The sequence below is a fragment of the Equus caballus genome, chromosome 5 (assembly GCF_041296265.1).
Source record: "Equus caballus isolate H_3958 breed thoroughbred chromosome 5, TB-T2T, whole genome shotgun sequence".
NCBI lineage: Eukaryota > Metazoa > Chordata > Mammalia > Perissodactyla > Equidae > Equus > Equus caballus.
In genome coordinates this window covers 19,493,463-19,565,551 of record NC_091688.1, presented here as the reverse complement: position 1 = coordinate 19,565,551, position 72,089 = coordinate 19,493,463, and the positions used below count along the sequence as shown (strand labels likewise).

General features: G+C 38.1%; 1 long non-coding RNA gene across 1 annotated transcript; it reads right to left on the bottom strand.

The window, feature by feature from the left end:
• Positions 1-53,122: 53,122 nt before the first annotated feature.
• On the bottom strand, positions 53,123-55,357 carry LOC138924024 (uncharacterized). The gene is made up of 2 exons (XR_011438494.1): positions 55,225-55,357; positions 53,123-54,825 (listed from the first exon to the last, which is right to left on the bottom strand). It is a non-coding gene; the product is annotated as an uncharacterized lncRNA (long non-coding RNA).
• Between the last annotated feature and the right edge of the window lie 16,732 nt (positions 55,358-72,089).

Here is a 72,089-nt window from a genome sequence, read left to right as displayed (position 1 = left end):
GGAGAGAAAACAAACAGCAAAAACATCAGTGTTAGTCATTTTTATGCTCCTGTATTGGTTAAAGGATTACTTCTTTTAAAAAAGGTCAAATTATGACTCTAAAGCAAACACAAATGTGTTAAAGGTTTTATTTAGCCCATTAATGATGGAACTAGTAAGATGAAAACAACAACACTGAGTTCAATGGGGAATCCAAATACACACACATGCATAAAAACACACAAATATATATATTAAAGGAACACACACATGTATGTGTGTGTGTGTCCAGGAAAGAGTTAACTCAGCAGGCTTGGGTTACTCAAACCCTGCACAGTCCAAAGAAAGAAATGGTCCTTGGCTGACACCTAGGAGATGACCTCTGAGCCTTTGGAAAATCCTGGCTGCTAAGAGTGTTTTTGTGTGTCTGAGGCTTTGGACCGCATGACTGCACTGCACCAGTCTGACCTCTAGGACATGGAGACTGAGTAGCTAATGTCAGTCACTGGGTACTACATGCCTACATAACTGATCTCCAATAAAAACCCTGGATACCAAGGCTCAAGTGAGCTTCCCAGGCTGGCAATACTTTCCAAGTGTCACACATAGTTGCTGGGAAAATTAAGTGCTGTTTGTTTTACTCCACTGGAAGAGAACAACTAGAAGCTTGTGTCTGGTTTCTCCTGGATTCTGCCCTGTCCACTTATTCTTTTTGCTAATTCTAATCTCTAGTCATTCACTGCAAAACCATAACCCTAGGTATGCTGGCTTTTTCTGAGTCCTGTGAGTTCTTCCAGTGAATCACCAAATCCGAGGACCTCTGTGTCTTGGGGACCTCTGACACAGCAGGCAATCAGTAATGCTAAAATCTATTAAAGATGAAAAACATGTCTGTTTTTTAGGACAGATGGAAATCATTTGTGTTCCAGAAAATAAATTTGCATTACTAGTGGTGTTCTTCAATTTACAGATCTGTAAAAAAGAGCTCAAAGACAATAAAGGCACAGACTCTTATGGAATCAGTTAACTCTGGAGCTTATACTAGACAACACATAGCATTCTATTGAAAGGACATCTAGTAATATTTTTGCCCATTTCAAAGCCTTTTACGATTTTTTCTGACATATTCATCACCCACTTTCTAATCATTACTCCTTAAGGAAGTTCATGGCCCAGGCAATGAAGAATCTCTAGAGGCTTAAATTAAACGGAAAATAGTTATTTTTTAAAAGGTGATTCTCACATTAAGGTATTTGATCAAATCAATGCCATTTTATTCTCCAATTTATTAACCACAAATTTTCTAATAGTAAAATGAAAATCTGTTCACTGATTTTTTCTCAAGAAGGATTCACAAGTCGAGCTTATTTGAAAGAGAAATCTGTTTCCAAAGGCGTAGCGTTAAGTATATATATTCAAAACTAAAGAGACTTGAAAGACTAAACAGGCTTAAGCCTTTAAGTTTCTTATCAAACAATTGCTGACTTTTAGGGAACTATTATGAAGACATAACCTGGAGAAAGTCTTGAACAGAACAAGATCATCATCAAAGGAGCTACCACATGAGGGCATACTAACAAGACTGAGTTTGAAAAAGAAAGGAGAGAAAACAGAATCAAAATTTAAAAGCTATCAGAGGAATGAGGGTAAACATGCAAACCCAGGATCATGGATTCTGAAGGCAAGCCTTAAAGCCTGCTGCCCAGTGCTCCCAAAGCCAACCCATTATTTACACTGCCAAAAGGGTGTTCATCTTCAAAAACTAACAAAATTATGGTTCTTCTCAGCCCAAAGTACCCTCAATGGCTGCCCACTGTCTGTGGGATAAATACAGATTTCTTAAGTTGATATACAAAGTTCCTCTCAAATCTCATTTTGTGCTACTCCTTAATACTGTTTACTCCAGCCACCAATGATTCCCAACTTGGAAGTGACTTTGGAGTTCTGAAAAATTTACTGCCCGGGCCTTCCCTTGGATTGATTCAATCTGCCCAGGCACTGATATCCTTTTTAAACTTTCCAGGTAATTCCAATGTGCAGCAAAAATTGAGAACCCCTGGACTAATTGTTTGTAATCTCTACTTTGGGGCTCCAAGAAAACATGGCTGTATCAATTCTTCTCACTCTAAAAGAAACGATGGTGTCCAACTTAATTTAGGTTAATTTTTTCCTTGTGTAATATTTATCTTTTCCAAATTACTTTAAAGGCTTTGTTCAGAGGATTAAAAGTCACGGAACATAGATTAGCCTTTCTCTCATTCAGGAACAAATTCTTTTCCAATTAAGTCACATTCTTTCTGTCTCTGCATCCGAATGGATTCAGTAGGGTAGAAACAACAACAGAGCTATGAGCTACTCTTGTTTACTTTGGTTCCTGTCAGCAAGTACAGAGTTATCAGGTGTCGGTTAAATTTAGGTTTGAGAAAATGACTCTTATTCCGTTGCCAAAGACTAGCTAGTCAATTAACACGGGAAACTGATACCAAGACATGGCATTTAAAATAGTGTTCATGGACCCAACATTCTCTTCCTCACCGCCTTTATCCTCTTTTTTCTCTTTTTCTGAGTTAGAAAGAAAAGAGAGAAGGGAAGGAAAAAAGGAAGGCAAGCAGGCAGGAAGGCAGGTGGGCAGTGGAATAATTCAAGTATTAATTTTGGATTTTAGCATATAAATGCTTGTGAAGAAATAGGTCTTCAGCAGTCTCATAACAAAGGTTCTCTAGTTCTTTGGCTTTCCCCACCTTGATACATATGCCTTCCACCTTTTTGTTTCCTTAAATACCCTTCCTACCTGAGGTCTTCCATAAAACATTTCATCAGGCAGATAAATTGCAAAGCTCATATTTTCTACTGTCATGAAGAAATATAGGGTATATATCACTATAGGGTAAGTAAACCAATTGACTATTTTAGTTTGACTTAGGGTTGATCTTTTGCAGTTTACTTTACCCATTATTCCACCCCTACACCAATGTCAAAGTCTTCTGTTGGCTCTAGCAATAGCTCAAGCAGTAAGTGTCCAGTTACACAGTCTCTCTAAAATGTATGTTGATTGCTAAGCCCAGTAGAATCCCTTTTGATCTCAAGAAGTTCTCATGGAGGTATTCCTTCATTTGGTTCTTGTTTTTTCGGGGGCACTCAGCTCTCAGTCATTTCCACTAATACTCCAAAGGAAAATTTTCTCCAATATCTATTTTCTGCTTTCCAGTCTTTCCTTACAAAATTGAGTCAACTGGCTTCTGTCTTTTTCCATGACATTCTCACCCTTGACCAAAGTATCCTATTTTCGGATTCCTATTATCACAAAGTTCCATGTATTCTTCCTCACTCAACTCCTATAGTTTGTCCCAAGAGTCTCTCCTTGGCTTCAAGTCGTAGGTCCTTTAAAGCGCTAGTTTTCTCAAAACGCACATTTATATCAAAACCGATCCTGCCTCCTTTGACAGAGTATACTTTAGTTCTCACATACTGTGGAGGCAGGAGTTTTCATTAGAGTCTTAAGATTAGTAGAGTTGTCTGAGTGACTTGAAGAACATGAAGAAAATAATCTAGTGTTGATTTTTAGATTTAATAAGTGAAGGTGAAAAAAATTTTAATGAAATTGGACAGAAGAAAAAGTACAGAAATGAGGGTGCTGTCCTTTTTAGAGTAGATAACCTCCAAGTAAGAGATAGAAATGCACTAGAGTTACCATAAGCTTCTTAAAAAAGCATCATGCAGTATGCAATGTATGAGATTCCAATAGAACAAAAGAGACAAATAAAATTATTTTTGATTAAAAAATAAAGCTAGTTTAAGGAGTGGTTTGGGAGGACTTCAACTTTACCCATGAAGACGGGCGAGAAGAATCACAAAAGCCCAGCTCAATTCTGCCATCTACTGCCTAGCAGCAGAAACCATGGTTGGTTGACACCTGAGTCTGTTCTGGTCCCCAAGGTCACTACTAGGGCATCAAGACCCATTTGAGGAAGACAATAGAAGCCACTGAGATTATGCCCAGGAGATGCAACAAGGCTTATATCAACAAATAACAGATACTGGGTTTGATTTAACCCAGTGAGTAATTAGACCAAGCCAGGGTTTCTAATATATCCATATCTAATAGATAACTAATTATATTCCACCCATTCTTAAAGCTTCACCACTACTGGAGTAAAAACTCAATCTATGTAACGTTTTTGAGTGTTCATCAACATTGTGCAAAGACAGCTGCCCATTTTTAGTCTGCTCAGTATCACACGGACCTAAAAGTGACAAACTGTCCTCTCTTTACTCACTCTTTCAGGAAGATGGATCTTAAGATATTGGAGTAATGGACTAGGAACAAGCATTCTGGGCTTCCTGTGCCCCATTATTCTTGAGCAATGTCGTCTTTAAAGGACAGAATAGAGAACATAATTTGAAAGACTGTATGTTTTTGCCTTCCTGAAAAAATGACTTCTCTATTAAATTCTTCCTTGAGTCATATTTTGACAACAAAAATTCATACCATGTTATATTTGTAGCCCACAATGATAGCTCTTGTTCTTACATGGAATAAAGGGCAAAGGATCACATTTTCTGTTTCCATCTCTAATTCCTAGTTCTGACAGTGAGAAGGAACACTGATAAACTTTAGCCTAGTGATTCTGCAATTAGCATGTGTTGATGATCTCCTGTCAGTTGCCTAGACTTTAAAGTAAGAAGCAAGCATTTTGTAAAGATTGTTGGAGAAGCAGTCCTTAAGAGCCTAGGCTTGTGGTCAGGAAAGCATGGGTCTGACTGCTGGCTCTATTGCTCATGAATTCTAAACCTTGCCAAGCCTCAGTTTCCTTCTCTGTAAAACCCTCCCTTATAGGATTGTTGTGAGCATTAAATAAGATTACACATGTAAAGAATTTAGAACAGTGCTGGCACAAAATAAATTCTCAATAAATGTTATCATTATTGGTATTATAAGCAGTGGACTTTCACTTTTGATAGCATAACCATACCCCATTGTTTTTGTGATACTTTATGATTTCCAAAAACTTCTGCTTACATTTAGCTCATTTAGTTAATTTCACAAGCCTCTGAGATAAGTAGGTATAATTCTCTCCCCCATTTTACAGATAAACCAATTAAGACTCAAAGAAGTCTGGTGGCTTGTCAGAGAGTACACAGCTGGCTTGGTAGCTGCAGTAAGACCCTGAAACTCACACTCAGCTCTTCTGATGCCACTGCAGCTGCTCTCAAGAGAGACGGTCTGACCATTGAAATGTCGCGTCTTGCTCAAGCTGGTATTAGTGAGACATATTCCAGACCTGGTTAGTTTTATCCTGCTCCTCACATATCCCAAGGCAAAGGGTTTCAGTTACTATTGAGACCTTTCTCAACCTCTAAGGAATAATCAGCTTGTAATAATCCATTATTCAAATGTACAAATCTCGTATGTATCCATTCCTGTGTCAATGAGGCTCTGCCAGCTTCAGGCCTTCCTGTTCAATGCCTTTTGCGGATATATCCTAGACACCCACCCAAGGAATCTGGGTCCCTGGGACAACAACAGATCTTTGAGTTATAAAACTGTTTTATCTCCACTTTCAGAAGATCCTACCAAATGTAGAAAAGAATTAGAAAGATCAATGCTGTTCTGTAGTGCCCAATCAAGAAAGGAAAATAAAATTTCACATTGTCCTTTCCTTTCCTTCCAAATCCAGATCCATCGGTTACTGACCCCTTCTCTTCCAGGCATAGCTAGTGCCTTCTTGCTTGTCTCGTTTGTGTCCTAAGGGCTTGGCTTGCTTTCTCCTGCCTGGGACATGCAGGCTGTTGGTTCTTTCTTTTGGCTATCTTTGGGAGTGACTCTGAAACTTCGGAAGATGGTAACCTTTGAGGATGCCTGTTGGATCAATGGAATTGTTTAATACTGCCAGAAATATTTACTGTTTGTCCCAGCTGAAAACCAAGATATTTAAAAAGACATTTTTTAGTTGCTCTATGGTCAAAAATAGGTCAAAGTGGAAGCTGATATTCAGAGCCTGCTAGGCATTTTTTTTCTATAGGCCTTCTTCCTTAAATTAAAATAAAACCATGTACCCAGAGGGAAAGAGGCAAATTAGGGATAATGTAGAAGAATGGGTAGATTAACCTATAATGTCATTTAAGTTACAACCCAATTTCTGAGGAATTCAGAGCAATGGTCCTTATCTTACAAATCTTTGCACAACTGGGAATGCAGCTCTAGAGGCAGTTCAGATTCCACCCATTCCCTTTCACCAATCCCAAAAACCTCCCCTATTTATCTCAAAATGTTTGCAACCTCTCTGGGAACCCTTATCAAGACCATCCCCAGTTCCTACACTGAGGGGAGACAAAGGGAAAAAAGAGTCAAACAACTATAGAAGCAACCTTGCCCAAATCTGGCATCTTAAGTGTCTTCTCCACAAATACTAGTAGAAGAACACTTTAGCCATCTAAGCAGGTAACCTTAATTTATTTCATCTGCCAGAAACAAAATTTAGATCCAACCATTCTTTCATAACTAGTGAGCTTTACTGTACCTGATTCATGGCAGTAATTTTAAAACAATAGCTATGTGGTCTCTTTGTGTATATGTCTCTATATATATACATTATAAATGTGTGATAATTTTCTACCTCCAGATGATATTATCAAATTTAATTTGTAGAGACTTCTATTTAATTGGCTTAAAAACAAACAAGCACTATATAAATTGAGTATACTCTCACAAATATAATAGAAATTAACCCAAATGAATTTTAAGACCATATGATCTATGAAAACATTTGGTATTAAAGCTAATTTAAGTTTGCTGGTTTAACTAAAATAGACATGTCTTTAGAGTTATCAACATTAAATGTAAAACTTTTGTTTTATCTAGGTTTACTAAGAGTTAAACAAGTTCATGTTATCTTTATTATAAAGTTTGTCAGCAAGAAAAAATAACTAAAGGTAATAACTAACTGCTTTAATATCTCATGAAATTTTCATGAATAATCTGATTGTTAAGAACAAGTGAGGGGCTGGCCCATGGCCCAGTGGTTAAGTTCATGCGCTCTGCTTTGGTGGCCCAGGGTTCAGATCCTGGGTGCGGACATGTCACTGCTCCTTAGGCCATGTTGAGGTGGCATCCCACATGCTACAACTAGAAGGACTCACAACTAAAATATACAACTATGTACTGGGGGGTTTTGGGGAGAAAAAAGCAGGAAAGAAAAAAAAAGCTTGGCCAAAAAAAAAAGAACAGGTGAATTACACAGATGTTAATGAAGTGAGAATTTTCACGTGTAATAATTATATTTTGTGGTATGTGTACTTAAAAATAGCTTCCAAAATCTTTTTGGTAACTTGAAATCTTAGAGTTTTGCTAAGTTAAGTTAAATGATGGGAATTTATTGACTGTCTAGATCATTTCCAAATAAGATAAATACTAAAACATTAATTATTAAAGAAGTCTAAGTTTACCTAATTCTGACTTCTTATTAGAGAGAAACTAAAAGATAAATTTGGGTCTGTTAGTAAACATGTCTTGTGCTTTATTGAAAGATTGTACTAAGAAGGAGCATATGCTTCTAGAAATTATGAAATGAATTCATAAATTTGCCGATCTAAAGAATGCTGGTATGGCAGACACAATTGTTTACTTCTTAGTTTTTACTGGAAATTAAGGTTTATTAGGGCTAAAAATTCTAATTAATACATGCAATTAAAACTGCTAAAATAATAAGGGAAACATCTTAGTTTTCATCATTATATTTCAATAGAGACCATAATATACCTCTGTGGATATTAGATTCTAGTGCTGTTCATTGTCTTTTAAGGTTTTGTTAACTACCTGTAAACTCGCCTGGATACTGAACTCTTCTAGTTTCCTCCAATACCTGGCTACAACCCACCAAACTAAGGTATCCAATTTTCTCCCATCTTTCAACTTGGAATTATTGAGAACTGAAACTACCCTTTTTCCTGAAGCCCTGCAAGCTGAAACTGAACAACTTGATATAAATTTCAGAGAAATCACCACAATAGCTTATGGATGGACAATCTTCATGCCTATTGTTATATGGGCCATTCAGACAGATCATCAGAGACCTTCAAACTGCAAACTAGAAAAATCTACCAGATTGCCACTGCCTGACTTCACTCCATCTGAAAATGCTTCAAGCTGACCATCTAGAATTATTCTCGACTGACTGCCTTCAGAACTCAGAAACTGGGATTATAGTCTGCTCAATCATTAACTATTGCTTTTCTTTTGTTTCCATAGAAATGCCTCTTATTAAATACCTGATTGCTTGTACTACAGGCCTAACTTTGGGAGCCTACCTGCGTCACTGCCTCCTGAAACTGGATTCTACTGATTAATTGGACTAACCTATTCTCTAAATCAAGGCACAGGTTCAATGAGATGGAGCAATCTACCAAGCCAACTTCTGGAATGTGAAACTTCTAATGAAGTTTCAAAGATGGGACTGGAGGGGTTCAGAACAGGCCTCCCCAAGATACATCACTTTGGCATGTGAAATATTTTGAGTTAAAATATTTTGAGACCCTAGAGGCTTAAGAGAAACTTTTACTTCTTTAAAGAATTTACACTGGGGACCTTGCCCATAACAAGAGTTATTACCAGAAATAAATTTTTATGACCTATCTGTATGGCAGGGCAAACCTCTAATTATTGAACATCTGCTCTTCTTATCACTCTGTGAATTACCCTCCTCCCTCTGAAGCCCTAGGCCCCTATCCCATTCCTTCATTCAAGATGGCATAAATACTTCATTTTACCTTGCTGTCTCTGCCCCTCTCATGTAGATGGGGTCTCTGTCCCTCTCACGTATATGGGATTCCTGCACAAACAAAATTAAATTTGATTTTCTCCTGTTAACCTGTTGCAGTTTAATTTTTAGATCAGCCAGAAGAACTTAGAAGGGTAGAGGAAAATATCTTCCTCCCCAACATCACCTTCTCTCCAAGACTGGCCTTCATCAATCTTCTTTTCAGAATGAATTGCTTTCTTATCAGTGTTTTCATGCAGTTTACCACATTCCTTTTTATTGCACTTGCATTTGGTCATCAATATTTGTTTGTGTGTCTAGATTCTCCACTGGACTGGGGACTTCTTGAAGGCAAAAGTCACATCATTCAACTTTAGAGAGTCAGTGCCTGGAATGCAAATGTTTGATCTATGAAATATATAGGGCTTAAAAGCTGCAGGTAGTATGCTAAGGTTCACTGATATTACACCTCACACATCTAATAAAAACAGATCTTTCAAAATCTCCATGTGTCTTTTCAGAAGGCTCCACACAATTACCAAGTGCCAATGCAAAGGTAGGCTCACAATTAAGAAAAAGAGAAATATGGTACCACATACTAATTGGGAACTGAAATGTGAAAGAATTGATCCACTTATAAATTACATTCCAAAAAAGTAAAATCTTTCCATTCAGATTTTAGCAAATAATAATGAATATTTAAATAAATCATGGTGCATAATGCAGTTATTATTTTGTCTTTTGACCATTCCTTGTATGAACTGAAGGAATTAACAAATTTTTGTTTTTCTTAAATCTCAAACAACTGTTAGTATCTCTGATAAACAGATTTTAGGACTATGATATCAAATACTACAGTTTTGTGGGTAGTGAGGTTCATAGCAGAGTTTAGAGAGCATGGTATTGAGTGTTAAAGTACAAACTTTTAGGGTGAGATAATAAAGTCTTTTGGGTGCCCTATCTTAGAGGAGCCTAGACTTCTTTTATTTTCTCCCGATCGTGATGAACAGGTAACTATTTTACCTTTTTGATTTTGTTTAAATCTCTTAGTTTTGGGTACATTTTAAATCTAGTGTCTAAATCTAGTATACCAGTATGCAAATTTCAAAGTCTATACACTTCTGTCTTTGAAACAGGAAATCTTTTTCCCCATTGTTTTCTTAATGTTTGTTTTGAATTATCATTAATCTAGGTTCTCACAAATTCATTTGGCATTTATCCCCTATTCTCATAAAGATGTAATTGTAAAAGTTTGTAAACATAGTCTTTCTCTAAAATAACAGCACACCCATATGTGTTTATTGAGTTAGCTATATTTCGAAAAGAAATATATAATTTCATGGTAGCTTCCTGGGCAAATTTCCAGTAATCACCATGAAATGAAAAATGGTGGAAGAGGTAGGGGATGGTAGCAAATCGTTGGGGAGAAGAACCACAGGTTATCACAAATTTGAAAGGAGTAATCCTCAAGATTCAAAACTTTTACAACTCTTTTTGTCCTTGTGCTCCCTATTGAAAACAGTCTATGTTAAGCAGAAGCAAGCCCACAATGCTCGTGAATAACTTGCATTCTTATGCTGGAGAGCAGCCAGTTACCCTGGGACTAAATTCCTGTTTACTTGGTAGTGAATGTGGGAGACAAGCTGCATGCCAGTAGCTGTTAAGGCAGTAAAAACACAGCCAGAGGCTGTCACAGGGAGGAAATCACAGAGCAAGTTAATTTGTGAACCTCAGGGACAGAGATTAAACACTGTGCAATGAAGCTCAAATGGCGGCCTTGTGTGAAGTGGGAAGAATCTGGGCTGAGAAGCCCCCTTAAGAGTTTAGCAAAACATTTGCATAACGAGTGGCACATCATTGTGCCTCTACTTGCTCTTTCTTATAATCAATAGCCTTCAAAATTTTCTTCCAGAAAGGTTGTTGATTCACTATTTGGCAGAAATGCAAGTTTGTTTCATTCTGATTATCCCATTCTTCCTGATATATCTGGTACAGAAAGAATTAAAGCCAAAAGGACACTATTTGGGGTCGAATTCTGAGCATCCCAGACACAATTTGGAAACCAGGATAGCTCATTATGCTATTATGCTATGCATATGCTGTTATACTGGCTGTGAAGCTGCCACATGCAGTGTTTCAGGGACTTGAGACTGCTCCAAGGGCTCATATTTGCATTCAGAACTTGAGTAATTTTTGACCAAGGGGAGAAATGAGAACTGCCAAATCCATTAGTTTGTCTACACCTCCAAACTGTGTGCTACACTGTGATATTCCACAGAGAGAAGAGAGTACCTTCATATCCTAGTTTCCTAGGAAATGCACAGTGACTTGTGGTTCACTAGAACCTCACTATGGTATCCGTAGGTTTCATGTCATTAGTTTTACAGTTGTTTGGACATAGAGTTTATTTTTTTAAAACCCATTGGATAGAGTTTGGGATGGGCCAGTACTAAATCAATCTCCACTGCCATGGCTAATGATTTATATTACGTTCGCAATGTAGTGGAAAATTGAATGCATCTACCACATGTCCTATTTTGGAAGACCTTGAAGGTGTTCTTCAATGTTTTATCAGGAAACATGAAAAATAGCCTGCCAGGTCCAGAATCCAGAAGCTTTATCCATTAGCACTTTAAATCTAGTCAAATGGAATGTACACACTGGTGCTGGGAGGTCTGAGTGTCTGGGAAAGATGAGCACAGCAGTACACTAACAGAGGACAAATGTTCAACCGACTATAAAGCTTAAGCCCTTAAAAGGATGCATTCTTTTTAAGGTTATGTTGTTGTCATCACTTTGCATTTAGATTTATCAATGAAAATACATGCCTTTTTTCATTCTTTAGTTCAGATTTTATTTCCCTTTTTTGAGGTAACAAAGATTCTAATAAAGAGATTAAGTCTCTGCCTAGTTCAGATAATAATTAAGCCATCTTCCAATTTTTCTTAAAATTATTCTTTTCTTTTTTGCATATTTTTCTCTCCAAAAAAGGACATGGTACTTTGAGAATGTCCCCAGATCAGAACCAGAAAAAAAAAGTGCAATTAATTTTCCCAGTATTGAAGCCCAACATACTGAACTGTATTTGGAATTCTTTGTTTCTTTCTTTCTCTCGTCCCTTTCCATACCACACAATATTTTCCCGGTCATGACAATTCCAAAGAAATATAGAAGGGCGTGGTTATCCTTATCACCACTTTCAAAAGTTAGAGGTGTCCTAGTTTCCATTTGGAGCCAACTGTGGATGTCATACGTGAATTTATCTTAACCCTATTGCTTTTGGTAGTCTGTTTGTTTATATTTTTAGCTTGTGACACCTCTTGAGATAATGAGTTCTATGTTCAAAATGAAAGGAAAATCATTTATCTTTTACAGATACAGGCATGCCTTAAAGATATTGCGGGTTCAGTTCCAGACCACTGCAATAAAGCAAATATTGCAATAAAGTGAGTCACACAAATTTTTTGGTTTCCCAGTGCATGTAAAAGTTATCTTTACACTATCCTGTAGTCTACTAAATACGCAATAGCATTATGTCTAAAAAAACACAATGTATATATACCTTAGTGAAAAAATACTTTATTGCTAAAAAATGCTAACCGTCATTTGAGCCTTCAGTGAGTTGTAATCTTTTTGCTGGTGGAGGGTCTTGCCTCCATGTTGACGGCTGCTGACTGATCAGGGTGGTGGCTGCTGAAGGCTGGGGTGGCTGTGGCAATTTCTTAAAGGAAGACAGCAATGAAGTTTGCCACATTGATTGACTCTTGCTTTCACAAATAATTTCTCTATAGCATGCGATGCTGTTCGATAGCATTTTACTCATAGTAGAACTTTCTTTCAAAATTGGAGTTGATCCTCTCAAACCTTGCTGCTGCCTTATCAACTAAGCTTACGTCATATGCTAAATCCTTTGTTTTTGTTTCAACAAGATCTTCACCAGCAGACTCCATCTCAAGAAACCACTTTCTTTGCTCATCCATAGGAAGCAACTTTTCATCCGTTAAAGTTTTACCACGAGATTGCAGCAATTCAGTCAAATCTTCAGGCTCCACTTCTAATTCCAGTTCTCTTGCTATTTCCACCACATCTGCGGTTACTTCCCCCACTGAAGTCTTGAACCCCTCAAAGTCATCCATGAGGGTTGGAACCAACTTCTTCCAAACTTCTGTTAATGTTGATATTTTGACCTCTTTCCATGAATCACAAATGTTCTTAGTGACATCTAGAATGGTGAATCCTTTGCAGAGGTTTTCAATTTACTTTGCCCAGCTCCATCAGAGGGATCACTATCTATGGTGGCAATAGACTTACAAAATATGTTTCTTCAATAATAAGACTTGAAAGTTGAAATTACTCCTTGATCCATGGTCTGTAGAACGGATGTTGTGTTAGCAGGCATGAAAACCATAATCTTGTTGTACATCTCCCTCAGAGCTCTTTGGTGACCAGATGCATTGTCAATGAGCAGTAAAATTTTGAAAGGCATCTTTTTTTCTGAGCAGTAGGTCTCAACAGTGGGCTTAAAATATTCAGTAAAGCATGTTGTAGACAGATGTGCTGTCCTCTAGGCTTTGTTATTCCATTTATGGAGCACAAGCAGAATATATTTAGCATAATTCTTAAGGGCCCTAGGATTTTCAGAATGGTAAAGGAGCACTGGCTTCAAATTAAAGTCACCAGCGACATTAGCCTTAGCCCCTAACAGGAGAGTCAGTCTGTCCTTTGAAGCTTTGAAGCCAGGCATTGACTTCTCCTCTCTACCTATGAAAGTCCTTGATGGCATCTTCTTCCAACAGAAAGCTGTTTCATCTACATTGAAAAGCTGTTGTTTAGTGTAACTCCTTAGTTAATTATCTTAGCTAGACCTTCTGGATAACTTGCTGCAGCTTCTACATCAGCACAAGCTGCTTTTCCTTGCACTTTTATGCTATGGAGATGGCTTCTTTCCTTAAACCTCGTGAATCAACCTCTGCTAGCTTCAAACTTTTCTTCTGCAGCCCCCACACTTCTCTCAGGACTCAGAGAACTGAAAAGAGTTAGAGCCTTGCTCTGGATTAGACTTTGGCTTAAGGGAATGTTCTGGCTGGTTTGACTTTCTATCCAGACCACTAAAACTTTCTCTGTATCAGCAACAAGGCTATTTCACTTTCTTATCATTTGTTTGTTCACTGGAGTAGCACTTTTAATTTCCTTCAAGAACTTTTGCTTTGCATTCACACTTGGCTAACTGTTTGGTGCAATAAGCGTAGCTTTTGGCCTATCTCATTTTTCGATATGCCTTCCTCACTAAGCTTAATTTCTATCTTTTGATTTAAAGTGAGAGACATGCAACTCTTCCTTTCACTTGAACGCTTAGAGGCCATTGTAGGGTTATTAATTGGCCTAATTTCAATATTGTTGTGTCTCAGGGAATAGGGAGGACTAAGGAGAGGGAGAGAGACAGGGAAATGGCCAGCAGAGCAGTCAGAACATATACAACATTTATTGAGTTCACCATCTTATATGGGCGTTGCTTGTGGTGCCCCAAAACAATTACATTAGTAACATAAAGGTCAATGATCACAGATCACCATAACAAATATAATAATCATGAAAAAGTTTGAAATATTGTGAGAATTACCAAAATGTGACACAGAGACACGAAGTGAGCAAATGCTGTTGGAAAAGTGGCACAGATAGACTACTTAACACAGGGTTGCCACAAACCTTCAATCTGTAAAACACACAATATCTGTGAAGTGCAGTAGAGCAAAGTCGAATAAAGTGAAGGATGCCTGCAGAGTAAATAGGCAGACAAAGGAAAGATCCAGGGCCTGGGTTACCGTCTTAGGGAGTCAGACCTGGACCTGGCCTTGAAACAAGGGACTTCCTCAAGTTGAGGAACACTGTTCTAGAATTTTTGCTTTGTTTGCCTTCTTCCCCTCCAGGGCAGAATCTGTGTCTTTGTGTTCTCAGCACCCAAACAGTGCCTGGTATGTACTGGCTCACAATAACTGTGTTGAAAAAAATGGATGGATGGAAGGATGGATGCCTGTCATGAGGAACTGGAGGGCACACAAATGAGACAATTTCACAACTTCATAATTTTGGCAAGAATAGAGTACATTTCTCTACTAAATTCCTAATTCATGAATTTCCCACAAAGCTCTTAATTGATAAATATTGATTCCATTTCAGAATTCACCTCATCATATTTTACTTTTAAAATATGCATATTTATTGTATAGATTACAATGGATTCAATGCTTTTGTGTGGATTATTGTATGGATTATTGTATGGATTTATTGTATGGATTCATTGCTTTAATTAAAAATTGAAGTAGAAATAATTTAGCTGGGAATATAAGAAAATGTAAGGTTAGAGTGAATGTATGGAAATAAAAACTGACTGTAGGAAATATATCATTTTAATTACTGGACACAACTATATATAGAAATAAGCAAGGAACCAGCACTTGATAGAGAAGATAGAGAGGAAGCTGAGTGGGTTGGAACAGCAGTGGAGCAGCATGGAGTAGGGAAAAAAGTTCTATCGTTATGTGCATGGCTGTCTAACTTTGAGGATGTGAATGGAAACAGTGACTTCCAAGTTTCTCATCAACAAAATGAGAGTAACAATATCTATTTTACTAGGTACATGAAATCAGAGCAAAGATCCAAATTAGATGATATTCAAAAGTTAAGTTACTAGCATTTTTGTTGCATGTTTCTCAAGGGCAAGAACTCAGTTTTATTCATCTTTGTACCCATAGTCCCTAACACAGTGCCCACACAGCATGTAAATGAATGGAATTGTTTTAATCATTAGGCTATACATTGTCAAGTAAAGATCAGAGAAGAAACGCACAAAACAAAAGGCAAGGTTTGCAAGGTAAATATAGATGAGTGTGTGTGTGTGTGTGTGTACAGAAGAGAACAAAGAGGAGGAACTGGGGAAAGTCTAAGTGGAATTGTCAAAGTGTTATCAAAAAGAGACAGTCACATGACATGTAATGACAATGGCACTTAAGACATTATAAAGGGAAAGAGAGATTCCAGTTGAAAAGGAAGACAATTGGAAAAACAAAAAAAAGACATACCCTTCCCCGCCTCCCACATTTCTTCTCCATTTATCCAATTTATGTTCTTCTGTTCCATCATGTCCAGTCTGCTAAGTGATGCCCTTACCAATGACTTCATTCCAAACTGATTTCTACCTTCCCTAAATTGCTAAATAAGTTCGTCGTTATGATTTCCACTTCTCACTGTAGCATGTACCCATCTGCTGTTTATTCACTGCTTTGCCTCTCTCAGATTTTATGTCAGAGACTGCTAATGGTCCATCAAAATCCATTCTTCCTTTCTCCATAGTTCCTCGACTCCCTTTCAGTCGGGTATCTAAATGATTATGTTCTTTCCAAAGGAAAGAGGGTGAAAATGATGTATGCCACTGGTGGGCTATGCCTGTAAAACCTCTCAGCTGTGCCCTTCCATGCTCTTCCCCCTTCCCAAAGGCTGAATGGTGTCAGCAACGTGTTGAACACGGCAGAGTTTTCATCAGCTTGGGTTCCTCAATGATTGCATGGAGCAGAGGCCTTTCACCATCCCAGAACAACCAACAAAAACCTAAATAATTTCTTGAGGGAGAAATAAACTTCTGTCATTTTTGAGACATAACACTTTGAGTCTGTTTGTTACAGCCCACCCTCACTAATACAGACAGGTATATCTCTTCTCTCCAATTAGATTATATTTCTTAGCCTTATCATCCACCCCAGCACTAAGTCCATATTAGGTAAATGATAAATATATATTTGTATTTTCTTTTATTAAACTTTTATTTAAAAACTTCCCTTTCTTGTCCAGCTAAAATTAAATGGAGCAGAGGGAAGATATCACAGCTACAAATCTGGGATGGGAAATAGAATTGACAATAAAGTGAAGAATATGGAGGAAAGGCATACTTCTCTGGAAAGATAGAATCCAGATGATATTAAAAATATTATTGTCACTATTGTTTAAATAATATTCCTGTGCTATCCAGAACCACTAACAGAGACTCAAAAAAAGTTCAGAGTTTTCTGTGAAGCATATGGGTCCTTTAAGAGAAAAATTATATCTTCTTTTTAAGATATTTGTTATCAGAATCTTTAAAAATAAAATGTTAGACATGTCAAAAACATCCTAAAGCTGGAAGAACAGTGAACCCAGTGGGAACCACCATGCTGGATGTTTTTGGTACCATTACAGAGGCCTGGGACTTTTGTGCCTTTTGATTTCTGTTATTATCTTGATGCTATCAGTTTTTATTGCAATATGTGTCAGTGATTTAAAATGGGCTTTTACTTATAAGTGTTATTTAATCAAGAAAAATTTTTAAGATGATCTATCCACAAATCCTTGGCAGAAATGATTAATATTTCTGTAAACAAAAAGTAATCATTACCAGCAATAGAATTGTAAAAGAACTACTGAAAAGAAATTGGTAACTTCTCCTAAAATCGGAACAGACTTAGTATCTAAATAGATTGATCTTCAGTCTATTCAACCTGGCACTGAAATGCCCAATGTCCCCCAGCCTACTGCCTGGGATTCATCTGTTGAGAGGCCTGTGTCCTATCAGACAAGGAAAATGGAGAATCCTGGATAGAGACTGTAGTGCTCTTGACAATTTATTGGCTCAAATATAGGTCCTGATCAATTTCTCACTGACATTGTACAGCCAGTTCTGACAAAATGCATTGGCAGGGATGCCAAGGAAGGGGAAACTAAAACAACAACAACTACAAAAAGTCTGAGGATCAAAGAGGTTTGCTTCCTGTCCCTAGTGCCGGCAGAAGGAGGTCTTCAAGAAATGAAGGCAGAAGTGAAATATTAGGCTCCAAGGTATTTAGAAGACTTCCACCAAAAGTTTGGAAATGGGAAAAATGACTTTGTTGACCTGTCACAGAAGGATCTGTTTATCCAAGGCGTGTTTAAAGGGCTGGTGTGGCTCCAATACTGATTCAGCTCAATCCAGCAGATTTGATGAACTCGTGAGATTGTTGAAGGTGAATTTCTCGCTGGCACCACCGTACGAATGTTGTCAACATCATGAAGAAAGCATTATTGTTCATGTTGCAGAATTTCCTTCTTCATCCCCAGCAATCTGATTTAGAAAACTTCTCTGATGATGCATTTCAAGATTACCCATTATATGGAATTCATATTGGAACCCTTATATTTCTTAACTAAGTCAGATTTGTTCTTTTAGTAGCTTAAGAAAATACCTGCTCAACTGAAACTGTGTCATATCATGACACAAAACTTAAGAAACTGCCCCATTATAAATACTGAGCAAAATATCCATACATAGTATAGGTTGGTAGGCTCTAAAGAGCGTTCAATCCTTTCTATATGTTCTGTCCCTCTAGAATTTCTCTTGTTCCTGCAAGGTCATTGATAACCTCTCAGCACCTCAATAACTGTTTGGGTTTGAATCTCAGCTTGCCTTTTACTAGCTCTGGGACCTCAGGCAATTTATCCAATCTTTCTGTGCCTCAGTCTCCTCATCTGAAAAATAAATTAATATATGTGCAGTCCTGTTTGACATGTAGTATTAGCTCAATAAGTGACATTGATGACTCCCAAAATAGAAATTCCATCCCACACTTCTGTCCTGTTGAGCCAGTTGCTCTAGTTCGACCACTGGGACACTTGGGGATTCTGTGGGCATCTTAAGCTCCACATGCTGCAAATCAGATTTATCATATTCTTACTGAAAACGGGTTCTTCTCTTGTCTGCTTTTTATTTTCTGAATTTGCTATAATTTTCAATCTAAGCAAATTGGAAGCTCAAATTTCATCCCCAACTTTGGTCCGTTTGCCACATAGTTTTCTAACTCTTTTTTGGGAGTAAGGAGATTAGTGAGTTAGGTCATAGATCTAAAATCCTGGTACAGGGGCTGGCCTCGTGGCAACAGCGGTTAAGTTCGCACGTTATGCTTCAGTGGCCCGGGGTTCTCTGGTTCAGATCCAGGGTGCAGACATGGCATCACTTGGCAAACCCTGCTGTGGTAGGCGTCCCACATGTAAAGTAGTGGAAGATGGGCATGGATGTTAGCTCAGGGCCAGTTTTCCTCAGCAAAAAGTGGAGGATTGGCAGCAGATGTGAGCTCAGAGCTAATCTTCCTCAAATAAATAAATAAATAAACAAAATCCTGGCACATAATTCTCAGTCTGTGAAGAAATAACGTTGTATGGTGACAGATGGCAACCAGACTTACTGTGGTGATTATTGTATAATGTATATAAATATTGAATCACTATGATGTGCACCTGAAACTAATAGAATATTGCATGCCAATCGTATTTCAGTAATAAAAAAACTGCATGGCAAATATATAATTGGATGTTTGAAGAAAAAAGTGGCTTGTCCTGAACCTGTTCCAGAAATTTCATTATTTTTTCTGTACTGTTGTTTATTTCTTAGCAAATAATGTTTACATTCATTTGTATGCTCAAAACAAAGATAAGTATGGTTGCTAAAGAATATTATGCCATTAAACTTCTTGTTTTAACGCTTCCTCATTAAGCTTCTTGTTAAAAGTTAACGAACAGTTTCCACTTAGTCTCTTAGTGGCAATTAAGAAACAAATAAACGTTAAATCCCCCATGAGCCACAGAATGTTTTAATCTCAGAACGAGAAACAAAAATACAACTTCTTCCCAAACCAAACAAAGCAGAGATTTTCAAATTTTAAGAGAGCTGTCGAAAAGACTGAATTCCAAAATATGGTGAGCATAGACTAGAAAGCTGAAATTAAAAGTCTGAACATTAATAAAAGATTAGAACGTTACATCTGAAAAAAAGTGTGAAAAGTTTTTGTTATTGCACCGGGAGCCTTTCACACATGATTTCATCTAGCCAATAGAGGCACAGATATTCCTGTTTTTAGAAAAATTTACATACTCTAGATGCCACGCCGGAATTCAACAAAGATAGTGCTTTATTATGAAAATAGAGTATTCAACGGATCTTCTGACATTCTAGTGGCCACCCAGAGGTGCCTAAATGCTGTAGGACTTCCAGACAGGGCCAACACTTCTTGGAAAATTTCTCTGGTGGTCATAGCCGAGTGCTTAGGTACTCGGGGCCATCCTAAAGCTCAGGACTCAAGGCAGGAAAAGATATCCCTGGCCTGGGAGTGAGAATAGAACCTAAATATGCCTCCCACAAGACTCAGTGGGAGCAAAAAGAACCTTAAGGAACCAGCCACCAACAGAAACTCTACTCTCCCTACCACTTCCTGTCAAATAACCAAATGAGTTCACCGTAGGCAGCATCTCCCCTTTTGCCTCTTTTTCCTTTTGGGATAATTAACATTCAGATGTTCATTCTTACCATAAATAAGTGTACTTGTTTCTTGAGGTTTATCTGGAAAAGTCAAAATCCAGCCTAGGCATCAACATACCTTAAGAGTTGTTATCCCAATTTCCGTTGTCAACAAATAAAAGGCATAAACTGTAAGAGAATCAAAAATGTTTACTTGGAGGTCTCAGGAATTGCAATTCGGGAGACACAGATTCAAGTAGAAACTCAAATGTGCTCTGAGGAGAAAAAAAGAGCAAGAGTTTATACAGGCAAAAAGAGATACATTCCAGCAAAGTTACATAGGTTGTGTTGCAAGATTTGTGACTGTTGCTGGTAACAACAGTACTTCTCGGCTATAGGCACTTGGTTGCTAAGACCATGTCTAAGGCAGAAAGTTGTTATCCACGGGAGTAAGTATATTTCTTGCAAGAAGGTCAGGTTGATAGCAGTGAAGCACAGTTCAAAAGTTTACATTCCACCTGGGTAGAGACGCGCAGAAGCCCCGTAATCCTAATGGCCTCCCAGCTCCATTTTAGGTGCCCTTTAGGTGTGTGATTCCATTTTGTAGTCATCTTCCACACCATGAAAGAAGGTCACACAGGGAGAATTCTTATGAGCTGTAACTAATTATTCAAGTACAAGGTTAAAAAGACAGAGGCTAGATTCATTCTTTCCTCTTTGGATCTCAAGTGCATACTGTCCAGTTCATCCTACTTCTCTGTTCATTGCACGCTATGAGCACAGTTTCACGCAAGGTCTCATTCTTGTTCAATTTTTTTTTCTCTTCATCCTCTATTTGCATTCCCATTTCCCCACTCCTATACAGATATGCAATTTATTTTAATATGTGTCAAATATATACGTATCTCTAAAAAATCATTGTTAGGTACTGAATTGTGTTACTGCCGCTTCCACCACAGGTCCAAGGGCAAGGCTGTTTTCTCTTCTATTTCAAAGAGTAGGACCATCTCTCCAGTTTCAGTGGGCCAATATGTCCCTGCCCAATGCCTTGGAGGTGGGGGCTTTGCAAAATGTTGAATCAAAGAGGATTATTATTATTTTTTTAATTGAGTTCATAATAGTTTACAACATTGTGAAATTTCGATTGTACATTATTACTTGTCCGTCACTGTGTAAGCGCTCCCCTTCATCTCCTGTGCCCACCCCCTAGCCCCTTCCCCCGGTAACCACTGAACTGTTCTCTTTGTGTGCTTGTTTATCTTCCACATATGAGTGAAATCATATGGTGTTTGTCTTTCTCTGTCTGGCTCATTTCGCTTAACATAATACCCTGCTGGTCCATCCATGTTGTTGTGAATGGGATGATTTTGTCCTTTTTATGGCTGAGTAGTATTCCATTATATGTGGATATACCATGTCTTCTTTATTTAATCATTGCTCATGGGTACTTAGGTTGCTTCCATGTCTTGGCTATTGTGAATAATGCTGCAATGAACATAGGAGTACATAAGTCACTTTGAATTGTTGATTTCAAGTTCTTTGGATGAATACCCAGTAGTGGGATAGCTGGGTCATGTGGTATTTTTATTATTAGGTTTTTGAGAAATCTCCATACTGTTTTCCATAGTGGCTGCACCTGTTTGCATTCCCACCAGCAGTGGATGAGGGTTCCCTTTTCTCTACAACCTCTCCAATATTTGTTATTTTTTTTTTAGTGATTACAGCCATTTTAATAGGTATAAAGTGATATCTTAGTTAGTTTTGATTTGCATTTCCCTGATGATTAGTGATGTTGAATATCTTTTCGTGTGCCTATTGGCCATCTCTATATCTTCTTTGGAGAAATGTCTGTTCATATCCTCTGGCCATTTTTTTTTTTTTGAGGAAGATTAGCCCTGAGCTAACTGCTGCCAGTCCTCCTCTTTTTGCTGAGGAAGACTGGCCCTGAGCTAACATCCATGCCCATCTTCCTCTACTTTATATGTGGGACGCCTACCACAGCATGGTGTGCCAAGTGGTGCCATGTCTGCACCCGGGATCCAAATCAGTGAACCCTGGGCCGCCAAAGAGGAACGTGTGCACTTATCTGCTGCGCCACCAGGCTAGCCCCTGTCTTTTTGTTTTGATCCTGGTTTCCTTTGCCTTGGAGAAGCTCTTTAATCTACTGAAGTCTCACTTGTTTATTTTTTCTTTTGTATTCGAAAAGATTCTTTTAAGATCGATGTCAAAGAGTGTACTACCTATATTTTCTTGCAGAAGTTTTATGGTTTCAGGTTTTACCTTCAAGTCTTTGATCCTTTTTGAGTTTACTTTTGTGTATGGTGAAAGATAGCAGTCTACTTTCATTCTTTGCATGTGGCTGTCCGGTTTTCCCAACACCATTTATTGAAGAGACTATCTTTTCTCAATTCTATGTTCTTAGCACCTTTGTCAGAGATAAGCTGTCCATAGATGTGTGGTTTTATTTCTGGGCTTTCAATTCAGTTCCATTGATCTATGTGTCTGTTTTTGTACCAGTACCATGCTGTTTTGATCACTATGGCTTTGTAGTACATTTTGAAGTCAGGGATTTTGATGTGTCCAGCTTTGTTCCATTTTCTCAGGATTGCTTTAGCAATTTGGGGTCTTTGGATTCTTTGTTCTATTTCCGTGAAGAATGTCATTGGGATTCTGATTGGGATTGCACTGAATCTATAGACTGCTTTGGGTAGTATGGACATTTTAATTATGTTTATTCTTCCAATCCCTGTGCATGGAATATCTTTCCATTTCTTTATATCATCATCGATTCCTTTCAATAATATCTTATAGTTTTCATTGCATAGGTCTTTCACCTCCTTGGTTAAATCTATTGCTAGATATTTTATTCTTTTTGTTGCAATTGTAAATGGAATTGTATTCTTGAGTTCTCTTTCTGATAGTTAATTATTAGAGTGTAGAATTGCAACTGATTTTTGTAAGTTGATTTTGCACGCTGCAACTTTACTGTAGTTGTTGATTATTTCTAATAGTTTTCTGATGGATTCTTTAGGGGTTTCTATATGTAAGATCATGTCATCTGCAAACAGTGAGAGTTTCACTTCTTCATTTCCTATTTGGATTCCTTTCATTCCTTTTTCTTGCCTAATTGCTCTGGCCAAAACCTCCAGTACAATGTTGAATGAGAGTGGTGATAGTGGGCATTCTTGTCTTGTTCCTGTTCTCAGGGGGATGGCGTTCAGTTTTTTCCCATTGAGTATGATGTTGGCTGTGGGTTTGTCATATATGGCCTTGGTTATGTTGAGATAATTTCCTTCTATCCTCATTTTGTTAAGAGTTTTTATCATAAATGGCTGTTGGATCTTGTCAAATGTTTTCTCTATGTCTACTGAGATGATCACGTGGTTTTTATTCCTCATTTTGTTAATGTGGTGTATCACATTGATTGATTTGCAGATGTTGAACTATCCCTGTGTTCCTGGTATAAATCCCACTTGATTGTGGCGTATGATCTTTTTGATGTATTGCTGTATTCAGGTTGCCAATATTTTGTTGAGGATTTTTGCATCTATGTTCATCAGTGATATTGGCCTATGGTTTTCCTTTTTTCTGTTGTCCTTGTCAGGCTTTGGTATCAGGATGATGTTGGCCTCACAGAATGTGTTAAGGAAGGTTCTGTCTTCCCCAGTTTTTTGGAATGGTTTTAGAAGGATAGGTATTAAATCCTCTTTGAATATTTCATAGAATTCACCAGGGAATCCATCTGGTCTTGGACTTTTAGTTTTTGGGGATTTTTTCATTGCTGTTTCAATCTCTTTACTTGTGATTAGTCTATTCAGATTATCTATTTCTTCTTGATTCAGCTTTGGGAGGTTCCTAAGAGTTTAAGAATTTATCCATTTCTTCTAGATTGTCCAATTTGTTGGCATACAGCTTTTCATAGCATTCTCTTATAGTCATTTGTATTTCTGCGGTATCCATTGTAATTTCTCCTCTTTCATTTCTAGTTTTATTTATCTGAGCTTTCTCTTTTTTTTTTCTTTGTAAGTCTGGCTAGGGCATTGTCAATTTTGTTTATCTTCTCAAAGAATCAGCTCTTTGTTTCTGATCCTTTCTACTGTCTTTTTTGTTTCAATTACATTTATTTCTGCTCTGATTCTTATTATTTTGCTCCTTCTGCTGACTTTGGGCTTTGTTTGTTGTTCTTTTTCTAATTCAGTTAGGTGTGGTTTGAGATTGGTTATTTGGGATTTTTCTTGTTTCTTAAGGTGAGCCTGCATTGCGATGATTTTCCCTCTTAGTACCACTTTTGCTGTATCCCGTGTGAATTGGTATGGTGTTTTCATTTTCATTTGTCTCCAGATATTTTTTAATTTCTCCTTTAATTTCCTCAATGATCCATTGGTTGTTCAGTAGCATGTTGTTTAGTCTCCACATCTTCATCCCTTTCTCAGCTTTTCTCTTGTAGTTAATTTCTAGTTTCACAGCATTGTGGTTGGAAAAGATGCTTGATATGATTTCAATCTTCTTAATTTTATTGAGGCTTGCCTTGTTTCCCAACATACGATCTATCCTTGAGAATGTTCCATGTGCACTTGAGAAGAATGTGTATTCTGCTGGTTTTGGATGGAGTGTTCTATATATATCTATTAAGTCCATCTGGTCTGATTTTTCATTTAATTCCACTGTTTCCTTGTTGACTTTCTATCTGACTGATCTATGCATTGATGTGAGTGGAGTGTTCAGGTTCCCTACTATTATTGTGTTGTTGTTAATGTCTCCTTTTAGATTTTTTAATTGTTTCTTTATGTACTTTGGTGCTTCTGTGTTGGGTGCATAGATATCTATAAGTGTTATGTCTTCTTGGTGGAGTGTCCCTTTGAGCATTATATACTCCCCTCTTTGTCTTGAAAGAGGATTATTTTTTAAACTTAGGATCTAATGGTTTTTGCCTTAATCCTAGGTTTTTGACTTGCTTGGGATCCATCATCCTTTCCTTCTTTCTGATTTCTCCCTTTTGGAATGGGAATATCTATCCTATTCCAGTCCACCATTGTATTTTGGAAGCACATAACAAGTTTGGTTTCACCGTTCACAACTGGAAAGGAATTTTGCCTCAGAAAGAGTCATATCTCAAGTCTCAACCATATCCGATTTAGACAAGACTTTGGACTTTATACTTTAAAGTTGACCCTGGAAGAGTTAAGATTTTGGTGGCTACTGGGATGGAATAAATGTATGTTGCATGTGATAATGACACGAATTTGGTGAAGGAGGTTTGGGGTAGAATGCTATGGACTGAATTGTGTCCTCCCCAAAATTCATATGTGGAAGCCCTAATCCCAAATGTGACTGTAACTGGAGACAGGGTCTTTAGGAGGGAATTAACTCTCTCTCTCTCTCTCTCTCTGCCATGTGAGAGGCAGCCATCTGCAAGCCAGGATCTCACTAGAATCCGACCATGCTAGCACCCAGATCTTGGACTTCCAGCCTCCAGAACTGTGAGAAAATGCAGTCCTGTTTTTCAAGCCACCTGGTCTGTGTTATTTTGTTATGGCAGTCTGAGTTGACTAATATAATCAGAGTATTATTTTGTGCCCTTATACATTTTAATTTATATAAATGGTAGTGTGCCATAGTTTAAATTCTGTTTCTTCCTTTTTTCGTTCAACATTGAGTGTTTAGGTGTATCCTCGTTCCTCTATGTATATCTAAGTCATTACTTCTGATTACAGTGGAGAATTCCAGTGTACACTTCCAATGTATCCTTTATCTATTTTCTAGTAGTTGACTCTTGGTTGCCTGCTACCACAAACAAGGATGAGTTGAATATTCTAATACATGACCCCTGATAGGTTTCTGTGGAGTAAACACATAGGAGTATAAATTTTGGCTTAAATAATACATGCAGATTAAATTTCCCTCCGTGCTGCCAGATTGCTTTTCCAAATGGCCAAACAGTCTGCACTTTCTTAGAGAATATGAAGAGTTTCTATTCTCACCAGCATTTGGCATCACCCAACCTTCTACTTTTTGCCACTTGATGTATATAAATTAGGAAACTCTTAATTGTAATTCTCGTTTAGATAAATTACTACTGACATTGACATCTCTTCGTATACATGTTAACCATTGGGGTTTCCTCCTCTGTATCTTGCTAATTCATATCCTTTTCCATTTTCCTATTGTGTATTTTGTCTCTTTTTCATTGGTTTACAAATGTTCTTTAATATTCTAGACACTAATCTCTTGTCATTCTTACACATTGCAATTGTCCCATCACTTATCTCAATTTTGTGGAACAGAAATCCTAATTGTGCTATAGGCAAATTTATGTTTTCCTTTTTTATCTTGTTGAATTAAGATATTCTAACCCTAACTTACAGATATCTTTCCATATTTTATTTATAAACTTTATGGCATTACCTCTCACTTTTTAAAGATTTTATTTTTTTTCCTTTTTCTCCCCAAAGCCCCCCAGTACATAGTTGTATATTCTTCATTGTGGGTCCTTCTAGTTGTGGCATGTGGGACGCTGCCTCAGTGTGGTTTGGTGAGCAGTACCATGTCCATGCCCAGGATTTGAACCAACAAAACACTGGCACTGGGCCGCCTGCAGTGCAGTGCAAGAACTTAACCACTCAGCCACGGGGCCAGCCCCCATTACCTCTCACTTTTTACGTCTTCAGTCCATTCAAACTATTTTTATATATGGTATGAATTAGAAATCCAAATTTCTTTTTCTCCACCCAGTGAGACTGTTTTTCCCAATACCATCTACTAATAATCCATCCCCTTCTCCATGTTTCTGAGATACGACCTCTATCATACGCCAATTTCCCATTCATAAACAAGATGTCCTGAGTTCCATTTCACCTTCATTGGCATAGTTTATGTTCCTGTGACAGACCTCGCTTTATTACTGATTGCTCATATCTGATAAAACAAAAAAAGGTATCCTCCTTTTTCTCTTTTTTTGCAAATTTATCTTTTCACATACCTTTACTTTTGCATATAATTTTTGAATCAATTTGTCAAAAGCTCCAAAAAACTCCTGTCAGAAAATTTATTAAAAATGCACTGACTGCATACCTAATTTGACAGCAGCTGGTATCTTTAAAATCTTCTATCTCCCCATAAATGAACATGATATATTCTACTATTTAGTAATACCTTCTTTTGTGTCTTTTAATAGAATTTTAAATATTCTCCATAAAGATCTCGTGCATTCTTTAGCTTATCAATTCCTAGATACTTTATAAATTTTTTGCTAATATGAGTGATATCTTATTTGCTATTATATTGTCTAGTTGATTATTTCCATTGTGGAGGAATATTTTAATTTAAAATTTGATCCTCTATCAATTAAACTTGAAAAACTCTATTAGTTCTAATAGTGTAGCTCTTGATTCTGTCACGTTTTCTCCGTTGATGAGTGTGTCATCTGCAATCAATGGCAGTTTCCACTCTTCCATTTAGTCCTTACACATTCATTTCTTTTCTTTTGTCTTATTGCACCATCCAGGACCATAACAGACGAGTATAGGTCTACACATATCAACTGGTTTGAGATGTTTATCCATATTAATCAGATCTACATTCTGCTTACTTGTATGTGCTTTATTTTCAACTTCTGAGGTAAGTATAATAAAATGTTTAACTACTGTTGTGATTTATCTACTTCTTCCCACAGTTCTATATGTTAAGTCTATGATGTTTGGTATATATTCCTTTTAGCTCATATCTTCTTGGTCTGTTGTTCTTTTTTACCAATATATACATTTTTATCCTTTATGATTTTTTTCTACTTTACTTGTGTTCTAAAAATTTGCAATGAAATTCTTTGAATGTTTGGAAGAACTCAGTTTTAAAATGATCTAGAATTATTCGTGTGTGTGATTTCATTTCTTTGACATTTATCAAAACCTTCAAGTTTTTCTATTTCTTCTTGAATTAGTTTTGATGAGTTCTATTTTTATCCAGGAAACCATTTCAAATAACTTTTCAATATCTTCCGTAAGACTATTAATAATATTATTTATTATTTGTATAACTTATGTTGTATATATGTCCTCATTTTGATTCCTAACGTTGCTTTTATTTCTTCTCTCGTCTTTTCTTGATCAAGCTCTTTAGAGGTTTATCAATTTTATTAGCCTTTTCAGAGAACTAACTTTTGATTTGTTATTCTTCTCTTCTGTATCTGGTTTTCTATTAGTCATTATCTGCTCTTATTTTTATTATGTCTATCTTCTAGATTCTCAGGTTTACTACATTCTTTTTCTAAATTCTAAATTTTGATGATGAATTCACTAAGCAAGTTCACTCTTTCTGATTTTATGTTAACTTTTAAAGGCCATGGTTTTCCCTGAAATACCACTCCAGCTGCATCCCATAAGTTTTAATATGTGGCATTTTTTGTTATCACTTTGTACTAAGCATATTCTCAATTTAATTATGATATCCTTTTGAATCTATTTGTTATTTGTTTGAAAATTCCCAAGTCTATGGAAGCTTTTAATTATGTTTTTTTCTTATTAAATCTAACACAATGGACAAAGTTTGTATATTATCAATTCTTTAACATTTGTTTAGAATTGCTGTATGGCCTAGTGTGTGGTCAATTTTCCTAAATATTTTTTGTATGCTTGAGAAGAGTATATATTCTCTAATTTTGAGGTTACCTTGTTCTTGATTGCACTTATTTATTTTTTTTTTTTTAAAGATTTTATTTTTTTCTTTCCTCTCCCCAAAGGCCCCCGGTACATAGTTGTATATTCTTTGTTGCGGGTCCTTCTAGTTGTGGCATGTGGGACGCCGCCTCAGCGTGGCTTGATGAGCAGTGCCATGTCCGCGCCCAGGATTCGAACCAATGAAACACTGGGCCACCTGCAGCTGAGCGCGCGAACTTAACCATTCGGCCACGGGGCCAGCCCCTTGATTGCACTTATTAATTGTGTTGTTCAAATCTCATATTTTCTTTCTGGTCATTTGGTCTATGCAATCTATGAATTACTAAGAGAGAATCTTAAAATCTTCCCCATGATGATGGATTTTGTTAATTTCCCCCTATAGTTCTGCCAACTTTAACTTTCGGCATTTTGAGACCATATTGTTAGGTATATACAAGTTTCACAAGTGAGAAATTGAATCTTCTGTCTTTGTGTAATGATCCTCTTTATCCTTATTAATGTTTCTTTCCTTAAAGTCTATTTTAACTTATTTTAATCTGTAGTTTAATTTTTCACCAATTTGAGGTAATTCTTAATCATTCTCTCTTTAAATACTGATTTTGCCCAATTTTCTCTTTCCTCTCCTTCTGGGACTCCAATTGCACATAGTTTATAACTTTTTAGACATTTTCACTGAGTCCTGCTGAGTTTGGAGGTCTTTATTTTCCATTCTTTTTGTCTGTGTTCTTTAATTTGGATATTTACTATTGACTTGTCTGCTCCTATTCTAGCTTCCTTTAAAACCCATGAAGTTAATTCCTAATTTCAGATACTGTACTTTTCAATTTTATAATTCCATTTTAGTCTTTTTATAGATTTCAATCATCTTGTGTTAGTCTCTAACATTACATTTATATTTTTTAATATATTAATAATAGTTATTTAAAGTCCACGTCTGCTAACTTTTACATCTGAGTTACATGTGCATATGTTTAGACTTTCTGTCTTTTTCTCTTGAATTTTAGTCATGTGGTTCTGTCTTTTGATGTGTCTACTATTTTTGGATTGAATACTGAAATTTTTGTGTGAAAATTATGACTGTTCCAGATGACATCGTCTTCCTCTAGAAAGAGTTCACCTTCTCTCTACTAGGCCAATAAAGTGATACTGATCTTAATCTAACTAGGAACTATGCCAAATCAAAGCTATATTTAGGCTCATTCTACTGTTACTCATACCCTCTAGGTTTTTCACCTGGCTACCTGGTATATCGTTCATGGCCCCAAACTCGTAAGTTTTTGCTGTCCTATCACAGGACAGCAAAAAAGCTTCACTCTGATTTTCACTGGCTTTTCATAGGGAGAAAGAAGTCACATAGACCCTAGAGAGACTGTTGAGCTGAGGAGCTAGAGATTTGGGGAGACAAAAGTAGCTAGAACTTGTAGCGCAGATTATGGGAAAAGAGAGGGCTACACAGAAAAAGAACTTCAGATAATTATAGAGAGCATTTACCTAAGGACTGATTGGTGAATATACTAGCGCAGTGGTTCTCAGTAGGGGGCAATTTTGCCTCCAAGGGGAAATTTGGCAATGTCTAGAGACACTTTTGATTTTTATAATTGGAAGAATGATATTGGCATCTAGTTGGTGGAAGCTGGGAATGCTAAACATCAGACAGTATACAAGATATCCCCCACAACAAAGACCAATCCTGTCTAAAACGTCCGTAGTGCCAAAGTTGAGAAGCTGCATTAGAGAAAAATACAGAAGGCAGAGGAAAAATGGATCAGAAAGCAACAGACTGAACAATTCCTAGATTCCAAGGGGTTTGGAATAATTTGTGCTCCCACAAGCCAAAAAGGAAAGGTTTCACAATACACGGGGCATTGATTAGAGTCCTCAGAAGGGTATTGACTTTTACTATTGGAGCTACTACTTACTTACTACTATTGGACTTACTATTGACTTACATTATTGGAGCTTACTACTTACTACCAGACCACAGGTTACTCTGTAAGTGCCTTAACAAAGCTCAAAAGCAAGTACTGAAAGGATCCAATTGTTTACAACTAACTTTACTGCATGTCAGAACAAAGTTTGATACTATTTAAGGGAATACAACAAAACCCAGTAACCAAAAACATAAAATGTACTATGTCAGCATCTAATAAAAAATTACCAGCAGCAAAAAAGCAGGAACATAATACTTATAATCAGGAGAAAATTCACTTAATAGAAACAGACTCAGAAACGATAGATGATGGAATTAGCAGACAAGGATGTTTAAAAGGCTATTATAAATATGTTCAGTTTTATCAAGAAGGTAGAGGAAAACACAAACATGATGAGAAGACTAATGGAATAAGTTATCAAAAGTCTCAAATAAATATCTAGAGATGAAAATATATAATATCTGAAATTAAAAATACACTGGATGGGGTTAGCAGCAGGTTAAATACTGAAAAAAGAAAATATTCATAAACTAGAGGGAAAAGCAACAGAAACTATGCAAAATGATGCAGAGAGAGAGAAAAATGAGTCAATATATTAAAAAAAGCAATAACCACAGAATATGCATTCTTTTTAAATGTACACAGAACATTCACCAGTATTGACCAAGTCCAAATAGATTGAAGAGAATTAAAATTACCCAAAGAATTTTCCTTGACCATGATTGAAATCTATAGCAAACACATAGCCAGAAAATCTACCAAATATTGGAAATTAAACAATACTTTCTACATGACACAATGGTAGAGAAAAAAATCACAAGAGAAATTATAAAATGGTGTGAACCAAATAAAAATAAAAATATGTGTCAAAACATGTGGAATACAGCAGAAATAGTTCTTAGAGGGAAATTTATAGACTTAAATGCTGGAATTAGAAAAGAAGTCCACTCCTCCCCGAAAAAGGAAAGAAGTTCCCAAATTAATTATCTAAACTTCCACCCTAAATGAATAGTAAAAACAAACAAACAAACAAATTAAACCTAAAATAAGGAATAATAGAGATAAAAAGCAGAAACCAATTACTTAGGAAGCAAAACAATAGAGAAAATAAATGACCTTTAAGAATTATACACTATATCAGAGTAATATACAATATAAGAAATATACAATATATCAATTGATATACAATTGATAAACTTTTAGCCAGAACAAGCAAGAGAAGAAGGGAGATGATGCAAATTACCACTATCAGGAATGAAAAGGGATATCACTACAATCCCTACACACATTAAAGGACAATAAGGAAATATCATAAATAACTTGATGCAAAAAAATCCACAAATTAGACCAAGGACTGAATTTCTTAAAAGGCACAAACTACCAGAACTCATTCAACAACAATAACAAAAGAATGGCTACTCTGAATAGCCGTTTATCTAACAAAAAAATTAAATTCATAGTTAAAAATGCAAGAGTGAGATGGATTCACTGGTAAATGCTACTAAAAATTTAAAGAAATGATACCAACACTACGCAAACTCTTCTTGAAACAGGAAAGGAAAGAGCATTTCTCCATTCATTTTATGAGTCTAACATTACTCTGATATCAAAATCAGACAAAGACATTACAAGGAAAGGAAATTACAAACCAATATCCTTCATGGTTAGTATTTTAACAAATTGAATTTAAAAATACATAAAAAGGTAATATATCATGACTATGTGGGTTTTACCCCAGAAATCCCAGGTTGATTTAACACTCAAAAATCAATCAATCCAGGGGCTGGCCCCGTGGCCGAGTGGTTGGGTTCGCGCGCTCCGCTGCAGGCGGCCCAGTGTTTCGTCGGTTCGAATCCTGGGCGCGGGCATGGCACTGCTCGTCGGACCACGCTGAGGCAGCGTCCCACATGCCACAGCTAGAGGAGCCCACAACGAAGAATGCACAACTGTGTACCGGGGGGCTTTGGGGAGAAAAAGGAAAAAATAAAATCTTTAAAAAAAAAAATGGTAAAAATATAAACTTAAAAAAAAAAAAATCAATCAATCCACCATATTAATAAACTAAAACTAAAAATCACGTGATCATCTCAATAGATGCAGTAAAAACATCTGACAAAATTTCATACCCATTTGATTTTTTTTTTAATCTCAGCAAACTAGGTATAGGAGGGAAGTTCTTCAATCCAATATGGGGCATCTGTGAAAGACTTACATCATGAAACTTACATTACACTATGAAGAACAACATTTTATTTATTGGGAAAAGACCAAATGTTTTCCTCCTAAGTTTGAGAGCAAGATAAAGATGTCCCCTCTTTCCAATTTTATTTAATATTGTACTAAAGTCCTTAATATTACAGTAATGCAAGAAAAAGAAAAGGTATGCAAATTGGAAAAGAAGAAGTAAAACTGTCTAACAGCAGTCAACATGAACGTCTATGCAAAAAGTCCTAAAGAATCTGCAACGGTAAATACTAGAAATAATAACCGAGTTTAGCAAGGTCCCTGGACTCAAGGTCAGTATGTAAAAATTAAACATATCTATACACTAGAAACCAAACATTAGAAATTAAAATTAAAATGCAGTACTATTTGCAAAAACATCTAAAATATGAAATATTTAGGGATTAATTTAACAAAATATATGCAAGGGCTATACACTAAGATTATAAAACATTGCTGAGAGAAATTTTTAAACCAAATAAATGAGAACTATCATGTTTATGGGTTAGAAGACTAAATATTGTTAAGATGTCAGTTTTTTCCAAATTGATCGTTACATTCAACGTGATCCTAATCAAAATTCCAGCAGACTTATTTTGTAGAAACTGACACGCTGACTCTAAAATTTATAGCTAAATGCAAAGGGCCTAAAATAACCAAAATAATTTTGTATAGGAAAAAAGTTAAAGGATTTACACTACCTTATTTCAGGGCTTACTCTAAAGCTACCATAATGGAGTATGATACTGATGTAAGAATATACATATATACTGATGGAACAGAAGAGTGAGTCCCAAAATAGACCATGTACAACCAACTGAAGACTTACTATTATCTATCTTTAAAGAAGGGAATGACAGAATAGTGACTGGAGAACACCATAGGATCAAGGGAAGTTTCTTTTCTTTCTTTTTTCCCCCAGCTTTATTGAGGTATAAATGACAAATAAGATTGCAATATATTTAAAGTGCACAATGTGATACCTCAATATGTGCATACATTGTGAAAGGATTCCCTTCATTGAGTGAATTAACACATCCATTACCTCACATATTTACCTTTTTTTTGATGAGAACATTTAACTTCTGCTCTCTTAGCAAATTTCAATTATACGATACAGTGTTATCAGCTGTAATCACCATATACATTAGATCCTCAGACCTTATTCATCTTACTCATCTTAAAGCTGAAAGTTTGTACTCTTTTACCAACTTCTCCTTATTTCCCCCACCCACTAGGCCCTGCAAACCACTTTTCTACTCTGTGGTTCTATGAGTTTGATTTTTTTTTTACATTCCACATATAAGTGACACCATGCAGTATTTATCTTTGTCTGGCTTATTTTACTTGCGTAATGCCCCCGAGTTTCATCCATGCTGTCACCAATAACAGGATTTTCTTCTTTTGTAAGACTAAATAATATTCTATTGTGTATGTGTATCTATATCTATATCTAGAAAACATGGTACGTATATATATATATATATATATATTTTTTTCCCTATCCCTTTATCCATTGATGGACATTTAGGTTGTTTCCGTATCTTGCTATTATGGATAATGCTGCTACAAACATGGGAGTACAGACGTTTCGTCAAGAAAGAAAATATCTAGGTCCTAATCCCTGAAATCTGTGAATATGTTATTTTCCATGGCAAAGAGGAATTAAGGTAGCGTGTAGAATTGAGGTTGTTAATCAGCTGACCTTGAGATAGAGAGATTATTCTCAATTACCTACGTGAGCTCAATGAAGTCACAAGGATCCTTATATGGAGAAGAGGAAGGCAGGAGGGTCAGAATCACAGAGAGATTTAAAGATGCTATACTATTAGCTTTGAAGATGAAGCAAGGGGCTATGAGCCAAGGAATATATGTGGTCTTTAGAAGCTGGAAAAGGCAAAGAAGTATATTCTCCCCACGAGACTGCAGAAGGAATACAACCCTGTTGACACATTGATTTTAGCCCAGTAAGACTCATTTCAGACTTCTGATCTCCAGGACTGCAAGATAATGCATTTGTGTTTTTTTAAGTCACTGAATTTGTGGTAATTTGTTACAGCAGCCATAGCAAAGTAATATAACATGAGGGTTCAATATAGAGTGGCAAAAGTTTGAAATATTGCCAATGGGGACCAAGTGAGGTAATTGATCAACTGTGGAAGTTTTAGGAGGAATTAACTAGGTAGAGAAGGAAGAAAAAGTGTTGCGAATGAAGAGAAGATCATGAAGACAATCAGGAAAACAAGAAAGCTTAGCACAGACAAGAGTCACAGCCTGAAAATTAAAATGTTAAGATGGAAGCCTGGTAAATGACATGATATGTACATGTCTGTACACATGTGAGTTACTTATATCATGATCAATGACATAACTGAAAACAGAACTCAGGGCATGTTCCAATGAGTAGCTCTAATTTGTAACTCTACTTTGGAAGTATGACTAATCTAGATCCTTGATCCAAAACTAAGCATTAGATTTTCTCTTTTTTCTTTTTTCTTTTTTTTGAAGAGTTTAAACAATTCCTTTTGAAAGATAAATTCCTTAAAAAATAATGGTGACAGGGGCAGCATGCTCTGGGTTTTCATTTCAGCTCCACCATTCATAAGGTGTGTGAGCTTATGCAAGTTATTTCTCAGACCTTCAAAATCCTCCTCTATACAACGAGGATAACCATCACACTTGCTTTACAGGGGTTTTGTGAGACTTAAATAAGATGATACATGCAACGTAGACATCACAATGTTAGCTACTCTTACTATTGCTATTTTTATTCTTGTAAAGAGTCTCTTCTAGAATTTCTCCTAGAACTCAGGCAGTTAGCTTGTTTGGAATGTTTCTGCAGCATTATTTTTTCTGCCTTTTACTTTGAACAGTAACTGACAATAAATGAATTTGTTTTCATTATACCTTGACTGAATAATGAGACTAGCACCAAAGACTATGCAAGAAATTGTAATTTTCAAAGGCAACCATGAACAGAGTGTGGCATCAGAATAGTCTGATTAGCTGTGGGAATTGCATAAATATAATTCCAAAGTATTTCTTCTTTTGTGGGACAATAAAATTCTTTAATCTCAGCCATTATGCCAAACAGAGCTCCTATTTATAATTTCTGCAATGACACTGAACTTTGCAGACAAAAGTCAATATGTAGTGAACTAAAGAAATAAATATTGAGAGAGTGTCTATGCCAAAGCATTACAGTTATACTGTTTTGTACAAGCAAAGTTAATAAAATAATTTCATGCTTTAATAGCTCCTTCTACAACCTGGGCTATATATTCAATCCCATTCCATGTGTGTAACAGAGTGAGAAAGTATTTCTTGATTTCTGTTGTAAATGAGGACCCAGGCATCCTATGATTGCATCCTATGGTTGCATAAAGGACATATAAATTACTGAAACCAATACTGGATAATCTGGAAGTCACAGAGACCTAGAGAAACAGAGCCTTGATGAACTTTTACCACTTTATTTAAAAATGTTTTAAATACTTGTTGGTAGGATAATGTTTCAACATCATTCCAATATTGAATTTTTGTTCATTGACACAAAGAAATTAAAATATGTTGTGCACATAAATGTGTGTATACACATTTACACTTAAAAAGAAATAATGTACAATTAAAATCTCTTCTCTTGAATTCTTTAGTTTTTAAGAATTCTTCACCTGTTTTTCACTACAGACACCATTCAAATCTTTACCTACTAGGTCATGAAATAGCACTCAATATTTAAGGAGCATGGCAAATTAGAAATTCTGTAGAGATTTTACATGAAACATTGTCAGAGTCTTTTCACCAACACTTAAATTAGTAGACAGTATGCGCCTTCACTTTAGGGATGATGTCTATTCATGTTTGTATTTCTAGCTCAGTGTTTGGCAAGTTACACACGAATGAATGGATGCCTGAATAAATGAGTGAATCACTACCTGAATGAAGTGATAAAGACAAGACTAATTAAACAAGATGTTAGCTTTCAGAGGCTCTCAAAAGTTTCACTGAAGACAATTGTTGCAGAGTTCTAGTGAGGAATGTCCCTGAGAGGTGGGACTGAGAAGCCCCACAATTCTGGACCCCAACAGCTGTAAGGTAGTAGCCACTGGATACTCAAGCAGGTTGTCATGCTACTCATTCAGACCCTGTTATTGGACACAAATCTCTACACATGTCTTTAAAGCAAAGGGAATATAGCATAGTATTTGGTCAGTCTGATCTTTTTAGTGTCCTCATTTGCTATTTTCTTTCTTTCCATGTTTCCAGCTTGACCAGAAAGAAGAATGACCACATCAAAGCCTGTAGCTCTCCTGCATGGTGGCAAAAATTTGAACTTGGTGTTTGAAGAACATGATAAAAGAGGGGGAGGAGAAGAATAGCCACAGATCTTCTGGTCATTAACTGCATTATGTCGGGCTGGTCACTGAAGCCACGTAATCCTTATTTTCCTAACGTGTCACTTGAGAATGTAGAATTAGATATTCATTGAATTCCCTTCAAGTTTCATAGTCAATGATTCTAATTAAATGTATGATATTTGGGGGTAAATATAAATAGCATGGTAGGTGAGGCCTACCTTTACTTCCTTCTTCACTAATTTAGCTGGAGCTTTCCTAAAATAAAGAGATTTGCCTTTTTTCTTCTTAATTTGCTATTTTAGTAATGCCATCTATGCAGGTAATGGGACCGAGAATGATCACCATGTCTACAGCTCACCTGTGCCCTCTATCAGAACTGAAGCAAAGATAAGAAAGGATGAAGAGGACAAGAGCCTGGTCACCTAATTTCTCCAAGAAAAGAAGTGACAACAGAGGACAAACTAAATTTCCACTGGGCTATGTCTGGTGGGGAACATCTTGTATTGAGGAAGATAGGGCTGGGGAAGGGGTATAAACAAGGTGACCAGGGACACGAAGATGAGGAACTAATGTGGATTTGGGGAGAGAGAGAGTCCACCAGTGAGTTTTAGAGAGCTAGAGAATTAGAGAAGAAAGGAAAAGAGGTTGTGGTCAATTTGGGTGTGAACTATATGCTTAGATTTCTTCTTCTTCAAGAAAAAAAGTAACGATTTATTCCTAAATTCCTTTTTTTAAAGAACAAACTTTTTATGTTAGAATTGTTTAAGATTTATGGAACAGTTGCAAAACTGGTAGAGAGTTTGCATGTATCCCACACCCGGTTTGCCATTAACATCTTAGATTGCTGTGATACATTCGTCACAACTAACAGACCAATGTCAATATGTTATTAACTAAACTGCACACTTTATTAAGATTTCATTGGTTTTCCTCTGACGTCCTTCCCCTGTTCCAAGATCCCATGCAGGATACATTGCATTTAGTTGTCTTTTCTCCTTCGGTTCCTCCTGTCTATGACAGTTTCTCAGACTTTCCTTTTTTTTTTTTTTTTTTTAAAGATTTTATTTTTTCCTTTTTCTCCCCAAAGCCCCCCGGTACATATAGTTGTGTATTCTTCGTTGTGGGTTCCTCTAGCTGTGGCATGTGGGACGCCGCCTCAGCGTGGTCTGACGAGCAGTGCCATGTCCGCGCCCAGGATTCGAACCGACGAAACACTGGGCCGCCTGCAGCGGAGCGCGCGAACTTAACCACTTGGCCACGGGGCCAGCCCCTAGACTTTCCTTTTTTTTGATAACCTTGACAGTTTTGAGGAGTATCGGTCAGATGTTCTGTAGCATGTCTCTCACTTTGGTTTTGCTGATGTTTTTCTCATGATTTGACTGAGATTGTAGATTTGGGGAGGAAGACCACAGAGGTGAAGTGTCATTCTAATCACATCATATCTAGGTGTATGTGCTATCAACACAACTTATGGCTGATAACGTTCACTTTGATCACCTGCCTGAGGCAGTATTTGCAGGGTTTCTCCACTGTAAAGTATTTTTCCCCTTTCCTTTCTGTAGTCTTTGGAAGCAAGCCACAAAGTGTAGTCTACACTTAAGTGGGGGAGAGTTCTGTTCCGACTACTTGAGGAGGCAGTATCTATATAAAATAATTTGGAATTCTTTTGTAGGGGAGATTTGTTCCTTCTCCCCCCATTTATTTATTTAATCATTTATATTAGTATGGACTCATTTTATAGTTTGGGTTATAACACCAAAGTTATTAATTTTCTTGACTAAACTCCTTTTTGAGGTTGAACTTATTTTCTTGAACACAAGCCCCTGAGAAGCTCATAATTGCTCAGACTGCTTTTTCTGTTAGTCCGGGATACTGACTTGGAAGAGACTCCTTATGTGTTCTTCTTACTTTCTGCGCTCACGTACATATTATATTATATTATATTATATTATATTGTATTACATTACATTATATTAGGTTCACAATCCTCGGACCAGTAAGTTTCTGTTGTGGTAGTAAATCATTGCTTAGACATTCCAGTCAAAGAAGTCACATGCAAATGTCATAAGCCCTTGACCCTAGGGATTTTTGTTATTAGGCCCTACTCTGTAAGGTTTTGAATGACCCCCAAGGAGGATAGTTGAGAAAAGGGTTGCTAGTGTCCTTGACAGGCTATAACATAATCAGGACAAGATCATTGAGTATATGTGTGTACTAACCTTTTGTTCCTCCATCTATTATTAGTCTGTTTTAAACATAAATTTAAGGTTTGATGCCATTCCAATGACCCTGAAACTTACATCATTGCCTCAAAAGACAGCAAATAGTTTCTTGAAATATGCATATTCTCAGGAAGGCTGTGTTTTTAAAGTGTGTCAGCATTACCAAAAGTACAACTTAAAATGACGTATCTCATTTAAAAACATTTTCTAAATTGTTGCACCAATCAAGGTGTGTTAACTGCTATAATAAATAACCTCAACATCTCAGGAGGTTAACACAATAAAAGTCTATTTCTCACTCCAGTAAAGTCAGGTATAGATATTTCTGATCAGGAAGCTCTCTTGTATGACCCTCCATCTAGTCACATGGATGGGAAATTGAGAGCATGCGCACAGATCACCTGCATTGTTTTAGGGTCCAGACTTGGAAGTTGACTACATTACTTCCATCTCTACCTCCTTTCCATTGGCCAGTGTTCAGTCCCATGGTCCCAATTAGAAGCAGTGGGGCACTGGAAAACATAGTCTTCCTGGCACCGAGGAGGGGGAGAAAAGATTTGTGTCTGTGTGAGTGTGTGTGAAGAAGATTGTCACTGAGCTAACAACTATGCCAATCTCCCTCTATTGTATATGGGATACACCACAGCATGGCCTGATGAGCCATGCTAAGACCATGCCTGGGATCCGAAACTGAACCTGCAACCTCAGGCTGCCAAAGCGGAGTGTGCAAACTTAACCACTACACCACTGGGCCAGCCTCAGAAAAAAACAGATTATTGAACACAGAGCATTGTGTCTGCCATAGCTGCTTAAACTGTTTTCCTGAAATGAGCATAGATTACAACATAGTTCTCTCTTTTTCCTTCATTATTTTTCCATCCTTTCTTACCTCCCTTTCTCACTTTTATTTTTCAAGATTCTCTTCTGTTACCTCATGATTTGTTTTTCTCTGTGATTCTATCCTTGATCAAGAACTCATGTTTTCTCAGCCTGCGTTCTCCCTCAGCGATCCTGTTCATTTCCCTGGCTTCAACAGCTGGTGATTTCCACTTCCATTTCTACTATCCACATTTCTTTCTTGACCTGCTGATTTATATTTTCAAATGCCTAACAGGCATATCCATCTAGATGGCTCAGAGTCTCTCAAATTGAGCATATCCCAGAATAAACTTATTATCTTCTCCCTTAATTATACTCTTTTTCATCTCTCCTGCTATTTCAGGGAACAGACCGTCTCACACTGTTTTCTCAAGCCATACATGAGGAGTCATTCTAGATTTTTTTTGACTTCCCTTTGTCAACTTAAAAAACAAGTTCACCAGTTGTTTTACTCTCAAAACAAGTTTATTTGGGAATGGCCAAAAGAATTACAATTTGGGATGTGCGTGCTATGGCAAACCATAGGCAAATCCAGAGAGACAAAAGAAGGGGCTTGTTTTCATAGAACAAAGGGGGAATAGAGAGGGGCTGTTCTCAGTGAAAGTCCATTGGAGGAGAGTAACAGGTCAGGGTGGCGATGGCTTCTCATTGGCTGGGTTTTGCCAGTAAGGAGAGAAATCTTTCTTCAGCAGTAAAGTAGTTGTACTTCCTATTAGAGATGCAAGCAGTCTCTTCTTATTTGGAGTAACTGACCATGTATGACAGGGCACGAGAGCTCCCCCTACAGGCCTTCTCAGCTCCAATTTAGTTGAGGTTTCTTTGATTAATTTTCACATTATTGTAGATTTTTTTGACTTTCCCTTCACAGTACCTCTGATTTCTATGTCCTTTTATCTGTATGCCCTAAATAGTTCTTTAAATTTCTCTTATCTCCATCATCAATGCCAAGTGCTTAAATTTAGGCTTTTATTGTCTCTCATTCAGACTGTTATAATCACCCCCTGACTATTATTACTCTCTTAAATACTTCCTCCTCAATTCCATCCTCCATATAGCTATCAAAGTCATATTTTTAGACAGATCGGATCAGCTCAGTCCCATATCTAAAATCTTTCACTGTTTCCCTTCTGCTGGAAGCTATGTATATTCTCTCAAAAGAAAAGTGAGGTTTGTGGCAAAATGGCCAACTTTCCCCATATTTACAACCCCTTCCCCACTTCCCAGAATGGTTATTCCTGCTTCCTCAACAATCAGGATACTGAGGGGGAAACTTTGATCAAGTCAACTCAGAATGTGAATGATAGAAAGTGAAAACAAGCTAAATATCATTTAGGGTAAATCAATAATAAGATGTCATGAAAATCAACTATGAGCATCTAATCCAAAGGGCCAGTGGCAGTACTAAAGTCAAAGTTAGAACAGCAAAGACACCACTTGAGGCCAGTAAGAGCCAAAGCATGCCAGTAACATGTAAAGAACGTCTGAAGAAATTGGCTCAAGCAACTTCAGGGCATCCAATCCACAACTAGCCTTTATTGGTTGGTTACTAGGTTCATGGATGTTTGGGGCAAGGAGAACCAAAGAAAGAAAGAAAGAAAAAGAATGGTTCTAAAGCAACACTTTAGGCAAAGTGAATTTAAATTGAATTCTAAGTGAATCCAAGTGAAACCAATATTTATCTCTCTAGGCCAGAGAAAATACAAAATCTAAATGAACTGGAGAAACTCTTCAATCTGAAATAGGGTGGCAGACAGATATAATTTGGAAGGAAACTTACTTTTGTTCAGAACTGGTAAGTCGAATAATTACCATCACTTTCATACTTGTTCCTCTTTTCTTACAGTGTGGATGAAGAAACTTAAATAACAGAAGTAGAAACTTACCCAATACTACACGTTGGCTTTCAGTTTCACCTGCTAGAAGAATGTATCCCGGGCTAGAGGTTATCTTCAAGAGAGAACCCCAGATTGCAGAATTAAGTATAGTATCACTTTGAGAGAAAAATATGAGCATCAACATCCACATCCCCAATAATCACGTATCAGTTGAGATTACATTCTGCTGCAAGAAATAGAATACCCAATGGGGCCAGCTGAGTGGTGCAGCAATTAAGTTTGCACGTTCCGCTTCAGCAGCCCAGGGTTCACACCTATGCACCACTTGTCAAGCCATGCTGTGGCAGGTGTCCCACATATAAAGTAGGGGAAGATGGGCACGGATGTTAGATCAGGGCCAGTCTTCCCCAGCAAAAAAGAGGAGGATTGGCAGTGGATGTTAGCTCAGGGCTAATCTTTCTCAAAGGAAAAAAAAAAAAAAGAAATAAAACAGCATCTTAAACAAATTAAGAGATTATTTCTTCCTCCTGTAAAAATCTAGAGGTAGATAGTCCAGGACTGGTTTGGAGCTCTATAGTGCCAAGGACTAGGCTTCCATTGCCAAATTCACCTCGTTGTCCAAGATGGCTTCATCGTTGTTAGAAAAAGAAATGAAGAAGGACATGACCCCTCCTTTTAGGTAGATTTGCTGGAAGTTGCCTATTTTCACTTACATACTATCATAGACCACTTGGGCTACTGAGACAGAATGCCATAGACTGGGTGGCTTATAAACAACAGAAATTTATTTCCCAGAGTTCTGGTGGCTGGTAAGTCCAAGATCAAGGTGTCAGCAGATTCAGTATCTGGTGAGAGCCCGCTTCATGGTTCATAAACGACCATCTTCTCTCTGTGTCCTCATATGGCAGATGGGGCAAGGGAGCTCTCTGGGGTTTTTTCATACATTCACTAATTTCATTCATGAAGGCTCTGCCCTCATGACCTAATCACCTCCCAAAGGCCTCACCTCCAAATACCATCACATTGGGGGTTAGGATTTCTCATGCAAATTTGGGGGGAAAACAAACATTCAGTCTATTGCATGTACCATTGGCTAGAGCTTAGACACATGACCACACATAGCTGCAAATGAGGATAGAAAATGGGATTCTATTACCAAGAAAAGGATTGATACGGGAAGATAATTAGTGACAATATCACATTCTAATGCCTGGCTCTGCTCACCACATCTATCACTGAATTTGTTCTCCTTTTCTCTACATTTCTTCAAAATTGAAGAGAACAGAAGATAATTCATTTCTGCAATGGAGTTACTGTATATGAAAATCCTGCTACACTATGACTAAAATGTGTATTTGTTTATTTGTTTCATTAACTTTATATTACTCAGGATTCTCCAGAGAAACAGAATTAATAGCATGTGAGTATCTATCTATCTTATCTATCTCTCTGTCTACCTACCTATCTATCTATCTATAAGAGATTTATTTTAAGGAATTGGTTCACAGGATTATGGAAGCTGGCAAGTCCAAAATCTGCATGTGGGCCAGCAGGCTAGGACCCAGGAAGAGCTGATGATGCAGCTCAAGTCTGAAGGCGTCTGCTGGCAGAATTTCCTCTTCCTCATGCGAGGTCCATCTTTTGTTCTATTCAGGCCTTCAAATGATTGAATGAGGCCCATCCACATTAGAGTGGGCAATTTACTTTAGTCAAAAGTCTACCAATTTAGATGTTAATCTCATGCAAAAACAACCTCACAGAACATCCAGAAGAATGTTTGACCACCTTTCTGGCTTCTGTGGCCCAGCCAAGTTGAAACGTTAAATTAACTATTACAAACAGGATATGGACTTTTTCAGAGAGTGGATGCAAACTTTTAAAAATCAAATTTTAAAAATAAATCCACTGAAACACACTTCAATACAACATACAAAATATATAAAGACAAATAAAACTGAGAAGGAAATTAAAGAATTCAGATAAAAGACTCCCCAAAACATATAACAGCAAGCTCCAAACATGAATCAGAATTTCTGGCTGCAGACCTGAGAGCTAATTCTTCTTTTCACTTAGATTTGTCTCTTCAAACAGTTTCTCTGTGCATCATAACACCATAGCCATTATTTCAAACTTTAATTGTAAAAAAAAATCATTTTTTTTGAATAAAGTAAATATTACTCATTAAAAATGTGTGACTTTCAGTATTTGAAATATTCTGGGTATTCCAGATTTATTCTTTCATTCCATAATTTAATATCGATTTAGGTAATTGAGCACCTATTTTGCGTGAGGCACTTTGCTGTTCTTCACAGGAAGTGAAGCAAGAGTTGAGATAAAGATAAGTCATGGCCCTTAATAAGAAAAATTGGAAGAGAGAGACAATACCTGTGCAAAAATATTTTTAATATAACAAATATGAAAAATGTCATACATAGGACAAATTCTTTGGAAGTTTGGAATAAATTATGACTATCTTAACATTTTCAAATATATGTTACTGTTACGACTTTTTTTTTTTAAGATTGGCACCTGAGCTAACATCTGTTGCCAATCTTCTTTTTTTTTTCCTCTCCCCAAAGCCCCCCAGTACATAGCTGTATATTCTAGTCGTGAGTGCCTCTGGTTGTGCTATGTGGGATGCCGCCTCAGCGTAGCTTGATGAGTAGTGCCATGTCCGGGCCCAGGATCTGAACCGGCGAAACCCTGGGCCACCGAAGTGGAGCGCACGAACTTAACCACTCAGCCACGGGGCCAGCCCCCTTTATGACCTTCTTTATCAAGCTTGGAATGCAAAGGTGATTATATCTCTTTTATAACACCAAGTAACTACTTCATAAGCAGGAAGTTCAGTATTTCCCTTTAGGAACTACTACTTGTTCTGAACTACATAAGTTTACTTACTCAGTTTACTTACTCAGCCCAGTGTGGTCAGTCCTACTTTCAAATACCAAGTGGAGAGAACCGGGAAGTCTAACATCACTAGTGTGATTGCTCAGTAGCAGCCACATCATACAGCTACTGAGCACTGGATGCCCAATGGATGCTGTCCACTTGTAATGATTTCTTTGCTGGTCCTTGCTGCCGTTCTCTTAGGTCATGATCAAATGGTCTGTCGTTGCGTCTAAAACATGACCCCAAGCATGTTGCTGGCTTGGCCAAGAGTAGCTTCTGCCATATCCGCAAAATGTGAATATGTACCATCAACGTGCAAACCTTGGTGTTGAAATTGGGATACCACAATTTTTTACACATTTCTTAGGAGAGTTTGGAGTCCTTCCTGCCAGTAGACTTCAGTTAGCATCAACTCTGTCTACTGAAGATGTTTTAATAACATTGAAACTCAAAAGCGATGGGGCCAGGTTCTTGATTCTTCAGTCCCAGAAATTTTCTTGGCTCCTATGCAGATTTTTCTACCTTCTCCCCAAAGATTGACTCTTCCTACCAAGGGCTATTGTGAGGGTCTGCCTTCTAGCCACAAAAAGTACCATTACACATAGCTATTATTTTCCCCAATATTTGCGCTTGTCTTAAAACTACTCTGTATCTCTCATTGGCTCTCTGGAAGAGTTTCAATGTGGTTTTAAAAGTTATACTCTGATATTCCTTAGGCTGTTAACTTAGAGCATATGGTCTTGGTAAGACCAGAGAGAAAATATATCAGATCTTGGTTATGAGGGTTGCTATGGAATTGATTTGATGGACATTTAATTTTACAGGCATTCAACTAAGCGATTCGTCATGAAAGAGGAAAAGAAGCTCAGAGTAGTTTTCTTCAAGAAGGGGCAAATGAAGCTAGTAGGTCTTTGTACAGGTGAGGGGGGAAATGTGAGTGTCAAGTTAGGTGTGCTGCTGCCTGGGAGAGCACATCATATCCATAATTTCTCTCCATCAACAGCAGCCTTGTGAATCCGATGGACAATTGTCTACCCCATTTGAGAGAAAGTAAGAGACTGGATACATAGAACTTAGGTAGTCAGAGAACTTAGTGTTAAGAGAGGAAGTTAAAGACAATCAGAAGACTGCAGCTGTAAGGAAGTTAAATCTTGTAGCAAAAATAAAAGACTACCTAGAGAAACTATTAAAAATTCAGTACAGTGGAAAAGTCCCAAAAAGGTCTTTGGCTAAGTCAAGGATGAGCAGCTTCTTTCCAGACTAGAAATTGACTACAGCTGAGGTTTGATTGACAACAGCTAAGCATCATCAACAAAGATACAGAACTGTACCTAGGTTTTTATTGGCATGTTTTAATCTTGTTTTTAATTTAGTGCTTACTTTAAAAATAATAATCATGTTTCATAATTCTGGCCAATGTTTATGCCTTACCATGCTGAGTTACATTTTTATGCATCAATGTCAAAGTATGAAACTCTACAACATAATCAAGGCACTGCCTAGCATTTCATGGCAATATAGTCTACTGGAAAGCAAAGCATCCAGAACAAATGAGATAAGTTTGATGACTGGTCTTTCGAACTCATAACTGATCCTGCGAAGAAGCAACAAGGATCTTGCAGATTAAAGATGGAAAGAATTCTAAGTCCCATCAAAGATTTACATTATGTTTGCAATGTTGGTATTTTTTTTCCTGTTTCTCTCATAAGTATTGGTACCAGCAGAGGAATAAACACATAAATAATGCAGTTTATTTTTTAAAATTGATACCTGGGTATTTTTGGGGAATCTACAATAACAAGCCCATATTTTTGAGAAATAAATACGCTTATCTGTCTACCGTTATTTTGTATTCTTGATAAAAACTGCATTTTGTTTTACACTTGAACACTGACTTATCAGACCTTTGTTTGCAACTGCCAGTATTTCTGGTTGGTTGTTAATTTAAGCAAGAGAATCAAAGTATGTGACATTACTGAGGGAGTAATGGCCAGCTAGGACTGGCCATGGAATAATGACCCACAGGGTTTATTTCTAACCAATGTTATTATTGCTTCCTATGCTGAAAACTAGAACAAGGAAGTAGGTGAAATAAAACCATAAGATTTCAATTATAGACAATAACAAAGGATTATTTCTAAGCAATGGATATTTGAGACAAATGAGTCAATCTGAATTATAAAACAACATTTCAATCTCCTTTCATGTGAAAATTTTGTAGTAATAGTTCCTTCCACACCAGTCAAAGTACTTATTTCACTAATTCTCTGAAGAAATACGGAAGTTGAAATAAAGGAACTAAAATACTTAATTCAAGTATTGTCATTGACCAAGTGGAATTGGTCAAAAGTCACACTTCTGCGCTAAATAGATCATGCAAACACATCTTTTAACATAGTACACGTGAAAAAAAATTAATTAGACCTAAACCTGTGTCTTTTCAGATACTTAAAAGTAGTGTTGGGAGATCCAATCGTTATTTTTAATATTCCAAAATATCTAATGAACATCACGTTTTTGCCTTTGCAAGAACTGCTAGGATGACCAAAACAACCATTTGTTGTGGTTGGAATTCAGTTAACTTAGTGTCGAAACAGTGCTTAACGTCAAAGAATATTTTTATTCATAAATATTGAGAAATTATTGGTAACTCCTTGTTTGTAGTTTAGGTGACAAAATCTTCCACATCACGGGGCTTGGGGTGGGGAAGTAATAAAAAAGGCTCCGGGTGACGCCTGCTCAGCTTCATCCCCCAGTTAAAACCTAGGCAGAGGCTGGGAGATAAGGTTCTCCAAAACCCAGAGCATTTAATCAACCACCAAGGGAAAGGGAGGGAAGCAGAGACTCTCCTGGAGCTCCAGGCGAGAGATGTGATGGATGAACACCTGCAGTCTCCTTTTAGTGAGTGTGTGTGCTAGTTTCCAACAGCTTTAAGCCCAAGAGTGAGATCTTACAAAGTTTTGTTCTTCTTCAATAATTTTAAATATTATACACTTAGATACGGATGTATGTGTATATGTGAGCATATATGTTTGTATTATAGATATGCATATATGCGTGTATGGGTATATATACACATATGCATATATATGCATACATATACATACATATTTCTAATTCAGAGACAAGAGTGGCATAAAGTTACAAGGAGGTTTTCTCTTTGGTTCTGTATCAGCAGAGGAATTCATCTACATTACTCCCAAAGAAAGACTTAATGGAATATTTTTTCTGCAGTCTTTAAAATTAAGTCACTGTATGTTGAAGGTCAGAAATTAGAGAATCAGATGCTGTTCAAAGCAAGACTGTCACCCTTGATATCTGATTACCAATGCTCATCTCCTTTGTTCTTATCTTCCTATCACATGTATCTTTTCTATAAACCTATCCCTAAAATAAAAACCTCCACCCACCCTTCTACCCTATGCTATGTAACAACGGGGCTGGGACTCTGCAAATCACATTTCTGCTTGGCCTGCTGACCTGTCAGTTTCCGCCAATAGTGGCCAGTAGAAGGAGACTAGAAGCAGACTCCTTCCTACTTGATTCCTGTTCCTATCACCAGCGTCTTAGCAGTGGCCCCCCACCCTAGGATGGGCAACTGGCCCCAGTCTCCTGATATTGTTGGAACTAACCTGAATGGTTCACTCTCGGAGGTATAGGTACCAGCACTACCTGGGAAGTCTTCCCAGCTCTTCTGAGCTCCTGAGGTACCAACATATGCTGGGCAATACCAGGAGAGCCCACCTCCCACACCCCACATTCACGGTTCTGAGTTTCAGCTCCTCTGGGCAGTAAAGATAGGATTTTGTGAGGGACTGGATGTAGGAGAGAGAGGCAATAAAGACAAAGCTTACAACTCTGGTCTGGAGAGGTAGTAGCTCCTTACAGTTTCTCCCTCTTTCCTTTTTCTTTTGACGAAGATTAACCCTGAGCTAACATCCCCCAGCAATCCTCCTCTTTTTGCTGAAGAAGATTGGCCCTGAGCTAACATCCATGCCCATCTTCCTCTACTTTATATGTGGGACACCTGCCACAGCATAGCTTGACAAGTGGTACGTAGGTCCGCGCCCAGAATCCAAGCCGGGGAACCTGGGGCTGCCAAAGCGGGGTGCACGAATTTAACTGGTATGCCACCAGGCTGGCCCCACTTAGTCCCTCTTTCTTACTTCAGCATCCCCTCTTTGGTTTTTTATTTCTCCAATGCCTATGTAACCAACTTCTCACATTAAATTCTCACTGTTGAAATGCCAACATGGTTTCTGTTTTCTGGCTAGACTCTTCCCGATACACCACTTACCCAAAAAACCACTTTCTTTTGTTAACTAAACGATCAGATGAAGCAGCTTTACCCATGTAGCCTAAATTATTAACAAGTATTAATTGAGCTCCTTAATATATTGGCACAAGATATAAGGAAAATGATGAGACATGAAACACAGGCGTGGCTCTCTTGGCGCTCTCTCCTCATTCAACCATTGTGTTCTAGCCGCACCGGTCTTTTTTCAGTTCCTGAGACACTCAGTGCTTTCCTCCAGCTCAGAGACCCCATACGTGCTGTTCCTTTAGCCTAGAATACTCTTCCTGACACTCACCTGCTTCACGCCTATTCCTTTTCCAAATCTAAAGTCATTCCTCTAAATTCTCCTCCTCAGGGGAACCTTCCCCCATCCTCCAGGGGAAGCCAAACATGCTCCTAACGCCCTGGACTTCTTAAAAGAGTAGTATTTAAATACACAATCACGCAATTCATTATTAAGGGCTAGAATGCAAATTCTATTAAGGAAGAAACCATTTCTGTAGAATATTGCCTATTTCACAACTGTTTCTCCAGTTCCTTTAACTACAGAGGAGCTAAATAGCAATAACCAAGAAGGATAACAATTATTGAATGCCAGCTATGTGCCAGGCACTGTTTTAACATGTTACATGTATTATTTCATTTCACCTTTCCAACAGCCTTAAAAGATAGAGACTATTATCACATTGAACAGAGAAGGGGCCTAAGGCATAGACATGGTAAGCGGCTTGAACAAGGTCATACAGCTAACCAGTGATGGAGCCAGGATTCCGGGCACTCTGAGTCCAGAGCCTGTACTTAGAATAAATGAGTGAGGGAAAGAACAAAGCCTATAGTCTAATTGGGAAGACAGAGCTTATACTCAACGGAAAGGCGGCACAGGGTAATTTTGAAAAAACAAGTGCAGGCATTCTGCTGTGAGAACGCGGAGAAAGGGCAGATCCCTAAGGCAGAAGCGATAAAGAAGGCTTCACAGAATGGCTGGAATTTCAGCTGGACCTTGAGGGTAATGCTGCACTAGATAAGGAGAAAGGAGGAGAAAGGGCCTTTAAGGCAGAGTAAACACCCCAAGAAAAGTCCTTCAACTCCTTCCACTTGAGATGACCTTTAAAAGCAAAGAAAACTATTGGAAAAATTATAAGATGTAATTTTTTTTAAGATTGAGACTTTTAAGACTCTTGTCTTGGCAGCTAAAAATAAGCAGAGTTGTCAATTTCTTTTAAAGCACCTCTAATCCAAAAAGGACAATCACAAAGAACGCTGGAACACAGGGATGTAAGCCAAGGTGCAGTTGAGCAAGCGGCAGACTGCATCAGAGGGCACCAGCACACGATGCCTATCGTTGGCCACTGCAGATACAATGGAACAAAGCCACAAAAAACTGGCAGAGTAGCATTTGTCCTGCAGAGCCAGGCAGGAAATCAGTGTTCCAAAACTGACACTGACCTGGGACTCAGAATTCTCTGGATAAAGCACAGAATAAAAGGAAGGCTGCAGGAGTTGACTGATGATATCTTCAAAACCAGACCAAAAGAAGTCGCTTATAGAAACGGGTCAGGAAGGAGAGCTGGCACTATCAGTGAAGCATAGATGATGGCAGGTTCTGTTGAAGGCAGGGCTTATAGAAAATGGGAAAGTTTCAGAAAGGACCGAAAGATACCTGGATTCAGGCTGATGTTTTACTTGACTTAGGGACAGTAGACAGTTCAGAATTAACATGGTCCTTTATGGGCTCATGCTCAAATAAACCAAGCTGGATTTCTCTCCATGTAAACCACCTTGATTTTGATGCTCATTCCTTTGCACGTGATAAATTTGCCCTACCTTGGAAAAGAAAATATTATTTTCTAGTTTTGCATGTTTCGTTTTTTTCATTCTCTTTAGTTTTGCTATCTCATATTGTTAAATTTTGATAATCACAGTTCCATTTTGATATTCTATTAAAAATATTTCCAGACATTGATGTGTGAAATAAATGAATGGAACGAAATAAATGCATTGATGTGTGTATACAGTTTTGCAAAAATGGGATTATACACTATATGTTGTTTTTGAAATCCCCTTTTCCACTCAGCAATTGTTTGGACCTCTCTCTATAACAATAAATGTAGTTATTTATCATTTACTATCTGTTTTCAAAATGGGAAAATTGAAATCCAGAGGAGAAAAAGAAATAGTCAAGGCTCCAAAGGAAATGGTTTATAAAAAGCATTCATTAAAATATTCTTTTTTTTTTTTAAGATTGGCGCCTAAGCTCAGATCGGTTGCCAATCTTCTTTTCTCTTCTTCTTCTTCTTCTCTCTGAAGCCCCCCAGTACATAGTTGTATATTCTAGCTGTAGGTCCTTCTAATTGTGGCATGTGGGACATCGCCTCAGCATGGCCTGACGAGCAGTGCTAGGTCTGCGCCCAGGATCTGAAGCGGTGAAACCCTGTACCTCCAAAGCGGAGAGTGATAACTTAGCCACTCAGCCACGGGGCCAGCCCCTAAACACCAATTTTTATGTAACACAACACAAAAGAACTTAAAAGCAACATGGACCTTGGTTTTACTCGCACATCAGTACATCAGGTACTTACTGTATAAGATAAACAGACCCACGGAAATTACAAAGCCTCAAGGAGACATACTCCTAAAAATATTCTCCAAGTAGTTTATAGTCTACTGAGCAGTTCTGCTGAAATCATTTGATTTTTCCAGACAGTCTAATGAATTGGTTAAATCAGCTGTTTGGTTAATGATTAATGTTGATAAATGTCTCCCTCTCTACTGTATCCTTCCCACCTACATAAAAAATTCTGACTCATTGCTTTGATCTCCACTCACAAGAAATCTTACAAACTAATAATCCAGAACTTGCTGTCTCCACTTCCTCATTCAAATATTGATTATTAACTTACTCCAATACGTATTCCAACCTTATTCCTCTACTGACCTCCACTTTGCTGTATTCAATAGATAACTTCTCTGTCCTCATCTTTCTAAACATTCCAGCAGCATTTTACACACATTAGCGCTTCTGAAAACTTTTTCTTCTCTTAGCTTCCATGACACTATGTTCTCCAGGACTTTCTTCAGAATTACTAGCTGCTCTTTCTTAGTTTCTTTTGCCAATTCTATCCAGTTTCATGGTGGTTAAGTGCCTCAGGAATTTTTCTTCAGCCATCTGCTCTTCTCTCTCTATACTTTTGCCTTGGTTACTTATCCAGTCCAATGACTTTGAAGGATACCCATGTGCTGATGACTACCAACGTTGTATCTCCAGTCCTAATCAATCTGTCTCCCCAAGCTCCAGACTCATATTTCCAACTGCCTACCAGACAACTCCATTTGAATGTCTGATAGAATCTAAACCTAACAAATCTAAAATCTCCTCCCCCCAACAGAACAACAAAATCCAGGTATTCCTCCAGTTTTCATTACATCAGTAAATTCTATCAGCATTTATCCTGTTGCTCAAGTCCAAAATCCAGAACACTCTTAGATTCTTCCCATTCCATCACTGTCTCATACCTAATCTCTCTATGTTTTGGAGAGATTCCAATTCCTTAATAACTTTCAGATCTGTCCACCTGCTTCTGCGTCTACTACTAGCATGGCATTTCAAGAAGTGTTTGAAGGTCAGACTCTGGAGCTTCTCCACTTACTAGCTGTATGATCTTGGGCAAGTTACTTAACTTCTCCATGCCTCAGTTTTCTCATCTATAAAATGGCCCATATTATAGGATTGATAGGGTTGTGAAAATTAATCAGTCAACATGTATAAACTGCTTACAACAGAAATTGGAGTTTTTTGATAGTTCGTGTTTTATTTAAGTTGAAAAAATCAACATTCGTCTGAAGAATTTAACAAAGTCCAGAGTCTACCCAAAATATCATCCACATGTCCAGGATACAATCCAAAATTACTTTATACACAAAAAAACAGAAAAATATGAACCACATTGAAAAGAAAAAGCAATTAATGAATGCTAACCCTAAAAAATCAAGATATTTGAATTAACCAAGAAGGATTTTAAAGCAACTGTTATAATTATGCACAATATTACAAAGAAAACTATCCTCATAATGAATTAAAAATTAGGAAAATTTGGCAGGGAAATACAAACCATAGCAAAGAAACAGAAGGAATTCTAGAACTGAAAAAGCAAAACTAACATTTAAAAAAAAATCACTGGATGAGATTAACAACAGATTGGAGATGATGGAAGAAAGTGAACTTGAAGATAGATGAATAGATTATCCAACCTGAATAACAAAGAGAAAACAAGATTGAAAAAATTTAAAGAGCCATAGGGCCCTGTGGGATAATATCAAAAAGTCTCATAAAGTGCCATTAGGGTCTCAAAAGGAGAGGAGAAAGAGAAACTGGGGCGAGTATAGGCATTTGTCAATAGTCAAATTGTACGTTTAAATTTGTGCATTTCAAATATGTATGTTTTATGACAAAAGAATAAAAGGAATCATAAAAAATACAAATCCCGGGTTAATTATATTCACGCTAAAGTGTTTAGGAGTGAAATGTATTGATGCCTGTGCTTTGAAATGCGTCATAAAAATAGGATGGGCTGACAGAGGAATGGTTAGAGCAATAGATATGTAACAAAGCAAGAACGGTAAAAGGTTAATTCTAGAATCTTGGTGGTAGATATATGGTGTAACATGATAATTCTTTCAAGTTTTCTGTATTTTTGAAATTTTTTCTAGTAAAATGATAGAATTGAGTAGTGCATTTTTAGTGTATTTGTGTCCAAAACTTACTCAAAATAAATAATCCATGAAAAAAATCACTTGCAAGAGTGTAAGTGCTATAGATGCATTAATTATTATTATTTGAACCACTTTCATCTTTCCTGGAGAACTGTAGTAGTCTCCTAGCTGACCTCTCTTCACTTTCTCCCTCCAATTCATTCTTCATTCGGCAGCCAGAATGACACTGTAAAAATGTAGATCTGGAAATGTTGATTCCCTTGCTTACAAAACACTAATGGCTTCTCTTGCTCTTAGAATAAAATTTAATCTCCTCATAGCCTACAGGGGCTGCCTCCCTCGAATGCCTGATCCTTAACCCATACAGCCCTCTCCCCGGGCAGGCTTTGCACTTGCTGTCCCGTCAGCCTGTAATGTCCTTCCCCCAGCTCTTCAGTGGCTAACCAGTTCTCATTCTTCAGCTCTATCTCATCATGCTTTTTTATTTCCTTCAAAACATCTAGAATAATCTGTAATGATCTAGGTTTTTGTCTACTGTCTGTCTTCCAAACTAAATCTTGATAAACGCAGAGAGTTTTCGTTTTTATTCACTGTTATCCTCCTGGGGCCAAATACGTAGTGAGCTCTGGTTAGATGTTAAGTATTTTGCCTAATATCTCAAAGTTACTAAATTGCAGAACTGGGACTCAAACCCAGTGTTTCTATCAGTTCTTCCGTGATCCTGAATGGGCAGGGAGAAACTGGGGTGCACAATTTCTATCCTCCTGGAGATTCCAGTCTGGTAAAGAAAAGATGGAATACAGAATCAGAGTGACAATTGGTTCCAAGCTCCAGAAAACCCCCACACTTCACTCTCCTCACATCTTTATCTTTGAGAACACAGGCTCATCATCAATAAAGATCTTTCTTGTTCCTGTGTCTCCCACTTAGAGTCTGCCACTAAATCCTGTGCTAGTTGGCTTCCTTGCATATCTCCATTCGCCACTACTGCTACATCAGTCCAGGCCACCTGTGTCGTCTGTCAAGACTACTACAACCAAACAGTCCCCTTTCCTTCAGTCTTGCCTCTAAATCTGGTTGTGTGTGCTCTACTCCAAGCTCTACAACAGAATAAAGTCTGGTCTTATTAACATTTCTTTCAAGGTTCCTCAGGAGAGGTAGGTAGACATCTCCCTACCTCTACACGTCCATTTCCTGTTACTCCTTTCCCTGAACTGCAACATTCCAGTTCCCCAAACACCTCGTTACTCTCGCTGTAGGCTATTTCTCCTGCCCAGAACTCTGCTCTGCCTGCTCTTTGGCTGACTTCCTCCCACTCAGCTTTCAGGTTGCAGCTCAGACATCACTTCCTCTGTGAGAGCTCTGACACCCTCCCCCACCCTCACCACCACAGGTTGTGTGTTTTACTGCGTGTTCCCATGGCAGCCTGTGCTTTGTCTATCACAACATTTTTTCTATTTCCTTTTTTAATTGTCTCCCTTTGTTGATCTATTGCAAACTCCCTAAAGTCAGGCACCTTATCCATCTTGTCTTTCTCACCATTCAATGCCCAGTGGCTGCTAAATGCTTGTGTAGACTAAACACGTAGTAAATATTTATTGGATGAATGGATGGATGGATGGGTGGATGGATCATAGCACTTGGAATAGCTTCTCCAAAATAATCTATAAACTCTCTTAAATAAAATAAGCTACATTACTCCATTTATAGCTAGGAAACCACAGTCAAAGGGCAGAGGCCTATTGGTGGCAGGCATTGGGGAATAAAGGGGAGTTCTCCCTTTTCGGCTGAAATGTTCTATCCATAGAAAGGTTTCCAGCTTCTTTAAAGAGAGTTCATTTTATTATTTTGGGAAACCAATCTCTGCAGGGAGCAGACAGACCTTCTAGGAAAGTTTCAAGTGACACTAGTAATTCAGTACGATAAAGGGCTAGGGACTGGGATCATAAAATGAAATCTATGCTAAATGCTCCCACAGAGTGAGTGTAGTAATTCAGTACCCAGTATATCTGCATGCCACTAGTTATAAAGGGTTAATTTTATTTAGGGTGTCTTGAGTTACACAGCTTTTGCTGTGCTTTTCACAATCCCCAGCCAGAATTCTGACCTAGTTTGCCTCTTAACTGGGGCTCGTTAAGCAGGTAGGTTCCAGGATTGGATGGCAGCTTTGAGGAGACAGGCAGGGAGCGTTGCTGTGATCAACAATACAAGCATCACTTAAGAAAAAAAGCCCCACAAAACCAACTCTTATTCTTAGAAGAGCTCTTTCTGATTCTTTCTTTCCTACTACCAAAGAAGAAACGTAATCATAACTCAGTGTAATTCAAGGGCCTGGACCTTAAGAACACATATTAGTCTCTTATCACTATTGTGCTCCCAGATGACAAAAATTTCTCTAGAAGTCTAAGCTATGGCAATTGCTAGACTTGCATTAAATGTTCAGTCAGCTCCCTGACGTTCTCCTCAAGGACCAGGTTAATGAAAACAAGGTACCTAATTGAAAACATGGATTTAATATTTACTTTCCAGGGAGTTACAAAGGTACCACAATCAAACGGTAATCCCTTCTAATGTTTGCCTAACTGTCAGACTTCTGAAATTATTAGACTTCTTCATTTTTTAAATTTCACAGGTACAGCACCAAATTCTGCGTAAGAGCTGAAGATTATTAATAGGTAGTGAATCTCAGTCCAGGTGTATAAGATATACAGCTATTTTAAAGTTACTCTTAATCTTCGAAGAGTACAAGAAAACATCAAGAAGAAATAGATCATTAATATTTCAAGTACTTTCCGGCCGCATTTACTTTATCTACAGCTGAGCCTGCAGAGTGTTGCAGCGATATTTGTCAGATAGAACATTTTCCTGACTGCATCATGTGATGTGATGTGACTCAGGGCACAGGTTGCCATCAGTGAGAAGGCAGAGGCACAGAGCAATGACAGGCTGAGGAGGACACAGACACAGGCTTCCTGGGACATGCATGACCCTTGCCTGGTGAGCATATAAAAGGGAAAGGCTGGGCAGGAAACAGCTGTCTCCAGACGGGGCTACGTTTACTTGGTACCAGCAGTAGAGAATGTCTGGTCCCCTGGTTGGATCTAGTTCTTGTCTGGCACTAGACTTTAGCCAGCTCTGCCCAAAGAATTTTTCCTATTGGGCTTCTAAGGCTGGCTATTTAGAGAAGAGACTCGAAACCAGCAATGAGTATATAGATTAGTGATCAAAATTTCAAATGATTTATAACTGAACCCCAGATGAATAGGGTACGGCAAACAACAGTGCACTCATTTAACCCCTCTCCCCCTCATTCCTTTCCACATCTTCCGTTCCTCTTACTTTATGACTAAGACGCTCACGTCCTCTGTTTTTTTGTGCCTTCCCTTCACTTCTCTACCCTCATCCAGTATTTTGGAATACCTCCCTACATTATTGCACATGTAAATTTAGGCAAATGTCTCAAAATCTTGGAACCTCAGTTTCCTCATCCATAAAGTGGGGATAATAATATCATGTCTCAATGAATTTGCGCAGCAGAGTGCTCACCACAGTGCTTGGCTAAATGGCACAGATCGCAAGTTTTCCCCTCTGCCAGTGCTCCTTCCTTGAAGACTGTCCCCAGTCCTGACTTGCAGTTAAGAGTCCAGCTGAATGTATAAGGACACATTCACTGAGTACCAGCCAAAGGTTGGCATTGGAAGGAGGGGAGCAATCCAAGAACAAAAGAGAATGCACACAGACATTCTAAATGTGGCACTGCAGATGCCGAGGTGGCTTCAGCCTTTGAGACATTTCATTTTACAGGCTGAGATTACAAGTAGTATACCAAGCTACATGCTAAAATCTTACTGATGAACCTGCCATTCTGCCATAACGATGGAAGGCTAGACTTGTTCGAAATAGAGGAGTGAGCTACAGCCAACTTCTGATTAGTGAAGGACAGCTGATCTGATTTGGAGCTCCTCTGGGGGTCCCGCAAGGCCACATTTCCATCACATGCCCCATTTTAACGTCAGCTTTTCTGCTCTGAGGCTGAGCGTGGGAAGGAGCCATAAATTACTTCCAATCATGCACATGCCCTAAGCTGGCCTCACGAGATGGGATGTCAATCTGGCTCCTTTTGGAAGGCAAGGGGAGGCCAGATATAACCCAGAACATCTCAAGACATTATCTCAATCATCATCTTTTGCTTGTTTTCTCATGGCTCTGTCTGTCTTCTCCTTATCCTCCAGATTACAGCTGAGGAACTGGTAGTGCTGGTGAAGAGGTTAGGGCTGGGATGCAATAGGGGCAGCAAGGCTGAAACCATAATTAAAGACTCAGCTTCTATGTAGTCCCTGATTTATTCATTCAATGAATAAATGATTCATTCAATCAATAGGCATTTCATAAGCGCCCATTGTCTCTCTACATATCCAGAAAGGACTAAATTCAAGCCCATTCTAGGAAACTTTCTTTTGTTGGAATAATTTCCTACCATGGCTGTGTCTAAGTTTCCTGTGGAGTTTTTGGTGGGGGGGAATGCATATTCCTGAGCCCAACTCTCCAAAGATCCTAATTCAATATTTCTAGTGGGGTTCTCAGCATCTTTATTCAGATGTGCAACACAGTTCACATTTCACAGTTCCATTTCATTACCATTTGCCTATCATGAATGTCTTCCTCAAGCTGTGCTCTCTCTGGTCACAACCATCGTCTATTTGCATAAGTTAATTTAGCTAATCAGATAAACTATATCAGGACCTCTCTTTTCCCACAAGAAATATCCATCCATTGGACAAACACATGTAAGCCAGGTGCTCAATATATACTACATAATGATGACCTGTCCTGGCCCCGACTCTACTCTTTTAACAATGGTCTTCTGGAGACGATAGTCTCCACATAGAATACATTAGAGGAGATTTTCAGACCAAGCTAAGGTGGTGCTTTGGGGAAGATTTCCAAAGTCAGGCAGTTTAGCTGCGACTTAATCTGACCCAAGGTAGACTAGCCTACACCAGGTTCTCACGATTCAGGTGACTGGGGGGATTTCATCCTGACTCTTTTTAGCAGTAGCAGCCTTCTGTTTAAGCATAGAAACCTGAATCCTAGGACAGAACATGACCTTAGGAGACCCCCCAGAGAAGCTGAAAAACAGATCAGCAACTCCCACATAATCAGGAGCTGGCAGAGAGTGCTGGATAATTTTAGAGTGATGATTAGTTCGTGCCTGACTTAAATGTTCTGCCTAATTTTCATTATACAGTGGACATATTTTAAGTTTGAGATTATCCATGCCAAAGTCTTTTTTTCTTAATAATCTGGAATTGGCTGTATTACATTGCATAAAACATGCAATTCTTCATTATCCAACTCTGGAATGAACTACTGAGGAAAAATCTATGTGATCTTGAGCCCAAGAGGTCTAAGTGAGCTTTGGACTCAAGCCTCCCATGAACACAAAAGGGTGACAGTGATATTTTCTCAAGGGTATTTCCATTCCTGTGAATCCAGAAAGAGCTAGAGATGCCGAGTTTGATATGCAGAAGATGAGCAATGAACAACGTCAGAATTCTCTAATTCTGATTGAGAAGAAAAAGATGGAAGAGAAACATCAAATAGTACAGGCACTTGGACAGAAGATTTCAAGTGTTGGAAAGTAATGACCAAAACAAACACCTGTTAGATTAATTGGCACTTTTAAATGAATTGGAAAGAGTTGAACACGTGTTATTTTTGGTTGTCTTATACCACTCCACTCCACTCCCAATCATTACAAGGCAGCAATGGAATAACCTGATAAGGTAAATAAGCTTTGCATCACTGACATATAACGCGTTTTTGGTGAATGAGTAACTGGCTAGATACTAAAATCAGAATACAGACTTTTTTAAAGTCAAATGCTTTTGGAAAGTAACCCGAGGGTATCTTTCTTGATTCCACCCACACACTTTAGACTTTACCTGTTCCTCACTTGACTGTGATATGATGGCATCACATGGCTTAGGTGTGTCACAGGTTGTTGACATGGAGTCGGTCACTCAGACTGCAGAGCTGGGAATGAGGTTCATGAGACAAAGCTCATTTCATACGGCTGACATTCTGAATGTCAGAACAATTAAAGGTTAAATGGAAGGACATTTGAGACAAAAAAAGAAAGGAAAGTAAAACTTGAGGTCACAAATACAGAAGACCAAATTTGACTTCTTGTACTTATTCATCTTATTCTCTCTTCTGATCTTTTTCCCTGGACTCTTCTGTTTCTGGTGTACATGTGCACACATATGTGTACATATTTACATACATATACGCACATATACACAATCCCTGTATTCCTTTTCTTCCTCTAGTAAAATAGTAGTACCCATCCTGCTCGTGTGGGAGAAGCATGAAACATAAAACAACAAAGTCACATTTTGTGGGAGGAAGACTAGAGGCTGCGGACATTTATTAGTTGGAGACCACAATAAGTAGAGGGAGAAAGGCATGATCATAGTAATGAAGGAAAGTCTTCCAGGCCACACTCAGCCAAAGGCAAATTATTTTTTCCTCTTAAATCCAGGGTGGTCTATAAAACCACTCTCATTGAAGCTGCAGAAAACACTTCACTAGAACATTTGGTGGAGGGAAAGGATAGGCATTTACAAGCATTTCCAATGAACTGGTTAGCAGAACATATAACACTGGAGGGGCCTCTCTTGTCTAAAATTTCGTGCATTTGCTTGGATTTATAAAATTGGAAATAAGAAAATAAATAGCAAGAGTGATCATAAAACAGCTAATTATGCTTGTGAAGCCAAGCAGGAAGTCTGAACTTTAAACAATTGCAGACTGAAAAATCAAAAGCTCTGTAACCAAATGTGCTCTAATTCTAAGAAGTGACCAGTTTGATGGTGAACCAGTATGGAACAGAGTTTGATGTGGAAACAGATGAAGCCCAAGAAGAAAAATGAAAACATGAGAATCTCTAAACTAAGGGAGCATAGTCCCTGGCAAGCATATCCTGGTAGTCAGAACCACATCTGTGGCTTTCCCCTCTGATCTTGCCTAGTTCACCCATTCAGATATTGGTGTCCTCTGTTACCTCTGGGAGGAGCTACCTTCAGCCCCATGAAACCAACTCTGCCTTTGGCTTCTCAAAGAACACTTCCCTGAGCTGGTTGCAGGGCCCTTACAAAGAGGTGAGGATCTGATATCCTGGAATTCCAATTAAGTTGATAAATATTTCTTTTCATAGCATTGCCTGAGCAAAACCAATTCTTGTTTATATATTTTCCTCCCAACTAGACCATGGTCTTTTGGGGGAAAATTACTGTGTCTTATTCATCCATATAGCCCCAGTACATACAGAAGATGCTCAAAAATATTTACTGAGTGAATAGACCAACCTGCCATTCAAGGCAGAATTGGCTTCAAAATAAATTGTTGACAGTCATGTATTCATTCTGTCTGTATTTACTATCTTACTAACTAACTAGGGATAAAAAAATAAATAAAAGGCAACCCATGCTCTCAAGGAACTCTCGTCTCAAGGGGGAAACAAGACCTACGATGGAGTGGCAGGATGGAAAGAAGAGGGCAGCCTCAAGAGACAGTGAGGAGATCAGATCCACAGCACTTACTGCCTGTTTCTCCCTTAGATGGAATGAAAGGATCATCAGAAAATTAGGAGAAGAAGAGCTCGAATTAAAGAGAGACACGTGAGAATGTCTAGCCTAACAGGAAAAGTTATTTGAAAGGAGATAATTTATGCAGTGAAAACCCTAAAGGGCCCCCCAAAATGGGACCTAAAGTACAAGACAGAGCAGGTAATAAGCTAAGTATACCTTCAAGATGGGCAGTCCTCTACGTCTTAAGGCAGCCTAGTCCATTTTTAGCAACTCCAAGGACTTGAAAGTCTGCTTTGATACCTTCTGCCCACTGATCCTAGTTCCATCTTTCAAAGCCACGCAAAATAGGTTCTCTTCTATGTCACAGCTCTTCAAACACGTGCCCCCCTTTTCTTTTAACTGAGGTTCATATCATTTGATTTCCAAACTTTTCATCATTTTTGTCATTCTCATGCTTTTACAATGACTGATTGGAAGATGGAAACCTAAGAGAATATAAAAGATAAGAAATCTGAAAGTTACGGCTGGCAGGGCTGGTGGAGGGGTAACAGAAGAAAAGTTAGCTGCCTACATGTTAAGCCTTGGGTTAAGGTCCTTTTTACACAAACTGAAATGGGATCTGAAGTTAATTCTATGATGCCTTATTCTCCTCTGTTTCATTTCCCATTTACATTCTTATAGCATACTCTTTTATGAGGTCAGTCACCTTGCTCTTAAAAAATATATTAATTCTGTCTTGCTTTTCCTATTCTTCTATACTAAAATGTCTATTAAAATAATATGTGAGGAGCATTGGGATGAGGTAAGTGTTTCACAGTCTTTTAGTAATAAAATACACTTAAATGCGAGGCCACAGGCAACGATGAGCATATCTTTGGACATCTTAAGTCATCCAAATATTTCTTTTGTAGCAAATTATGAAGAAGAAAAAAGTGAACATTTCACTGTGTCATATGCTGCAGTTATCTGTACACATTGAAGGTAAAGGCAGGGAGAAGTATAAACTTAATTTTTTTGTTTATATAAATAATGAGTAGTTTATAAAATAAAGACAGAAACTGCTCAATCAGGAAAGAAACGATTTCTTCTAGTCATAAGAATCTATTCAGAAATTATCCCTTCCAACTGGACTTTCATCTGACTTCCAACATTTCAAATCATATATCTCTTAAATAATATGTTCCTTTTTCATACGTTGGATAGCTCCAACGAGGCTCAATTTACCCCTTTTCTCTGTGAAATCGTTTACCTTACAATTCAACTTTCTCCTCATTTTGTCACACTTTATGTTCACATTCTATAAATGCAAACCCCACATTTCAGAATCAAAAGCTACAGCGTCCAAACCAACACCATCTTCCTCTCCTTGGGGTGTTGCTCTACATACGTAGACCTTTAGAAAGAGCTGAAAAAGATATGTACTTCCTCCATTATCAACATCTTAGGCTCTTCTTTCTCTATAAGGAGCTTTAGCATCAACATGCACAACAATTTGCTCCTTGCTCTTTTTAAAGAAAACCTAGCAGAAACTGGACAGCACGCCCCAAAAAGGCTCTCCCCTTCCTGCAGCCCCTGTAGCCTCTAGCAGTCTAGTCTATCACTAGGCAATATATTCAAGCCTCCGACTGATTATGTTATCAAATGTGTTTAAAATTCTATCCCATGAGTTTGTGCACGACAAAGATGAGAGCATCTGTTTGTTTAATGAAATAATTCCCCTAAAAATGCACACAGTATATTTTAAGAACATAGTGGGACCTTGAACTTGCTTCAACAAGGAAATTTTACTCCCCACCCCTCCATTCTGCCACACTTTGAGGGTGTTATCCTTCTTGAGTTTCATTTCTATATCATAAAATAGCACATTAATTGATATCTAGCGTTTAGTATCTACTGCATTCTCCTAACTTCTGGTTGGCTTGTGGCTTGTTTCATCGTACACTTTCTTCTCCATGCTACTAGACAAGGTTTGTTTTTATGGCATTAAAAAAAAAACACAAAAAGCCAGGCTGTTGTCAAACATTATACAAGGAAATGGTTTCCTTGACAACCATAACCACAAGTAAGCTGTTTGAACCTCTTCCTCATTGCATGGTTTGCTTAGTTGCTAAAATACTTGAAAACATTTTGATGTAGAGTCAGGTAGTACTAAATACCTTAACTTAAAGAACCAGCTGGAAGCAGAGCAGATGATAAACTATCCAAACAGTTGTAAAGTGTTAAACACTAATCATTTTCAAGTATTAGAGTTCAGCCTCGTGACGCAGTCTCTAAAAGGACAAATTCTGAAAGTTTGATATCTAAGATCCAAAATAAATGACACTCCAAGGACACAGTCTAGAAATGCCAAAGACGTGAAAAATATTGCTTAATGTGAAAAGTGGCATTTCCATCTTATTAATTCATAAATAGATGCCAAATGCTAATTTCGTACTATGAAAGAGGTCAGCTTCAAGGTTGTCAATAGAACACCAGAAATTTGGTCAAAAGTGCTCCTAAGTCACAAAATTAGACACAAAATAAGGAGTACAATAAAACAGTTACTGAAAAATTGCAATAGTCAAGAAAATGCCTCATAGCTCATAAGATTCAAAGGATCTTTATCTCTGGGAACCCCTCAAATAAAAATACTTTCCCAAATATCAGGTTTTCAGCAATAATACAGAAACATACACCTTGTGTGGGTTACAAAAACATTAGAAAGATCAATAGGAGATTGTGTACAACGCAATTAGCATTCCAAGATAAAATTATTAACAAGACCATGTAACTCCCATACTGTCCAATTCTTCTGAAATCTCTCAAGGACAGAATATAGTAAAAAAAACAGTTTACCCCCCCACCCCACCCCAAACCATTATTAATTTGGCTATGTCTTCAGGCTGGCTAGTATCAGAGTAATTGGACTGAAATAAATTATATAATCAATCATGTTTGTGTTCATGTGTGTTTAGTAAGAAACAATTGTGCAAATACACAGGTTTGGAAATTTAATTAAGGAATGTAGTAGAAACTCTGTGAGAAATTGGAGCTCTGGGTCACCAAACAGGTTGAGCAAGAGGTAGAGACGACTGAGTTTTACTTAAAAGCTTTGAGTGAGTCTGTGAATTTAGATATGAATTAAAGAGTAGAGCAGGGGGAGGTAGGCGGGAAGGAAGATGAGGATGGATGCAAGGAAGAATGGAAGGAAAGAGGAAGAGAAAAAAGAAAGGAAATAGAGAGATCTGGAAAAAAACACTGGCCAAGCTGCTCAGTGTTGGGGACATTCAGCACTGTTCTGAGAACCAAAGTCAAAGTCGAAGAATGAGTTAAGCAGAGATCCAAGCTACCCTTCTGAGGTGATTTGGGGAACAGTGTCAAAATGAAGCCGAAGAGAGGTACCTGAGATCTAGTCATATAAGGACCTCAGTTCTCCATGAACCTAGAGAACTCAAAAAGCGCTTAGCTTTTTTCGCCTACTTAAATTCTTACCACACTCTTCTACAGATACATAATGTTGAGTCTTCCCCTCAGCCATGTGTTGAAACAGAACCGAAATTCCAAGGAGAGCTTTGGCACTGCCACACCCACTCCTTGGCCCATCCCCAATGAAAGTCCTCTGCTCAGGTGGCATCCATGTTTGAATTCTCAACATTTGCCTGAGGAATTCTATCTGATGGGTTCTAGACATAACTGGCCTCATAGCAGAGTGAATTCCAGGAGGTATTTGTCAGGCAGAATCTCATCAGATTTATTGCTTTCAATACTTCAAACGCTTGCTTGGGAAACATCATTATGGAGAATTGCCTGAGGATAGGAAATCCAGACATTCCTCTGCATACTCTACAATCTATCCTTAAATTGATCTAGGCCAATAGAGAGCTCTATATCTACACTGTCTCATTTAGTTCTTCCCACTTTTTGATGACTTTTCTTTTTCTTTTAAAGTGTATATATCTATATTTCACTTTGCTCTGTAAAAAATTTACGATAGGAATTTTTGTGGAACTGAGCTGTGGAGCTATACCATTAGCCTTTATCTGAGGAATATTGTGGGCAACACTTCTGTGAGACTCCTATCAAGGTACTATGGAGAACGCGATTCATTATATTTCAAAGTACTCTCCTTAAGAAGACCCACTGGAAAAATTGTCCTCTTGCCTTGTACAAAGAAGCATTATGCTTTTCTTCTATCCCTGGCTTGTCCTTACCTTACAGATGCTGACTCATGTAACAGACCATGTTGCTGTCTGGGCACAGAGCCAACTTGTAGCCCTTGTCCATCCATCATACAGAACTCTCAGCATGCATTTTGTGGATTCACTCCTGGATTCATCATTTTTTCCCTAACCCTATTTTCTCTGCTTTCAAATATTCCTTCTTTTCAAATTGTTGAGATAGTTCATGTAGTACACTGAGTAAAGGTACCATGAGTTCAGGGCAGCACCTCTCCCACCCTCAGACGGAGAGAGGCAAGCACACCATATAGGGGTTTGAAGAGAATCCCACCCATGTAGATCCAGAAAGGAAGTCGAGCCTCTCTTCTCCTTATAGAGAACGAGTACAGTCAAATCACAGACCACCACCTCCTGACAGACCACCTCATCCGGAGGAGGGTAACTTTTAGGGAATGCATTTTGGAGTGTCATGTAAAACCACCCAATTCTCCTGTAAATTCACAAAATAAAATACTCAGCACTCTTTGAAAATGAAAATATGAAACTAGAGTTCATTTTAGGATGAAACATTTACTTTACCCCACGCATAGGGAACAGCCTGCTCCCCTGAAGGGCGGTCCTGGCTTCCTCTGCTGGCTCTGGAAGTGCCTGGGCAGGTCCACTCCTGCAGCTGAAGGTGCCAAATGATAAGACCCTTACAACAGACAGCTCTTCTGGAATTCCTGGGGGAACCACTCCTCTCTATCCACCCAGAATGGGCCTAGCTTGTTCTCATTTCATTTGGCTCCACACAAGGACATCCCCTCCATCTCTAAAACTTTGACTTGGCTGTTAACTTCAGTGTCTCTACTTAACTCTGCGCTGGCCCGTTCCTTGACCCAATATTTTTGCCTACTGTCCCCAAGGTTCTACACTTCGCAATACAAATCTGGCCCAGGCCACTAGGAGAACTCCCCTTCCCCCATTCACAGATACTCCCCTGAGCTAAAGTGAACAATTCGTCTCGGTTTTAACACGGAAAATCTCACCTCCCTGGAGACCCTTTGGTCCCAGACAAACAGGGACAGTTGGTCACTTTACTCTAAGCCCACACTAGGCAGATAGCAAATTGATGGCAGAACCAGAACCTTATTTATTTTATTCCTTACTTGGTATAAAACTTTTTAAAAGACAGCTTTGTGAGCAAACAGAACTAGGTTATCTAACTGTGTATAAGCAACATGGCACTATCCATAGGCAAATTTAAACCTCACATTCTTCCCTTGTCACCCTGCAGGTTTTGGAAATGCCTCTGCTGCCTTTCACCACTCTGTGCTCAAGTAACATAATTTTTAAGATTGGCCCAGAGAAAATGAGATTAAGAAAATATATCTGCTATCTAAAAATAAACAATGAATTCTAAACCCCAATAGAAATAATTTTAGGATGACCCAATTTTCCCACATCTATCTGTCTCTCCTCCCCCTTTTGTGTAAATAACAAGAGCTGCCTATGAATGTGTCTCAGAAAACAGACGGAAAAACAAAACTCTGTGCCCAGGGAGGCCCAATTTCACAAACCAGGAGGTGACCAAATTTCCAAAATATAATTGCCATAACCCTTGATCAACAGGAAGGAGATTCTGGAATCATGAATGGTCCATACACACTATAGGATTCACACGTCACGACTTATCCTTCATGCATTTCTCAAATCACCCAATCTCAGAAAATGTGTACATAAAGACTCTTGTTTACATTCTGGTCTCAGTTGCTAGTTTTTGAACAACAAACAGGGCAACCTATTCACATATGTTCCTTATGATCCTTTCTAATGAAGAATATTTCCTTATACTGTTTAAACAAAAAGAAATTAATGCATAGTCATTTCAAAGCTCTGACCTTTAAATTTCTGTACTTGTTGATATAGAAAGAAGAAAGAAGAAAAGATACACACAGGGCACATTGGAATTGAGTGTCAGATTAACTCAATGCAGCATACATGGAGTTGTGCATCTAATTCTGAAGGGAATATAATCATTCTGTCATGTATAATGGATGCCTGGATAGATTTTAGGATTTTGAAAGTCTCAAGTTAAGCTTCTAGTTTATTTCTCTAAATCTCCAGGGCTTTAAATAAGAATGATGTCTTATAACTTCAGTCTAAGACTCGGGTATGAAACTCTTCAGCAAGAAAACATCCTCAGAACTAGATATATTTTATATTTGATTATGTGTCCACATTATCTGGAGACCATTATGGAAGACCAGTGCTGATGCTGCTTTAAAATAACAATAGGAAAATTGGTTTCCAGTGAGAAATCCCCAGAGATGGAATGTCAATTTATAGCAGACATTTGTGATAAAAGAGGAAAGCCGGTCATTTTTCTTAAAGGAAAACTAGATTCAGACATGGCAAATCTGTTGGCACTGAGAATCAATGCTACACTTATTTAAAAGGAACCACACATTTCTTTCAATAGACTTTACTTGTTAGAGTAGTGTTTTTCTCTAAAAACCTAAAGAAAAGAGAGTTCCCATATACTTCCCTACACATTTGCAATCTCTCCCACCATCTCACAACAGAGTAATACATTTGTTACCATTGATGAACCTACATGGACACATCATTATCACTCAAAGTCCATAGTTTACATCATGGCTCACTCTTGGTGGTGTGCATTCTATGGGCTTGAACAAATGTATAATGACACATACCCACCATTGTAGTGTCATATAGAATATTTTCACAGACCTAAAAATCTCCTGTGGTCCACCTGTTCATCCCTCTCAACCCCTGACAACCACTGATCCTTTCACTGTCTCTACAGTTTTGCCTTTTCCCAGAATGTCTCATAGTTGAAATCATACAGGATGCAGCCTTTTCAGATTGGCTTCTTTCCCCTTTTTTATGCATCCAAGTCTCCTCCATGCCTTTTCATGGCCTGATAGCTCATTTCTTTAGAACCACACGTTTTTTTAAATTGACATTCTTCTTTAACTTAGAACTGTGGTCTCCACGGTTAGAGGTAGAGTCTGAGTTTTACAAATCGGTAAACACGACATATTAGAGTAGGTAAGCCTTGGATTTAGGGACAGCACTCATGGGTTCAAGCGCTAGCTCTGCCATTTACTAGGATGCGACCTTGGAGAAGTCACCCAACCACTGAGGTGAGTGAAGAGTGAACATAAAGAGGCTTAATTGTCCATGAGGAAACTTGGCTTAAGACTGTGTCCAATAGGGGTGCCTCTGAATGGGTGGTGACACAGTGACCCAGTCAAATCTTTTATCTTGGACAGTGGAACTGTGAAACAAGCATACAGAAGAAATAGGGAGCAACTAAATTTTAGGAGATGAAAAGAAGACAGATAGCAAAGCTGCTCTTGAATCCTAAAATAAATTCAAGTTACCCCCATACAGTGGAACAAAATGCAGCCAACGAAAATCATGATTTGGGGTATGGAAGATTTTACTAACAGGGGACCACTCTCATAAGTAATTATAAGTGGGGAAAAAATAAGAGATAAAGATTCATACACAGAATTATACTAAACCTGTTGCCCATACATAGGATCATAAATAAATAAAGGCTGCTAAAGAAATACAAAATACACCAAAACACTTACCAGTGCTTATCTGAAAACACAAAATGCATCAACGTGCTTATCGGTGCTTATCTGTGGGTAGTAATTATAATTGTGCTACTCAGGGTTTCTGCAGAAGAGATGAAACTCTTAAACTGAGTAATTTGAGGAGAGTGTATCTAGGGACTATTTGCAAGATACGGGTGAAGGATGGTACAGGTTATCTGGGTAGACCCCATTACCAGCCCAGGCCAGTAGGGGCTGGGGGAGGGAGCAACTTTCCGAACTGTAGAGAGAATTAGGTTGAGAGGGCTTCTTGATAGAAGCCATGCCCTTCAGTCAAGGCACACAACCCCATGGGTAGGAAGCTGGGGCAATAAATAGCCCAACCTCACTCACACTGGCAAAACTCAGGGGGAAGTCAGAAGGCAAGGCGGCTCGTGGGTGCAAGTCAGCCTCCTAGGCCCTCAACAGGGTAGAGAAGGATGGATCTAGAGGAACAAACAGGGTAATTGAATTTTCTCTTATTCGAATTTTCTCTATTTTCTCCAAGGAGTATGTAGTTCATAGCTTTAATTTTTTTTCTCCTGTGGCATTCCATGTTTGTCATCCTTTGCAATGGGTTGGATGAAAAATAAAATAGGGATGTGGGTAAAAAAAAAAGACTGAAAATAACAGGAGGGAAAATGACAAATTATGGAAAGACTAACACAAGGAGTGATTCAGGAAACGCAAAGGACATGCTTGGTGGCTAAAGAAAATAGGCCTCTGAATCACTGTTCCAGCTCCACACCATTCTGTACATTAAAGACTAACGGTAATAGGAAAAATAGTAATTTTTAAGAGAATTTTTCAGGGACTTTCCTGGGTCTGCTTTGATATCCACAATCAGCCCTGGAGGAAAACACCATATCAGAATTTCCAAGGCTGTTGTCAGCATTCTGAAACCATTTTGTCTTTTCTTGTCTCTGATCTAAATGCATCTGCTTTCAAACCCAAAATGGGAATTTTTGCAAGTGTACCAAATCAAGTAGAACCCACATCTAGCAGATCTTACAGATGTGACTAGTTTCAGTACAAGCAGATGTCAAACCAAGCACACCGGAGTTACTAATTGCATGCAAGTGAAATTAGGAGTAAGTTTTGTGGTCTCCACTTCCTCAGAGCTCAGTTCTGAAAAGCTAATACTCTGTTCATCCAAAGTCCCCACTCTGCACCTATCTAGAACACCTATGCTGATCCAGTAGAGGGCAGTGAGAGATCTAGGAGCCTCGTCCTAGGCAAGGACTCCCCAGTGGAGACACAGCTCAATATGGCTTCATCTATGCAAGGCAGGCGGGGTCACCTGAGTTCATTTCTCCCATCACACTCTGGTCTGTGGCTGCTCCCTTAGCAACCCTGCAGCTGCTGCCAGCTGTCACAAGAACAGGAATTATGACCTTTGCCTCAAACTGCAACCCTGCAAATAAAAGCCACAGCACCTCCAGCCTCAGCAACATCTAATTTATGGCTGAGTTGCCTCGCTATATATTTCAGGCCCATGGCGGCCCCTGAGTGAGGTAGGCAGGGAGCCATGCCATTAAAGGGACAGCGGGGAGCCAGTAAGTCCCAAAGCATATGTCCAAACTTAATCAAGAAGAAATTTGAGGGTGGAGAGAATCAATGGTCTTTGGCAGGCCTGCCTGTGGCTCTGTAATTAAACAGACCCCTGACTTGACTTTACAGTTAATGCAAGAGAGATGAGTTTGGGTATGAACAAGCAAAAGCATGTTTCAATTGCAAAACTTCAAATAAACTGTGGAGACTATTAGCACAAATTATCAGCTGGTAGGCACCTCTGGGGATTTCAAGCCTCTACGATTTTCTAAAATAATTGATTGAAGACAAGTTGGGGAAGCACATTGTGCAATGGTTTTCCTAACGTAACTTAACTTTTCTGCTAAGGAAAACAATTTAAGTAATTTGCATTGCACCACTTACATGCAATCAAGACTTAGTCTTCCTTTCAATAGCATATAAAAATAGAAAGCATTATAAATGTTAGAGCTGGAAGAGATTCTAGATATCACTGATTGTAATTAGTTAAAGCAAGGGAATCCTTTTTTTAAAGATAAATGTTACATGCAACTTCAAAATATCTAGAATAGATGAAAGAAATATTTTATTGATATAAATTTATTTTACAAGTTCACATTTCTCTTAAATGCTATAAAGTCAGTCACTGAGAATAAGAAAGCTTTTTCGGGTGAATGGATGAAGGAAATCAGGATTTATAGATGCCTTGCAGGCTTATACCAGTTTTAGAATCTGTTTTATTTTCGTATTTTCTTTGCAGCTACTTTTGAGGGTGATGACCATGATTCCTACAGATAAATCACCGCAAACGTTGATGGATGTTTTTCTAACAGCTTTTCTTGCAACCTTAGGATATTCTTTAATTAAATAGAGCAAAAGAAGTTTAATTCCAAAGTCTGCACTCAAACAAGTTAACATGGACAACATATTAAGAAGCTGCAGTCGCCAAAGAGTTAAAAGATCCTTTTTTGTCTTTTAAATGATTGTGGTAAAGACAGCTAGGTGTGTTCTTAACAAAAATCAGCTCCTTGGCCTTTTCTGCCCGGGTAGACAGCTCAACCACACTTGCCAGCCTTCCTTGTAGTCTGAGACGTAGCCAATGAAATATGAGCAGAGCTGATACACACCACTCCCGGACCTGGCACCTGCCACCCT